The sequence below is a fragment of the Scyliorhinus canicula genome, chromosome 2 (genome assembly GCF_902713615.1).
Source record: "Scyliorhinus canicula chromosome 2, sScyCan1.1, whole genome shotgun sequence".
Lineage (NCBI taxonomy): Eukaryota > Metazoa > Chordata > Chondrichthyes > Carcharhiniformes > Scyliorhinidae > Scyliorhinus > Scyliorhinus canicula.
The window spans coordinates 110,363,465-110,426,537 of record NC_052147.1 but is presented as its reverse complement, the minus strand read 5'-3'; the positions used below and the strand labels follow the sequence as shown (position 1 = coordinate 110,426,537).

Sequence of the window (63,073 nt, the reverse complement as noted above, 5' to 3'; positions counted from 1 at the left end):
AATCCCAGCTTCTCTGACTCCTCCATATAACTGAAGTCTTGTATCCCTGGTGTCATTCCAATAAATCTCAGCACTCTAGGTTGCCCAAAATTGGACACCATCGTCCATTGGGCCCAATCATGTCTGACCTATTATCAATTACCAAATTGTCTGCAGGCAAGTGCAAGTAGAAGATGTTAAGTACAATTAATCATAGAATCCCTACAGTGCAGAAGGAGGCCATTTGGCCTGTCAAGCCTGCACCAACCCTCCAAAAGAGTACCCTCGGCCCTCACCCTATCCCCGTAACCCACCTAACCGTTGGACACTAAGGGGCAATTTAATACAGCCAATCCACCTAACCTGCATATCTTTGGACTGGGATGAAACCGAAGCACCTAGTGGAAACCAATGCATACACAGAATATGTCACCCACGGTTGGAATCTAATACTGGTCCCTGGTGCTGTGAGGCTGCAGTACTAACCACTGTCGCCATTGTTTATAAGTTGGTAATGGTATCATTCATTGTTTGTTCTGTGTCAAACTCAATGGAATCTATGCACCCAGCATATAGAACTTGACATTTCTGTGGTTCAATATCCAATTGTTTAAAAAAAATTCAACCTGGTGACAAATTAGTCATTTTTTGAGTCATCTGGGAAACTTCACCATGTTTGAGTCAATCAACTTGGAAAAATAATCATGTGTAGACATTGCATAAACAGCTACATTGTGCCTACAAGTCCATCACTTTATCCAAGCTCGGAACATTGGTGTCCAATTTTGGGGGTTTCTAAGTCCTCTGGAGTTTAGTGTCACTCACTGACTTGAGTTAGCAAGTAATGCATCTCCCAAGACATGTTTATGGTGGGTGGAAGTTTGAAAGTCAGAAGAGGGTTGAAATAGTCATTTTCAAGATATCAAAAGCATGGATGATCGTTGCAGCAGCAGATGGGCAAGTCGGGTGTAGAGACCAGTGATACTGAAGTTGTTAATGTACTGTAAACACGTGAATCATTGCTTCTGACGTACCCTTTTTGCTGCCCAAAAAATAGGCACTTGTGTTAGATGCTAAATATAAGAAAAATGAATATGAACTGTTGAGATTCAGGCTCTCAACCAACCAATGATTAAGTAAAATAGTTTACTTCATGCAGTTAAATAAACACAGAAAATGCTGGAATTACTTGGGTTAAGCACCAGCTGTGGAGAGAGAAACAGTTGGAAAGTTATTGACCTGAAACTACCTTGTCTGGAACAATTTTTCAGCCAGCTTATCTATTCGCCTAAAAACCCACTAATATGAAGGCATCCAAGATGCATCATTCAACACACTTTGAAGAAATAATGGCACAAACAGCCTGCATTTCTCTCAGCATTAAGTAGTTTGCCAGTCTTTGGAATAGATCTGGTAAGGGACTTCTTTAAAGTAGACAAAATTTGAAATCCCATTTACCTACGGAGAATAAAGCCACAAGCTTCCACTATTTTAAAGAAAATAAACTACTATGCAAAGTGAGGAAAGTAAAACAATTTACAATATCTATCTTGTATGTTAACATGAGGCAAATAGGAATTGAAAGACAAAGTAATCGAACACACTAAATGGTAGATGTGACCAAACCAGATCCCACACACTTCTTTAGTAACTCACTCGTGTCTTGACTACTCACTGAGACTCAAAACCTTGTTAAAACTATGTCTCCCTCACAAGGGATCTCAGTGCTTCACTTTGGCAGATCTAAGAATTCCCTCAAGTTGTTCCAACTCGAGGGCCTCATTGATCATCTCCTGATGGTTCAGACTTTAAAAAAAAATAAACATTTTATTGAGGTATTTTTGGTATAGTAACAACAACAAAATAAACAATCTACATAAAACCATAAACATAGTGCAAAAGCCTTTTGTACAGGTCCCACCCTTATTACCCCCTACTCTAACCTAAACTACTTCCCGCCGCCGCGCCCCCCCCCCCCCCCCCCCCCCCCCCAGGTCTGCTGACGATTAGTTTTCTGCAACAAAGTCGACAAATGGTTGCCACCTCCGGGTGAACCTCAAGACGAACTTAATTTTCTCCATACAGAGACAGCTAGCCAGGTCTCCGACTTCGGGGGCTTTGAGTCCCTCCGTGCCAATAGTATCCGTCTATGGGCTACCGGGGAAGTAAAGGCCAGAATATCTGCTTTCTCCTGGATTCCCGGATCTTCCGACACACCGAAAATCACTAGCTCTGGACTCAGCGCCACCCTTGTTTTTAAAACCTTGGCCATGACATCCGCAAACCCCTCCAAAATCCCCCAAGCTTTGGACATGTCCAAAACATGTGGATATGGTTCGCTGGTTGTCCCGAGCATTTTGTGCACCTGTCCTCCACCCCAAAGAATCTGCTCATCCGTGTCACTGTCATGTGAACAATCTTATCAGGCTGAGCCTGGCACATGTTGCGGATGCGTTGACTCTACTCAATGTGTCTGCCCATAGACCATCCTCTATCTCACCTCCCAGCTCCTCCTCCCACTTGGCGCTTCAGCTCCTCGGTCTGCGTCTCCTCTGACCCCATAAGTTCCTTGTAAATGTCAGAGACGCTCCCCTCTCCCACCCATCCTCTGGAAACTACCCTGTCCTGAATCCCCCTTAGCAGTAGGAGCGGGAAGGTTGACACCAGTCTACGAAGGAAGTCTCGCACTTGCAGATACCTGAATTTGTTTCCCTTCGCCAACCCAAACTTTTCCTCCAACGCCCTCGTACTCGGAAAGCTCCCCTCTATGAACACATCCTCCATCCTCTCAATCCCTGCGGAACACCCCCATCCATACTCCCCAGGGAAACCGTTGATTACCACAAATTGGGGCCGAGACCGATGCTCCCACATGCTGCCTCCACTGGCCCCAAACTCTCAGGGCTGCCACCACCACGGGGCTGGTGGAGTACCCCAAACTGGTGCCCTTGCATGAAGCTGCCTCCATACGCATCCATGCGGACTCCTCCCCCGCAACCCACTTCCTGATCATGGCTATATTAGCCACCCAGTAATAGTTGCTAATATTTGGAAGAGCCAGCACGCCCTCCCCAACTTCCTGACTCGCGGGGTCTTGCCCGCCCAGACGAAGCCCTGATCACTCTGTTGACCCGCTTAAAAAAGGACCGCGGAATAAAGATGGGGTGACACTGAAATACAAGTAGGAATCTCGGGAGGACCATCATTTTCACCGTTTGCACCCTCCCGGCCAGAGACATCAGAAGCACGTCCCAGCTCCGAAAATCATTCTTCATTTGGTCCACTAGCCGGGCCAGATTCAATTTCTGCAACCGGTCCCGTTCCCGCGCCACTTGGATGCCCAGGTACCTAAAACTACCCCTGCTGACGTAAACGGCAGCTCTCCTAGTTGCCCTCCTGTCTCCTCGCCCGAACCACAAACAGTGGGGAGAGAGGGGCATCCCATCTCGTCCCCTGGTGCAGTCTAAAATAGTCCGAAGTCCTATTCGTCCGTACGCTTGCCACAGGAGCCTGATACAGTAACCTGACCCAGTCAATAAAGCCCTGCCCGAATCCGAACCGTCCCAGTACCTCCCACAGATATTCCCATTCTACCTGATCAAAAGCTTTTTCTGCATCCCTTGCGATCACTACCTCCACCTCCCTACCTTCCGGGGGCATTAGGATCACATTTAACAGCTTTCTTACATTGGCCACCAACTGCCTACCCTTAACAAACCCCGTCTGGTCCTCTCCAATAACGTCTGGAACACAGTCCTCAATACTGGAGGACAAGATTTTGGCCAGCAACTTGGCATCCACATTCAACAGGGAGATCAGCCTGTAGGACCCACACAGCTCCGAGTTCTTGTACCGCTTAAGAATCAGCTAAATCGTTGCCTGTGACATCGTCGCGGGCAGCACACTTCCTCATTGAACATCCTCAACAACACTGGCCCCAATATCCCCGAGAACCTTTTATAACACCACTGGGTACCTGTCCGGGGCCGTACCCGCCTGCATGGCCTTCAAGCCCTCCACTATCTCTTGATGGTTCAGACTTCACTGAGACTGCATTCCATAGGATTCAGAAAGTTGCACTCCTGTCTCTAAATACTGGCACACTTCCAACTCTCTTGCACTGTTCGTGGGTTTCTCTGAACTCTAGTTTCCTGGCTGCACCAAACTCCAAATGGCTCCCAGAGCTTTTCTGAGCCCGAACTGCCTGGCATGGAACTAATGACCTGCACTCAGCTCCCAGGACTGCTTGGAGTCTGCTAATTCAGCACTTTTTCAGTATAAAGCCTCTTCACTGGTTTCAATTTATGAGTGTTCTACAGCAGGGGAACTTCAACCCATCTCCATGACAATGTAACCTTCTCAGTCTATCCTCAAACTGACCTCTAAGCCAATTAACACTCATTTTTACAATTTCCCCAGTTAAATAACCCCATCTGCTGCATGGCGCCTCTTCTATTCTGGCTCTATCAAACAAACATGAGTTGTCTGGCAAACTCTAAAGCCCAGCATTCTCGTTACCGTACCAACATACCAATAACCTTCCCAGAATTAAACATTGCCTCATATGCACCATGCACCATAAAATATGCACCATGAACAAGATGTTCATCACAATGGTGATCCCATATGATGTAAAAATTAACATTTAACCCAATTAGAGCCATAGATGACCTATTGCATTTTATTTAACACTTTGGAACTTTATAAGCCCTACCACAAGCAGTCCATCTAGTTTCTAATCTTGTGGTTTTCACTTGAGAAGCGCTAGGTTTCTGAGCTCTTGAACTGTTTGTTGCAATACAAAAATATTGGCTCCATTTTCTTTGTTACGGTTGGCAAGAGCCAAGATAGCCCTGTAAACAAAGGAGTATAAACAACTGAAATCATGCACCTTATCTGCCCAGAACATTGAATAATCCTTCGTTTCAGAATATTGATTTGTAGAGCTTCCTTGCGCTAAGTAAGCAGAGTTCTGAATTTAGTGAGTGAATTATGGAAAACGTTCTGGGTACAAATAGGGCATGCTCAGAATTGGGATATATGCTTTCTGCACACATCTTGGGTAATTGAACATGACATGCAGAAGGAGGCCATTTGGCCCATCGAGTCTGCACGACCCACATAAGACCTCACTTCCACCCGATCCCCGTAGCCCCTCCTAACCTTTTTGGACACTAAAGGGCAATTTAGCATAGCCTAACCACATCTTTGGACTGTGGGAGGAAACCGGAGCACCCGGAGGAAACCCACGCAGACACTGGGAGAACATGCAGACTCCGCACAGACAGTGACCCAGCAGGGAATGTGTTGGGCTTTCTTTTACTTTGTCTTTTCTGTGGCTCTGTTCCAATTATGGCAATCAGTGGATTTGCCTTTCTTTCTATATTATCTATGTCCTAATGCTCAGTCGCCAGTTATCAAATGATACCACCACAAGTTTCAATCGGCTATTGATCAAAGAGCCAAACACCAGTTAGTTAGTTCAAGGTCAAGGGTACTTTATTTACACACAATTAGTCATGCAACATAAACACTACTAGTTAACTATACTTATCGAAGGGACTGAGGGAATGGATGGTGAGGAGGGGGGGGGGTTGGGAGGGGGGTTTGCCACTGTGGGGAGTGGACTTGGGGGGGGGGGGGGGGGGGGGGGGGGGTTCCCTGGACAGGTGGTGGGTTGAGGAAGGGCTATGGCTGATCGGCGTAGGGGGAGCGGGATGCCCCCCCGGGTTCGGTTGGTCACATGGAACGTGAGGGGGCTGAATGGTCCGGTGAAGCGATCCCGGGTCTTGGCTCACTTGAGGGGGCTGGGAGCGGATGTGGCTATGCTCCAGGAGATGCACCTCAGGGTTACGAATCAGGTGAGGCTAAGAAAGAGTTGGGTGGGACAGGTGTTACACTCGGGGCTTGATGCAAAGAACCGTGGGGTAGCAATTTTGGTGGGTAAGAGCCTGTTGTTCGTTGCGTCCAAAGTGGTGGCGGATAGTGCAGGTCGGTATGTGATGGTGCGTGGGAGACTTCGGGGAGCGGGTGGTCTTGGTTAATGTTTATGCCCCCAACTGGGATGATGCGGGCTTCATGCGTCGTATGCTGGGCCTGATCCCGGACCTGGAGACGGGGATTGATTCTGGGTGGGAACTTTAACACGGTGCTGGATCCGGCTCTGGACTGCTCAAAGTCTAGGACGGGCAGGAGGCCGGCAGCGGCGTCGGTGCTGAGGGGGTTTATGGATCCGATGGGAGGGGTGGACCCTTGGAGGTTTTTGGAGCTGGGGGGTAGGGAGTTCTCCTTTTTCTCCCATGTTCATAAGGCGTACTCACGGATTTACTTTTTCGTGCTTAGCAGGGCGCTAATCCCGAGAGTGGTGGGGGTGGAGTATTCGGCAATAGCCATTTCTGATCATGCTCCACATTTGGTGGACCTGGAGCTGGGGGAGGGGAAGGATCAACGCCCGCTGTGGAGGTTGGATGTGGGGCTTTTGGCAGAGGAAGAAGTGTGCGGGCGGATCCGTAGGGGTATAGAGGGGTATCTAGAAACCAACGACAAGGGGGAGGTGCAGGTTGGGATGGTTTGGGAAGTGCTAAAGGCAGTAGTTAGAGGGGAGCTGATATCTATTCGGGCGCACAGGGAGAGGGTCGAGAGGGAGAGGCTGGTGGAGGAGATGGTCAGGGTGGATGGGAGATATGCAAACACCCCAGAGGGAGGGGCTTCTGAGGGAGTAGCGCAGTCTCCAGGCTGAGTTTGACATTTTAACCACCCGTAAGGCGGAGGCGCAGTGGAGGAGGGCACAGGGGGTGGTGTATGAGTACGGGGAGAAGGCAAGTCGGATGTTGGCTCACCAGCTCCGGAAGCGCGAGGCAGCTAGAGAAATTGGGGCAGCCACGGATGCAGGTGGGAACTTAGTGCGGGGTGGAAAGGACATCAATGGGGTGTTCAGATCCTTTTATGAGGGGCTGTACTGGGCGGTACCCCCCGGGGAAGCAGGCGGGATAGACCGCTTTTTGGATAAGCTGGAGTTCCCAAGAGTAGGCCTCACGGTAGCATGGTGGTTAGCATCAATGCTTCACAGCTCCAGGATCCCAGGTTCGATTCCCGGCTGGGTCACTGTCTGTGTGGAGTCTGCACGTCCTCCCCGTGTGTGCGTGGGTTTCCTCCGGGTGCTCCGGTTTCCTCCCACAGTCCAAAGATGTGCGGGTTAGGTGGATTGGCCATGCTAAATTGCCCGTAGTGTAACGTTAATGGGGGGATTGTTGGGTATACGGGTTACGTGGGTTTAAGTAGGGTGATCATTGCTCGGCACAACATCGAGGGCCGAAGGGCCTGTTCTGTGCTGTACTGTTCTATGTTCTAGTGGAGGGTTTGGGGGCCCCAATTGAGTTGGAGGCACTGGGAAGCATGCAGACAGGGAAAGCGCCGGGGCCTGATGGGCTCCCGGTGGAATTTTATAAGAAATTTTCAGATTTGCTGGGCCCCCTGCTGGTGAGGACCCTGAATGAGGCCAGGGAGGGGGCTCTGCCCCCAATGATGTCCAGTGCAATTATCTCTTTGCTCCTGAAGTGGGACAAGGACCCCCTTCAGTGTGGGCCTTATAGGCTGATCTCGCTCCTTAACGTAGATGTCAAGTTGTTGGCAAAGGTGCTGTCCAGGAGGGTGGAGGATGTGGTCCCGACGGTGATTCATGAGGACCAAACGGGGTTTGTAAAGGGGAGACAATTGAATGCCAACGTGCGGAGGCTCCTGAATGTTATGATGATGGCGCCGGTGGTTGGGGAGTCAGAAATAGTGGCGTCCATGGATGCGGAGAAAGCTTTTGGTACGGTGGAGTGGAGTTACCTGTGGGAGGTGTTACGGAGGTTTGGGTTTGGTGAAGGATTCATTAGCTGGGTGAGGTTGCTGTGCAGCTCCCCGGTGGCGAGTGTGGTGACGAATGGGAGGAGGTCAGAGGACTTTCGGCTTTCCAGAGGGACGAGGCAGAGGTGCCCCATGTCTCCCCTGCTCTTCGCGTTAGCAATTGAGCCCCTGGCCATGGCGCTGAGGGACTCGAAGGGTTGGAGGGGGATTGTGCCGGGGGGGGGGGGGGGGGGGGGGAGAGGAGCACCGGTTGTCGCTGTATGCAGATGATCTGCTGCTGTATGTTGCATACCTGGCTCAGGGGATGCCAGAGGTGCTGAGGATACTTGAGGAGTTTGGGGACTTTTCGGGATATAAGCTAAATGTGGGGAAAAGCGAGCTGTTTGTCCTGCACCCGGGGGGGTCAGGAGAGTGAGATAGGGGAACTCACGTTGAGGAGGGCTGAGGGGAGCTTTAGGTATCTTGGGGTCCACATGGCTAGGACCTGGGGGGGCTATGCATAGGCTTAACTTTTCGCGGCTGGTGGGGCAGATGGAGGAGGAGTTCAGGAGGTGCGATGCGCTGCCGCTCTCGTTGGCAGGCAGGGTTCAGTCGGTTAAAATGATGGTGCTCCCGAGGTTTTTGTTTCTTTTCCAGTGCCTCCCCGTGTTGGTCCCGAAGCCTTTTTTCAGAAGGGTGAATAAGTCGATTCTGGGGTTTGTGTGGGCGAGGAAGGCCCCGAGAGTAAGGAGGGTATTTTTGGAGCGAAGAAGGGAGGTAGGGGGCCTGGCGCTGCCCAACCTGTGTGGATATTATTGGGCGGCGAACGTAGCGATGATTCGCAGGTGGGTGACGGAAGGGGAGGGTGACGCATGGAAGAGACTGGAGGTAGCGTCCTGTGCGGGTACGAGTCTGGAGGCCTTGGTGACGGCCCCACTTCCACTCCGCCCGGCAAAGTACTCCACGAGTTCGGTGGTGGTTGCGTGTCTCAAAATCTGGGGACAGCGGAGGCGGCATAGGGGGGAAGTGAAGGCCTCAGTTTGGGCCCCGATACGGGGCAATCACCGTTTTGCTCCAGGGAGAACGGGTGGGGGATTTGGGAGTTGGCACAGGGCAGGCATCAGACAGTTTGGGGACCTCTTCTTGGATGGGAAGTTTGCGACTCTGGAGGAGCTGGTGGGGAAGTGGAACCTTCCCACGGGAACGCTTTTAGGTATATGCAGGTCAGGGACTTTGTTAAGAGGCAGGTGGAGGAGTTTCCGTGGCTGCCGCCAAGGGGGGTGCAGGACAGGGTGCTTTCGGGGACATGGGTCGGGGAAGGGAAGATCTCGGCTATTTACCAACTGATGCAGGAGGAGGAGGAGGAGGCCTCAGTAGATGAGCTCAAAGCGAAATGGGGGGAAGAGATTGAGGATGGGACGTAGTCGGACGCCCTGGAGGGGGTGAATTCTTCCTCCTCTTGCGCACGGCTCAGCCTAATTCAGCTGAAGGTGCTGCACAGGACTCACATGACGGGGGCAAGGATGATCCGGTTTTTCGGAGGTGAAATCAGGTGTGGGAGGTGTTCGGGTGGCCCGGCAAACCACACCCATATGTTTTGGGCATGTCCGGTTCTGGAGGGGTTTTGGAAGGGGGTGGCGGGGATTTTGTCGGAAGTGGTTGGGTCTAGGGTCAGGCCGGGCTGGGGGCTCACGATCTTTGGGGTAGCTTCGGAGCCGGGAGTGCAGGAGGCGAGAGAGGCTGGCATTCTGGCCTTTGCGTCTCTAGTAGCCCAGCGCAGGATTCTGTTACAGTGGAGGGATACGGGGCCCCCGAGTTCGGAGACCTGGGTCAACGACATGGCTGGGTTCATCAAGTTGGATAGGATGAAGTTTGCCCTGAGGGGGTCGGTACAGGGGTTCTTTCGGCGGTGGCAGCCCTTTCTCGACTTCCTGGCGAAGGGTTAGAGAGTGGTCGGTCTCTGCAGCAACCGGGGGGGGGGGGGGGGGGGGGGGGGGTTGAGGCGTTGGGTTTATGTTATTTTCTTCTTTGTTGTATTGCTATTTGTTATTATTTATTTTGGGGGGGGGGGGAGAAGAGTTCTTTTCTTGTTTTGTTGTGGAAACAGGCCTTGTTTGTTTTAAATTGGGGGGAGAAAATTTGTTATTGTTATTAAAAAACTTGAATAAAATTATTTTTTAAAAGAAACTATACTTATCGACGAAAACAACCTGTACTTAACTTCGGGCACCCGGCTTCGGTCAGAAAACAGTGGCCGCTGTTCGCTTCTGGATCTATCGGGTTTGAAGGAATAACTGCTGCTCAACTAGTCTCATCCGTCTGGTAGCGAGCGTTGAACTTGGACTTGCTTCTGGCGTTGCTGCACTTGGCGATGGCCGTAGCCGGGGTACCAAAACCAAGAGAGAAAACATTTGGCGAATGCTTCTTCTTATACTTGGGGGGGGGGGGGAGGTCACGGGTCACGCTCTTTTGGGCGGTCCTTCGATTTGGACCTTACTAATTGGGTGATCCCTGATCACTCTGTTCGATTCCTTAGCCAATAAGTGGGCGGGGCGTGTCCCAAGCGGTCATTGACTCCGTTGATTGTGTTTCCCTTGAACAGGGAGTGGCGCCGAAATGTCTTTGACTACCGGTTGCTCGTGTACCAGTCTTGTTGAAGATGGGCCATCAAATGCTAATTGGCCCCATTAAAATGCTAATTGGACGGAGTTTCGATACCATCTGGACTTCTTGTTGACATATGCATTTCAGGCTCTGAGCCTGCCTGATTCTTGGCTTGTCCATTTTACCCGCTAGACTTTGCGTGTTTCTCTGCACCTAGTTGGAAGTGGCCATCCCAGATGACTACAAATGGAACATGGGACACTGGCGCTGTGAAGCCACAGTGCTAACCACTATGCCACCGTGCTGCCCTTCTGTAGTTTACACAAATGTGTAATATTTCCTGCATCTTCCTGTATTGTGGAGCGTTAAACAGACTTCTGCAATATGTTGGCCACTACGAATGCAAATAATTGCCGGGTGTAATTTTCCTCCTTAACAGCAGCACTTCAAAAATCACAGGCAAGTGCCGAGAGATTGCCAATTTTTTGTTATGGCTTGATTGACAAAACCCAAAATGAGCACTCAGAATTTTATGTTTTTTGGATAGTAACTATGCTGCCCAAGTTTTCTTCATACTTACATAATCACTGTTTAAGAGCCTCTAGCTCAGGGGTGGGCAAACTACGGCCCGCGGGCCGCATGCGGCCCGCCAAAGGTCTTTATGCGGCCCACCAAGTCATTTTCTTTTTTAAATTTTTAATTATTTTTCTTAAGGTTAATGGGGGGGGGGGGCTGTTGGGTTACTTACTGGTATAGGGTGGATACGTGGGTTTGAGTAGGGTGATCATTGCTCGGCACAAGTCGAGGGCCGAAGGGCCTGTTCTGTGCTGTACTGTTCTATGTTCTATATGAGGCGCCCAGAATCATAACCGGGTGAAGTAATTATTTACTTAATATACTATGCGGCCCTTTAAAATTGTGAATTTCTGAATGTGGCCCTTGCACGGAAAAGTTTGCCCACCCCTGCTCTAGCTGCATGGACACCAGGATATGTTCTTTCAACGGTTATCCTTTTTTAAAACACGATTGTTTGGGAATATGCAGAATTTGACCAGAAAAAATAAGTTGTAAATCCATCTGCATTCATGAGGATGGCTGCAGATTCTGTGCCAATTATATGTGGCTCACGTGTTTGGACTCCAGTCTCTGTGGCAGAAGGCTGTGGCTACATGTCCCATTCCAGAGACAAGAATCTAGGGTGGCATTCCAGTACAATTTATTGAACGAGTGCTACACTGTCAGCCCTGATGGGTGAGATGTCAAACAGATGCTCCGGCTGCCTTTTAAGGTGAATGTCAAAGATCCCATGTCGATATTTCAAAGAGGAGTAGACGGTATCCCTGGTGTCTTGGCCAATATTTTTTATCTCAATCAACATAGCCAGAATGATTGCTTGGCCATCATCACATTGCTTTCCGGGGGAGTTTGCTGTGTCCAAACTGGCCACTATGTTTTCTACATTACAACAATGATTCCACTTCAAAAGTACTGCAAAGTTATTTGTTACCTCGTTTGTGAAGGACATTATATCAATGTAAGTTTTGTTTAAGCCTGTCAATACTGGATATAGTCATATTGGACTCAATGTTAATTCCACAGGTGCATGGTTTTGGACCACTGTGACCTGAAACCGTCTGTGATTATGCAACGGTACTGATTTAACATGGCAATACGCTCCCTTGGCGAGTCGGTTACAGACGATTTAACTTGTTTGTGGCACTTGGCTGAGCACTACGGGTTTGGGCCGTCCCTCTCCAAAACATTACGGGACAGACTCGTGCGGTAACAATAATGCGACCATTCAGTGGAAGCTGTTAGCAGAATCTATTCCGGATTTAAAGTGTGCCATTGAACTTTTCCTCTCTTGCGAACTTGCGGAGAAGAGTGTACAGGAACTACAAAGGTCCGTTGATTATGGTGTACATAACTTCATATAATACTGTGTGTATAGCCACCAGTGTGGTTAAGTGTACTGTTGTGTATTTTAGTCCTTGTGTCTTTTTTTAAGTTAATAAATATTACTTATAATTGATCACAAAACTACTGGACTATTCCTCCCTGGTTTGCGTATCTTTTCTCACATTACAATAAATTGAAAATATACACCTCTAAGAAGCAGGGCTCCAAGTTACCCTTCTGGGTTTGGGGATAGCCACGTAGTTTACATCAGCGGGGTTCTTAACAAGAAACAGTCAAACATTTTTGAAAAAGTGCTCGGAGACTAACCTCAATGTGTGCTGAAGATGCAATTATGGGTTTACAGTGAAACATCAGGGAATACGGAAGACAGCTGGGACATAGCAGAAGCTGAGAGATCCAAGTCTGCAAAGCAAAACAACCACGGAGTGCAAAATCAATCCCTGCACAATTGCATCTGAACAGGCAAACAAGTAAACATTCATCACTACCTGCAGCCATGAAGGTGGAACAAAATTGAGCCCACTCACCTCTCTGAACAGAAAATAACCTACTCTTCCAATAAATATATTATGCCCTAGTCCAAGATGCACTCATGGTACCCAGTCAATTCTCTAACCCTTGAAAGCATGCCAAATAGCTGTGTCTCATGTATGAGATGATCTCAGAATGACACCTGAGCAGTTACAGTAAAACTAATGCCAGTTAATAACTGGAATAACAACTCCCATCTGTGCACCCACCCCTCCCCCACCCCACCTCCTTTGTGAGCAGGAATATATGCAAGTCTCCACGCTGCCAAGAACCTGCTTATCCTCCCTGTACTGAAAGTACCAGATTACCCTCTGCCAAACTCATTGCATTTCCTCCCACAACAAGTCCCAGGATGGAGTAACAAATTCACAGTTAATCTGTTGCCCCGTCAACCCCCACCTTGAAATAACCCCCACCAGAAAACCGCCCCAGCCCTCTCTGCAGCTAAACAGGAATGTCAAGTGACCGAGAAAGCCATGCTCCTCAACTGAATGTATTTCCCTCTTGCTACCCCACTCAGCATCATTTAGTTGACTGGGGCCATCCAATTGTCTTCCAATAACTATCGTCCTGCTTCCAGTTTCTCATCCTCTTTCCTGTCCTCGTCCTTTGTGTCCCTCCATTTTTCTCCCACCCTATTCATTCTCTCCACTCCCTCTACCCTCACTGTTTTCACTCTTCCCAACTCCTTTTTCTGAACAGCTTGTCAACCTGGACAAAGCCTTCACCCATGCCCACATACATATCCATGGGAGTGTTTTCCAGACCAGTTGACTCCCTCCAGTCCTTTGATTTGGTAACTGACAACCAAGCTATCTAGCTGAGTACGTTTTTTCCAAGCCTTAGTTAGCATCTCTTTTCTCTCCAATTGCCCCATGCTCCCCATACCCAATCCTCATCTTACCTAATTTCCTGACCCCACACTCCCCTTCTCCAGTTTGACACTCCCACTCTTCTTGTCTTGCTTCGCTTTGCATCATCCACATCCCTAATGTAAAGCAGGTTATATTTCTTTTTTTTTCTTCATTTTTAAAATAAACTTAGAGTACCCAATTATTTTTCTCCCAATTAAGCGGCAATTTAGCGTGGCCAATCCACCTAACCAACGCATCTTTGGGTTGTGGGGGTGAAACCCACACAGACACGGGGAGAATGTGCAAACTCCACACGGACAGTGACCCAGGGCCGGGAACACGGGAGAATGTGCAAACTCCACATGGACAGTGATCCAGGGCCGGGAACACGGGAGAATGTGCAAACTCCACACGGACAGTGACCCTGGGTCGGGATTCAAACCCGGGTCCTCAGCGCCGCAGTCCCAGTGCTAATCACTGCGCCACGTTCCACCCCTTTTTTTGAGGGCAGCATGGTGGCGTAAGTGGTTTGCACTGCGGCCTTACGGCGCCGAGGTCCCAGGGTGGATTCCGGCTCTGGGTCACTATCCGTGTGGAGTTTGCACATTCTCCCCGTGTTTGCATGGGTTTTGTCCTCACAACCCAAAGATGTGCAGGTTGGGTAGATTGGCCACGCTAAATTACCCCTTAAATGGAAAAATGAATTGGCCACTCTATTATTTATATATATATATATATATATATATAAAAAATTTTTAAAAACATTTTATTACGGCATTTAGATAACAACAAATATAAATGTAAACATATCTGAGTTAATAACCCCCGCCCCAAAACCAACAACCACCATACCAAACCAACATGGCTTATACGCACCATTCCCCAGTCCCACCACCTCCTCTCGCTGATCCCGCCTAAACTAAACTAACTCACCCCCCCCTCCCCAATTGTATCTGCTAACAGTTTAGTTTTCGCCGAAGAAGTTGATAAATGGCTGCCACCTCCGGATGAACTCTAACATTACTCCTCTTAGGGCAAACTTCATTTTCTCAAGCCTGAGAAACCCAGCCATGTTGCTAACCCATACCCCTGATTTTTGGGCCTCCGAGTCCCAACACCCTAATAGGATCTGTCTCCGGGCTACCAAGGAGGCAAAGGCCAAAACGTCAGTCTCTCTTCCCCCTGGATTCTCGGGTCTTCCGACACTCCAAAAATGGCCACTTCTGGACTCGGCACCACCCTCGTTTTTAGTACCGTGGACATGACATCCGCAAATCCCTGCCAAAATCTCCTAAGCATCAGACAATCCCAAAACATGTGGACATGATTTGTGGGCTCTCCCGCACATTACCCACTCCTGTCCTCCACCCCTTCAAAAAAACCTGCTCATCCGGGCCACCAACATGTGTGCCTGGTGAACCACCTTGAATTGTATCAGGCTGAACCTGGCACATGATGAGGCTGTGTTAACTCTATTCAGAGCATCCTTCCAAAGACCTGCCTCTAGCTCCTTACCTAGCTCTTAGAACATAGAACAGTACAGCACAGAACAGGCCCTTCGGCCCTCAATGTTGTGCCGAGCCATGATCACCCTACTCAAACCCACGTATCCACCCTATACCCGTAACCCAACAACCCCCCCCTTAACCTTACTTTTATTAGGACACTACGGGCAATTTAGCATGGCCAATCCACCTAACCCGCACATCTTTGGACTGGGAGGAAACCGGAGCACCCGGAGGAAACCCACGCACACGGGGAGGACGTGCAGACTCCACACAGACAGTGTCCCAGCCGGGAATCGAACCTGGGACCTTGGAGCTGTGAAGCATTTATGCTAACCACCATGCTACCCTGCTTCCCACTTGTGCTTTACCTCCCCTATCTCGGTTCCCTCCCACTCCATGAGCTCTTTATACATTTCTGAGACCTTCCCGTCCCCCACTCCCATTTTTGAAACAACCTTATCTTGCATTCCCTGTGGCGGTAGAAGCGGAAAGGTCGAAACCTGCCTTCGTACAAAGTGTCTCACCTGCAGATAGTGAAACCCATTCCCACCCGGCAATTCAAATCCTCCAAACAAGGAAAGCTCCCATCGATAAACAGATCCCCATAGCCTCTCGATTCCTGCTCTTTGACACCTCTGAAACCCCCCATCCAACCTCCCCAGCACAAACCGGAGGTTGCCCCAAATTGGAGCCAGCACCGATGCTCCCTGCACACCCATATGCTTCCTCCACTGTCCCCACACCCTCAGAGCTGCCACCACCACCAGGCTTGTGTAGTACCGGGCTGGCGAGAATGGCAGAGATGCCGTTACCAGGGCTCCTAAGCTTGTGTCCCTACATGATGCCGCCTCACCCTCTCCCACACCGACCCCTCCCCCACTACCCACTTCCTGTTTAACGGGTTATATTTCAGGGAATAATTATAACACCTGGTAAAATTATCATTATACCTCCGGTTGTTGTCTTTCAGTCTCATCATCTTGCTATTACAGAGGTTCGCCAGACCACCGTATATTTTTGTGTCAGCTTTGTGGTTTATTCCCAAGTCATATCCATTCTATTTTACATTGTTGTAACATTTCTCTCCCTGGTTACTGAATTATTAATTTTGTTTACAGTGGCATTTGGGACCAGTTTAATGTGAGGCATGAATAATTTACAGGGGTTCATCCTGACCTAATCAAACTGAACTAAATTCAATACCACTGCCTGCTCAGCATATATAAAAGTAAATAAACATTTCTCCACTGTCAGCTTTTTATGCTACAATTCAGTGATGCTGGCCCAAGTGCCCAATTTCTAACTAAATATTTACCAAGACCAACATAAATACAGTGACAACAGGTTAAAAACATCAATGGACCGAAAGATAATTCCATTATGAGAGATTATCCAAACTAGGATTGCATTCTCTGAAATGTAGAACAATTTTGCCACATCAGAGGTTACTACACAAAATACAATAATAATAATCTTTATTGTCACAAGTAGGTTTACATTAACACTGTAATGAAGTTACTGTGGAAAGCCCCGAGTCGCCACACTCCGGCGTCTGTTCGGGTACACAGCGGGAGTATGCAGAATGTCCAAATTACCTAACAGCACGTCTTTTGGGACTTGAAGGAAATAGGAGGAAGCCCACGCAGACAGGGGGATAATGTGCAGACTCCACACAGACAGTGATCCAAGCCAGAAATCGAACCTTGAAGCTCTGAAGCAGTTACTAAATTGCTACCAATACAAGCTCATGGTGCAAGGGGTAACATTGGTTAGCTAACAGAAAGCAGAGAGGAGCGATAAATGGGTTGTTCATTGGTTGACAAACTGTAACTAGTGGAGTGGCACAGGGATCAATGCTTGGGCCTCAAGTATACAATATATATCAACGCCTTGGATGAAGGGGCAGCACAATGGCACAGTGGCAGACACTGCTGTCTCACGGCGGCGAGGTCCCAGGTTCGATCCCGGCTCTGGGTCACTGTCCGTATGGAATTTGCGCATTCTTCCCATGTTTGCGTGGGTTTCACCCCCACAATCCAAAAGATGTGCAAGGTAGGTGGATTGAACATGCTAAATTACCCCTTAATTGGAAAAAATGAATTGGGTACTCTAAATTTAGTTTTAAAAAATGACTTGGATGAAGGAAGTAAATGTATGGTAGCTAAATTTGCTGATGGCACAAAGATAGGTAGAAAGGTAAGGTATCAAGAGGGCATAAAGAATCTACAAAGAGATTTACATAGGTTGTTTGGGTGGAGTATATTGTCGGTAGGGAAGTGTTGCTGCAGCTGTACAGTGCCTTAGTGAGACTACATCTGGAGTACTGTACAGTTTTAGTCTCAGGTAAGAAAGGATATAATTGGTCTGCACTGTGACACAGCGATTAGCACTGCTGCCTCACGGTGCCGAGGACCCTGGTTCAACCCCGGCCTCCGGTCACTGTCTGTGTGGAGTTTGTACATTCTCCCCGTGACTGCGTGGGTCTTACCCCCACAACCCAAAGATTTTTTTTTTTTTTTTTTATAAATTTAGAGTACCCAATTATTTTTCCAATTAAGGGGCAATTTAGCGTGGCCAATCCACCTACTCTGCACATTTTTTGGGTTGTGGGGGCGAAACCCACGCAGACACGGGGAGAATGTGCAAACTCCACACGGACAGTGACCCAGAGCCGGGATCGAACCTGGGACCTCAGCGCCGTGAGGCAGCTGTGCTAACCACTAGGCCACCGTGCTGCCCTCACAACCCAAAGATGAGCAGGTAGGTGGATTGGCCAGGCTAAATTGCCCCTTCATTGGAAAAAGAAATTGGGCACTTTAAATTTATTTTTTAGAAATAAAGGATACAATTGCATTTGAAGCAGTTCAGAGAAGGCTCCTGGGATGAAGGAGTTATCTTCTGAGGAAAGGTTGAGCAGTTTGGTCCTATACCCATTGGGAGTTCAGCAGACGTGATCTTCTTGAAACATATAACATCCTGAGGGGACTTTATAGGGGGGATACTGAGAGGATGTTTCCTCTTGTGAAGAAGTCTAGAACTAAACGACGTTCAAAAATTAGGGGTCTCCCATGTAAGACTGAGGAAAGGATATTTTTACTGGTTGGGGACAGTGGATATATAAAAATTAGCTCCAGATCTTTCAGGGGTGAAATTAGGAAACATTTCCAAACATAAAATGGTGATAGAAGTTTGGAACTCTCTTCTGCAAACTACAATTGATGCCAGATCAATTGTTAAATTGAAAACAGATTGATAAGAGTATTTTAACAAAAGGCATGAAGGGATATGGGGCAAAGATGGATATCTGGAGGTAGGTTGCAGATCATACACAATCTCGTTGAATGCTGGAACAGGCTCGAAAGATTAAATGACCCATGCAAATTCCAATGTTGCTATATTCCCATCTGAATAACAAGACAGCTATAAAGAGGGAGAAAGTCTCAGACATCATGCTCCAAAAAGAGGTGAGCAATAACAGAGATTGTTCAAGGAAAACAGAGACATTTGCAAATCTACAAATCATCCCTGAAACAACAACTAGATTTAAACCACTTTCTCATCCAACATGATATTGCATGTTCCATAAATGACCCTCTTTTCTAACATTCTAAGCATCAGCTTGTTGAAGGTTTTGGTGAATCCAGTAATGCAACATCAACTAAATTGCTGATGTCCCAGTGGACTAACGCGTCGCTGTTATCACGGTACATCTGAATGGGGCCTGGTCAAAAATAAATTTCCACAAGGACCATTGCAGGATCATCATTTTCAGCAGTGATTTGGATAAAGGAGTTATTGGGACCTATTATAAAATTTTACAAAGGGTCATCCAGGCGTGAAATGTTAGGTTCTTTCTCTCTCCGCAGATGCTGTCAGACCTGCTGAAATTGTCCAGTATTTTCTGTTTTTGTTTCAGATTCCAGTATCCGCATTAATTTGCTTTAATCTTCGTGTAAAATTTCAGATCTTTGTCAAAAGGATTGCACTGTCATCTGAAGTGAAGAAGTATCTGTTTAACCCATTGTCCATATTTTTTCATTATATTTAACTTGCACTGAGAAATCCATCATGTGGTGTTAGGATACCGAACCAAACCTCGTTGTTAGATTACCAGACGAGTAGGGTGGAGGGAGGTTGGTGGAGAGTTGGGGTTGGGGAGTTGTTTGTGTAAGCCATGTTGGCTAGGTTTGTTGTTTGTTTGGTGTGTGGTTGCTTATTTTGTTGGAGCTTTTAGTAGAAATGCCTTAATAAAATATTTTTCAAAAATAAAATACCAGACGAGAACCCCCAAACAATATTTCAATTTGTAAAACCGCGAGGAAAGGATACTTCACCCCAGGAGTGATGACTCTGACCAATAGATATCTTTTATGTTAAAACAAACTTTAACTTAAACACAGAAATAACCACGTTACGATCAAAGAAATAGGGCTGGATTCTTCGCACCCTGATGCCAAAATCGTGGCCGGTGCCGGGGTGGAGGTTCCAGTTTGATGCAGAAATTGGGACCGGGGCCAGTTCGCCGATTCCTGGGCACCGAAAAGCAGCGTCACCGGGGAATACGCCATGCCGCCTGGGGCCAGTGGTGAGGCCCGCTCCAACATCCTCCGCCCCCGACCGGAAGTGGGAGGAAGGTCTGGGGAGGGAGTTTTAAAAAAAAAAAAAATTTAGAGTACCCAATTCATTTTTTCCAATTAAGGGGCAATTTAGTGTGGCCAGTCCACACTGCATATCCAGCCTGCATATCTTTGGGTTGTGGGGGAGAAACCCACGCAAACATGCGGACAATGTGCAAACTTCACACGGACGGTGAGCCAGAGCCGGGATCGAATCTGGAACCTCGGCGCCGTGAGGCAACAGGGCTAACCCACTGTGCCACCGTGCTGCCCAGTCTGCGAGGGAGTTGGAGGTTGAGCAGTGAGAGGAGACTCTGAGGAGGGTGAATGCATCCTCTTCGTGTGCATTATTCAATTCAAGGTAGACCAGAGGGCACATATGACAGTGGCCAGAATGAGCAGGTTTTTTGAGGGGATGGAGGATGGGTGTGGGCCGGGGCTCCGCGAACCATGTCCACTTGTTTGGGCCTATCTGAAACGGGAGAAATTCTGGAAGAGGTTCGCTGATAATTAAAAAAAAAAAATTATTCGCCTTTTTCACATTTTCTCCCAAATTTACACACACCAACAATAAACAACAATCAGTAACAAATATGTCAATCTCCATATCAATAACAACGATCCCATCTTCCCACCAAACCCCAAACATTAGCCCGCATGTTCACACAAACAAATGACAAAAAGGAATCCGAAATCACCCATAGTCACCATCAACACACACAGACCCCTCCCCACAACCCTCCCATCCACTCGCCCCAACTAATGTTCGATGTTATCCAGTTCTTGAAAGTGTATAATGAATAATGCCCATGAATTGTAGAACCCTTCCATCCTTCCCCTCCATACAAACTTAACCTTCTCAAGAGTCAAGAATTCCAACAGGTCCCCCCACCATGCCAGGGCACAGGGGTTGCTCTCCAACCCATCAGGATCCGCCTTTGGGCGATCAATGAGGCGAAGGCTACAACATCTCCCTCCGTACCCGTTTCAAACCCAGGCTGGTCCGACACCCTGAATATAGCCTCCCGGTGACCGGGTCCAGTTTCACGTGCACCACTTTAGAATTTACCCTAAAAACCTCCTTCCAGTAATCCTCTAGCTTTGGACAGGACCAAAACATATGAATGTGATTAGCACCCCCCCCCCCCCCCCACCCCCACCCCCGCACGTTCACACACATCTTCTACTCCTTCAAAGAATCGGCTCATCCTCGCCCTTGTGAGGTGTGCTCTGTATACCACCTTCTGCTGTATCAGCCCCAACCTCGGCACGAGGTGGAGGCATTCACTCTCCGGAGCACCTCACACCAGAACCCCTCCTCCATATCCTCTCCCAACTCTTCCTCCCACTTTGATTTGATCCCTTCCAGTGGTGCCTTCTCCTCTTCCAAAATAACTCCCTAAACGCCGACACTACCCCCTTCTCCAGTCCCCCTGTCGTCAGCACCTCCTCCAGCAATGTGGAGGCCGGTTCCACCGGGAAGCTCTGTATCTTCTTTCTGGCAAAATCTCGAACCAGCATTCATCTAAACATTTGGTTTGCTGAGGTTATGTCTGAGATGTTGGGGGTGAAGGTTGTCCAGAAGTGGCGATTTTTGGCGTGTCAGAAGACCCAGGGGGTGATAGAGGCTAACATTTTGGCCTTTGCCTCCCTGGTAGTCCAGAGACGGATCCTGTTGGAATGGAGAGACTTGGAGCCGCTGAAACCAAAGGTGTGAATGAGTGACCTCACGGAATTCCTTAGGTTGGAAAAAAATCAAATCCGTCTTGAGAGGGACTGGAGGAATTTACACAGAGATGGAAACCGTTTCTTCAAGGATAGTTAAGATGTTGGCAGCAGGGGGGGGGGATTCTCGGGTTAAAAAAAGGAGGCAGGGTGGGTGGAGGGTAATGGCAGGGAGGGTAGGGCAATGGAATGCTGGCTATTTGTTTGCTATGTGAATTCATGTTCCATTTTTGGTTGTGGTTGTGTTTGATGTATATATATTTAAGTGCCTTAATAAAATCATTTGACAACAAATATGAATATAATAAATTTCTACATTCATCACACTGGTCAATGTAGCCTTTTTGTTTTCTGACTTCTAATGCAAGTTAAAGCAGCTTTGCCATTGTCACAACAACGGTTAAATAATCTTTTCTCTAGTGCCTTTTTTTAAAGCAAACCTAATATGACCTTCAGTTATACTTAACTGTCCTTAATTCTTAATTCTTGTCCTTAATTACTTTACACTTATGGAACACATTTTTAGGTTTGTTTTTAACAAATCACCCGATTTAGACTCCTTTCTAATATGAAACATTTGAATTCATTTCCATTAGCATGGATCTAAATAAGCTATTTTTATTTATTTTTGTTTACGAGCATGTCCCAGTGTGCCCTCCCCCAAATCTCATTCATGGAAATCTGATGCTAATGTTAAATTATTAACAACATTAATTTGATTAACGGAGTCAAATCTAATTAAGTAATGGTTGGTTGCTTTTACGTGGAACTCAGATATCATGTCAGGGTCCATGCTGAGGGCTCATTCAAAAAGTTATACTCCCCTGAGTATTTTTCGGAACATAAAGGACCATCCGGTTTTACAACTTCAGTTTTAAAATGATTGAGGTTGGGGTACAGAGGTAAAATCTAAAACAGGTTGCAACCCGCGCCGTACACTGGGCCTGGCCACAGATGGCAGAGGCAGTGAGCTCCTTGGGGCCCACCGCAAGGACTGGACAGCAGTGCCGGAAAAAGCTGCACAAGCTCCTCAGGGTAAGAAGGCAGCACTTTGTCCCTAACACCAACCCCCATCCCAAACAGCCCTACCCCGCTACCCAGAGGGCAACCAAACTCCACCCACCGGCAGTGTGCTTGCTCCCCACACTGCCAGCACCCATACTGGTGCCATGTCTGGGTGCCCTGGTCACGACGTCCACCAACTTCCCACCCCCTGTGCTGCCTGCGTCTGAGTGTTTCACACTGCATTGTCGACCGTTCCCCCTCCAACCAGAGAGAAGGAGGACCACAATGTCATGAGAGAGAGAAGGCAGGAGGGGGACTGGTGGACCTGCTAACCTTCACTGTAGTGGACTAGTCGGCACTGGACCTGGTCGGTGGGCCCGGAAAGAGGGCAGTCGCTGAGGCAGAGGTCGACCTCGCTGCATTGCGGTTTCTCTTGGCATCTGTGGCACGACCCACACACCATCCCCTCACCATGCCCACCACCACACAAACCCCTCACCACCCCAACCCGCAATCCAATCATGCATCGTGTCTGATCACCTGGTGACGACGTGCGGACTCTTCTGGTGTCCCCCGCACCCGATCCCAAACCCTAAGCAGATAACAGTGACGAGGAGCTGACGGATAGCAAGGAGACCCCCCAAACGGCAACCCCGGAGCAATAGCCCGGGGATAACACTGACCTCTTGTCACCAACACCCTCCACCATCCCAGTGACACTCACCTCAGTTGGGCATGTTAGTGAAGAGGTTCCTGGGGCACTATCTGATGTTCACTACACACATGCTGCGGTACATCAGGTGGAGGTTGGAACCCCCGAGGGGGCGAAAGGTCGGAAGGCGGCCTGGTGCCAGGGACCAGCTGCTGTCCAGATGGGTCTCGGGCTTCTGGAAAGGGCAGTCCCATCGATTGTTGAGATGCAGTCACAGAACCAGGGCCTACATGAGGGGCTGCCAGCAACCATTCAGCGTCTGCAGGTGCAGCTGGAGGAGTCCAACTGCCTTCAGGAGCAGGAGTCTGTTCCAGCCATGCGTGCCACCCAGGCCAACACCGAATGGGTGGCATCCTTGGTGGTGGACTTGTGGCGAAGGTATCGGCTATGGTTCAGGATGTCCAAGACCTGGGGCACTCTGTATGGCTGTGGCCGAGGCCCAGGACAGGGCTACCATGTCACAGGCAGCCATGTACCAGAGCCACCTAGATACTGCAGCGGCGCTCCAGAGTTTGACCCAGTCACAACGGATTATGGCTGAGGTCGTCGTCGGCATTGCCCAGGCACTGGACCAGTCCTTGAGGGAGATGGTACAGTTCCTGAGGGAGGTGGCCCAGCCCCTGCGCTCCATGGCCGCGAGCATTGAGACCCATGTGTCAAGATGAGAGCAGGTCTCCTGGGACTCTTTCGCCCCTCCCCTCCCCTCCCCTGTCCCCAAGTGCATCCGATGGGCAGCAGGCATAACAAAGTGCCACTTGGGACACACGAGCGACAGCCGTGCCCACCCAGGCCCGGTTGTTCCAGAGTACAGCCATCAAAGGGGACCAAGGTCACTGGGCGGGATTCACAGCAGGTGCCTCCAGCCCTGATGTACTTCCTGGGGACCCACCGAGATGTAGCATTAGGGCCCATTAGGCCAGAAAGGTAGACACCAGTTAAAATGGCACAGGTACAGCACATAGGATAGCGATAAGGGCTAGGCCACATTATAGTGACGTTCACATGTTCTTTGTAAAATAAACACCTGTGCACAAAAATCCAACCTGCCTCGGTGCTCTGCCAGCAAGGTGTGAGGGACGGGATGGGCTGGGCTGTGCTGGCTGCAGAGGGTGCACTGGGGTGGTGGTTGATAAATAGTCGGATGGTGGAGGGGGTCCTGGGCCGGGGCCCCAGGTCAGATCCCGCACATCGCCCCGGTACCGCGTCCCTCCGCCTTCCTCTTACACAGCAACCCCCTTCCCCCCCACACTCCCGCCCCCACCTCTGCCACCTCTGGTGAGACTGTGATGGAATGACTAGTCGCATGCATGTATCACCCAGGTGGACGGTAAAAAGTACTACCGTGTGTAGGAGTGAAATGTTGTCAAACAAAGTGGAGCACCAGAGCAGAGCGGGTCGTCATCATCCTCCAACATGTGGACCAGATCTGCTGTTACTGCCAACCCAGGGCCCAAACCCACAGGTAGGAATTACTGAGGGGGTTGCAAGGTAGTGGGTCGGGTGGTTGGCCAGGGGTGTATGGGATGTCCTTGCTGTTGGCCAGACCCCCTAGTCAGTGTACCTGGAGGCGATTAGAGTGTCCTGGTCCTGCCTGGGCCCTATGCCATGCCGATCCTGGCTCTCCTCCGCATCCTCCTCATCGGATGCGGCCTGCCGTTCATCCCTCTCCTCCAGCACGTCACGCCTCTGCTGCGCGATGATGTGGAGGAAGCAGCAGACCACCATAATGTGGATGATCATCTTAGCGCTATACTGGAGGGCCCCTCCAGAGCGGTCGAGGCACCCTTCAGGATGTTGATGCACCTCTCAATCATGCCCCTGGTCACTGCATGGACGGCTTTGTAGTGGGTCTCTATATTGGTCTGCAACCTCCGGATAGGCGTCATCTGCCACAACTGCAGCGGACAATCCCTGTCACCCAGGAGCCAACCCCACACCGGGGGGGAGGGGCACCTTGAAGGTGTGAGGAACTGTTGAATGTGCAAGCATGCAAACATGAAGGCGCTGTGCACACTACTGGGGTATCGGGTGCAGATGTGCATAATGTGGAACTCATAAGAACTAGGAGCAGGAGTAGGCCATCTGGCCCCTCGAGCCTGCTCCGCCATTCAATGAGATCATGGCTGATCTTTTGTGGACTCAGCTCCACTTTCCGGCCCGAACACCATAACCCTTAATCCCTTTATTCTTCAAAAAACTATCTATCTTTACCTTAAAAACATGTAACGAAGGAGCCTCAACTGCTTCACTGGGCAAGGAATTCCATAGATTCACAACCCTTTGGGTGAAGAAGTTCCTCCTAAACTCAGTCCTAAATCTACTTCCCCTTATTTTGAGGCTATGTCCCCTAGTTCTGCTTTCACCCGCCAGTGGAAACAACCTGCCCACATCTATCCTATCTATTCCCTTCATAATTTAAAATGTTTCTATAAGATCCCCCCTCATCCTTCTAAATTCCAATGAGTACAGTCCCAGTCTACTCAACCTCTCCTCGTAATCCAACCCCTTCAGCTCTGGGATTAACCTAGGTGAATCTCCTCTGCACACCCTCCAGTGCCAGTCTGTCCTTTCTCAAGTAAGGAGACCAAATCTGAACACAATACTCCAGGTGTGGCCTCACTAACGCCTTATAACCTCCCTAGTCTTAAACTCCATCCCTCTAGCAATGAAGGACAACATTCCATTTGCCTTCTTAATCACCTATTGCACCTGTAAACCAACCTTCTGTGACTCATGCACTAGCACACCCAGGTCTCTCTGAACAGCGGCATGCTTTAATATTTTATCGTTTAAATAATAATCCCGTTTGCTGTTATTCCTACCAAAATGGATAACCTCACATTTGTCATGGTCACACACTGGTGTATGTTCACCGAGTGGAAACTCTTTTGGTTTGTTAAGACTGGCCAGTCACGAGCCGGTGCTCGTAGGGCGACATGCATCCCGTCGAACACCTCCTGGACCTGGGGCATCCCGGCGATGGGAGTAAACCCCGCTTCCTGGGCATCCTGTTGGGCTGGGTCCACATTGAAGTTGATATTTTGTGGTGAGAGGGCAAATATGGTCTGTTACGGCGTGGATGCACCTGTGCACCGAGGCCTGTGAGATCTCAGACAGGTCCCCACTCGGTGCCTGCAGTACCCCATGGCGAAAACGTGAGGGCGACCGCCAACTTGACGGCCACTGGGAGCGGGTGTCCTCCCCCATACCCCTGCTTTTCCAGGTGTGCTATGATCTGGCAGATATGTCGCACTGTCACCCTGCTCAGCCAGACACTTCAAGGGCCTGCCAGGTCCGGAAGTTCCTTGAACAACAGGCGCTGCCGGTACACACAAAGTCTCATGTGGCGCCTCCTTCCCATCTCCCCCTTGGTCTGTTGGGTGGCCAGTTCTCATCCTCACCTGCTGCCTCCTGTTCCTCTGGGGCAGGGTCCTCCTCCAGGGCTGCAATGGCCACGATGAAGGCCACCATTCCTGGTTGGATTCTGTAGGGGGTGAAAGGCAGACATGTTGGCATGGTGTGTACCCCCGTGCCCAACCAGAACCACCAAGCTACAATGTGGCCTGTGCCCCCGCATGTACTCCGACTCCAACCCCCCCCCCCCCCCCCCCCCCCCCCCCGCCAACCCCACACCATGTCCCCACACACACCCCCGGCCATTCCCCCGGCACTCTGCCTTCTGCACCTCAACCCTGGCCCTGCCGGCAGCGGTACACCGCGGTGGCTGGTGCTCCCATACAGGTGATATGCGCTCCGGTTCCTGTCCGGCACCCTTCTGTAAGGGGGTTGCTTGGGTGGGCCGCGTGATGCCCTACAGGCTGGTGGCATTCGGTTGTGGGGGTGGGTTATTGGATTGGAGGTGGGGTGGAGGAAGGAGTTGGGGGTGTGGGTCGGGGTGGGGGCATAAGGCTGGTGTCACTCTGTGCAATCACAAGCCACGGTGGGCGGTCAGTGGGTTGCGCAGCAAGATGGCTGCCTTGTAGGTCACGGAAATGATGGTCCATGCCTAGACATCCCTGTCCCGGAGGGAGGGAGTCAGCTGACAACATAGCCCATCCCCTGATCACCCCCATTACCCTCCTCGCCCCGGAAAATATTGTGTCAGGCCGGTTAATGATATGCCTACAGCGTTTACTGTACGTGAGGAGTAGAATGCATTGATGCCGCTGTCGAGGCACCATCGGGCGCCCGGTGCCAGCCATGATTTTTGCCTCACGCGTGATTCTCTGCCCAATCGCTTCGCTGGACAGAGAATCCCGCTCTAAGTAGTTGCACTATTCTAATGCATGGTGTCTATAAGTGGCCTTGAGTATCATGTTATGTCATGGGGTGGCACAGTGGGTCGACATGGTGGCACAGTCGTTAGCACTGCTGCCTCACAGCACCAGAGACACGGGTTTGATTCCAGTCATGGGTGACTGTGTGGAGTTTGCCCATTCTCCCTGTCTCTGCATGAATTTCTCCGGGTGCTCTAGTTTCCTCTAACAATCCAAAGATGTCCAGGTTAGGTGGATTGGCTAAATTGTCCCTTAGTGCCCAAAGGCTAGGTAAGGTTATGGGGTTGGTTACAGGGATAGGGCGGGGGAGTGGTCCTGAGTGGGGTGCTCTTTCAGGGGCTGGGTGTAGGCTTGATGGGCCGAATGGCCTCCTTCTACATAGAATCTATGGATTCTAAGGTAAAGGTTAATTTGACAAGGATGCTAAGGGCGCAACATAGGAAAAGATTGTTCAGATTTAGAAGTTTGTGTTTGTTTTTATTTTCCACAAAGGCAGTTGTCCAAATTTTTCGCATTTTCCCTTGTTCCATTTGCACTCATATCCCTTTAATAATAATAATTGCTTATTTGCACTCATATCCCTTTAATAATAATAATTGCTTAGTGTCACGAGAAGGCTTCAATGAAGTTACTGTGAAAAGCCCCAAGTCGCCACATTCAGGCGCCTGCTCAGGGAGGCTGGTACGGGAATTGAACCCGCGCTGCTGGCATTGTTCTGCGTTACAAGTCAGCAATTTTGCCCATTGTGCTGAACCAGCCTGCTTATCAGACCTATTTGTAAATGTTGGTTGGCTCTCTGCTTCAATTACTAACTCCAGCAGTTATTTCCCCTCTGTGTAAAAAGAAATCTATGCAAAACCCTCTCTATTGTCTCTACATCCTGCTTATAATGTGGAGCCAAGAACGGCACACAGTACTCCAATTGTGATCGTACTAACATTTTATTTAGATTCACTACTACATCTCAGCTGTTAGATTCTATACTTGTCACTCGAAAAAGATCCCTTTAACTTGTGAATTTGAATGAACAAGTCAGTCTGTTCTTCCCCAGCAACCAGCTTTCCCCCATTCAAAATATACTTTTATAGGTTTAACCAAAGTATAGATTTACTCAAAATGTCTGCCGTTGAATTAGATTTGCTACAATTGTCATTGACCATTCTATCGATATCCTGTAACAGCTTCCTTTACTATGTCTCCTAATTTAGGATCATCTGCAAATGCATGCATCCATATAATCCACAGAGTTCCTGCACTACGGACGGCATGCTAGCGCAGTGATCAGCAGGGCTGCCTCATGGCGCTGAGGTCCCAGGTTTGATCCCAGCTCTGGGTCACTGTCCATGTGGAGTTTGCACATTCTCCCTGTGTCTGCGTGGGTTTCACCCCCACAACCCAAAGATGTGCAGCATAGGTGGATTGGCCATGCTAAATTGCCCTTTAATTGGAAACTCTTTTAAAAATTAAAAAAAAAAGAATTTGTACAGTACAGGAGACATTTCAGCCCATAGAGTCTGCACCGACCTTCTGAAAGAGAACCCCACCGAGGCCCACTCCCCCACCCTAACCTGCACATCCCTGGACATTAAAGGGCAATTTAGCATGATCAATCAACCTAATGCATACTTCTACGGCGCTGAGGGCCCGGGTTCGAATCCCGGCCCTGGGTCACTGTCCGTGTGGAGTTTGCACATTCTCCCCATGTCTGCGTGGGTTTCACCCCCACAATCCAAAGATGTGCAGGGTAGGTGGATTGGCCAGGTTAAATTACCCCTTAATTGGAAAAAAATAATTGGGTGCTCTAAATTTATTGAAAGAAAACCTAACCCATTCTTCTTTGGACAGTGGAAGGAAACCGGAGTACCCGGAGGAAACTCACGCAGATATGGGGACAAAGTGCAAACTCCACACAGTCACCCAAGGCCAGAGCTGAACTTGGGTCCCTGGTGCTGTGAGGCAGCAGTGCGAACCACTGTGCCACCATGCTGACATAATTTCCTCAAATCACTGATATTCAAGTGAACAGGAGCCGACCTAGAATAGAACCCCATGGAACACCAACACCCACTTCCAACCATTCTAAAAAAACCTGCCCTTAATTCCTAATCTCTGCTTCCTCCCCGTAAACAGATTTTAATCTAATTTATGATCAATCCTTTCTTGTTCTCCAGTGGTCTCCTGTATAGTACCATGCCAAAAGCACTTTGAAAGTCCAGAATTAGTAAATCTGATGATTTCCCAAATGCATCACATCTGTAAGCTTCTCAAAGAACCTGATCAAGTTTGTCAAGCAAGATTTTCCTTTTTGAAATTCACACCGACTGTTCCTTCTTACTTTCTATTGACGTAGCCCATTAATAATTTCATCTTTAACTAAACATTTTCCCTGTCACAGAATTTAAACTAGCAGTTTTGTACCGAATCAAACTGTGGAATTGTCCAATATTCCCAGTGAATTCACATACTCAATAGGATTATGAAGTTTAGCCCCCAAAATCTGTACTCCTCACCCTCTCCACTTTATCCTTTGACCTCTTCTCACCTGTACTATTCCTCCTTAATGTTTCCATCTTCCCCTCATGTCCTCTCTACTCCTTCCAATTCCTCTCCACTTGCTTCTTAATATAACAGGGCTGTTTGTAGCTATTTTGAAACTGGGTTCCAAAGGGGGTGAGGGCGAACGGATGGGGATTGGAGGTAGGTTTCAGAGGTGGGGGTGCTAGTAGTTTGTGATACTTTAATAGATATAATTTACCCTCTATTATTCTTTTGTCACTTCTTTCATCTCCTGAGAATAGCATCCAGCTGATCTATGGTCATTTCTTCCTGAGTTCTGATTGCTACTTTTACACACAGCTGTGCTATGTACTTTCAGTTGTTTGTTTCTTGGAGACATTATTTGGGGGCTGGAAAGTGGTGGCTTCAGCTTCTTTCACTGACTTGGTTGTGTTTGGCTCACTAAATGGCATTCACATACCTATAAACAGCAGCCAGCTGTCCAGGCTTTGGTCTTACTTAGCAGAAACAGGGAGTATCAACTTGAATCAAGCCTCTCCCCTTTACATATCAATATGTTATAATGCGACTTCCGGTGTGCACCATGAAGTGAGTGAGCACACACGAGGCAGCTCCTGCCTAAGGTTGCAGAAAAGAGCTCTTTTTTGGGCAGCACGGGTTGGAATTTCGATGAAAAGGCGTGGGTGAATGTTCAAGGAGTATTTCCCCCCAGGAATAGGATGTTTCTTGGTTATCAGACCCTCAGAAACAGTGCAAGATTTGTCTGAGCAGCAGCAAACGAAAGCCTCTGCAAGCATGCTAGTGGGGGAAGGGCCAGCTTATAGGTCTCATTCTGACCTGAGGGCCTTTATGAAAGCTGAATTCTAGCAGCAGAGGGAAGAACTGTGAAGAGATCTCACCAAGGCCATTGAAGAAGCGGAGACGGACTTCCGGTAGCGGTAATGCGGAGCTAAGCCGCACGTTCAGTGGCTCCCATTATTTTCGGACTTTGGGGCTCTTTTAAGGGCTCGTAGTGGTGCTGTTTGGAATTTTTCCCGTGTGGGAACACTCCTTCTCAGATTCTCCACCGGTGGATGGCCTGGACTAGGAGTGGAGCGGTCAGAAAACCGGCTTTGCAGTTGCGGCTAACCGCAGCTCCCGCTACTTAAGGACTTTTGAGCCGATTTGAGGGCCCCAAACGGCGCTGTCTCGACGAATCCCGGTGGGGGAAGGTGTCTAGAGGAGCATTCCCCATAATTTATGGTGCTCACCCGGAGTGGGGCAAAGGAAAAGGCTGCAGCAGCGCCACAAGAAAAGCAGGGGAAGAAGGACAAAATGGCGGCCGGCGGAACACCTGAGGACTGGTGGAAGTGGGCGCAGGAGCAGCAAGCTGCTCTTCTGCGCTGTTTTGCGGAGCTGAAGGCTGAGTTGCTGGACTCACTGAATGCGACTACCAACAAGCTGCTTGGAGCTCAGGCGGCCCAGGAGGTGTCTATCCGGGAGTTGCAGCAGCAGGCCGCTGAGCGGGAGGAGGAGGCTGTGGTCCTCGTGGGGAAAGTGGAGTTGCACGAGGCACTTCACAAAAAGTGGCAAGACCGCTTGGAGGAGCTGGACGTTCGCACGAGGCGAAAGAATTTGAGGATCCTGGGCCTGGCGGAGGGGCTGGAGGGGTCGGATCTCCCGTGGTACGTGACCACGATGTTGAGCTCGTTGATGGGAGCGGGGTCCTTCCATTTGCCCCTGGAGCTTGAGGGAGCTCACAGAGTGCTGGCCAGGAGGCCTAAGGCAAATGAACCCCCGCATGGTCCAGGAGACCCACTTGAAGGTGGCGGACCAGGTTCGTCTGAGGAAGGGGTGGGTGGGGCAGGTTTTTCACTCAGGATTGGACGCGAAGAACCGGGGGGTGGCGATCCTGGTGGGGAAGAGGGTGGCGTTCGAGGCGGCTGAGGTGGTGTCGGACAAGGAGGGCAGATATATTATGGTGAAGGGTAGGCTGCAGGGAGAGAAGGTGGTGCTGGTTAATGTATATGCCCCGAATTGGGATGATGCCGGCTTCATGAGGCGCTTGTTGGGCCGCATTCCGGACCTGGAGGCAGGGGGCCTGATCATGGGGGGAGACTTTAACACAGTGCTCGATCCGCCACTGGGCAGGTCCAGTTCAAGGACGGGTTGGAGACCGGCGGTGGCCAGAGTGCTGAGGGGGTTTATGGACCAGATGGGAGGGGTGGATCCCTGGAGGTTTGGGAGGCCGAGAGCGCGGGAGTATTCCTTTTTCTCCCATGTCCATAGGGTCTATTCCCGAATAGATTTTTTCATCCTGAGCAGGGGATTGATCCCGAAGGTGCAGGATGCAGAGTATTCGGCCATAGCGATCTCAGACCATGCTCCGCACTGGGTTGATCTGGAGATGGGGAGGCGCGGGACCAGCGCCCGCTCTGGCGCCTGGATGTGGGGCTGCTGGCTGATGAGGAGGTGTGTAGGAGGGTCCGGGGAAGTATTGAGGGGTATCTTGATACCAATGATACGGGGGAGGTCCGGGTGGGGATGGTCTGGGAGGCTCTGAAAGCAGTGATCCGGGGAGAGCTGATCTCCATCCGGGCCCATAGGGAAAGGAGGGAGAGGAAGGAGAGGGAGAGACTGGTGGGAGAGCTCCTAGATGTGGACAGGAGATACGCGGAGGCACCGGAGGAGGGGTTGCTGGGGGAACGGCGCAGTTTGCAGGCCAAATTTGACTTGTTGACCACCAGAAAGGCGGAGACACAGTGGAGGAGGTCGCAGGGCACGGTATATGAGTATGGGGAGAAGGCGAGCAGGATGTTGGCGCATCAGCTCCGCAGGCGAGATGCGGCTAGGGAAATTGGTGGAGTGACGGATAGGGGTGGGAATGTAGTGCAGAAGGGGACAGAAGTAAATGGGGTCTTTAGGGACTTCTACGAGGAACTGTACCGGTCGGAACCTCCGATGTGGAGAGGGGGGATGGAGAGCTTCATGAACAGGCTATGTTTCCCAAGGGTTCAAGAGGAGCTGGTAGAGGGGCTGGGGGCGCCGATAGAGTTGGAGGAGCTAGTCAGGGGGATTGGACAAATGCAGTCAGGTAAGGCGCCGGGGCCGGACGGGTTCCCGGTGGAATTTTATAAAAAGTATGCGGATCTGGTGGGCCCCCTGTTGGTGCGGGCGTTCAATGAGGCATGGGAGGGGGCACTGATCTCTCTGATCCTAAAGCGGGATAAGGACCCCTTGCAGTGTGGATCATACAGGCCTATCTCGCTCCTCAATGTTGACGCTAAGTTGCTGGCGAAGATCCTGGCCACCAGGATAGAGGACTGTGTGCCAGGGGTGATACATGAGGATCAGACAGGATTTGTCAAGGGACGGCAGCTCAACACGAATGTGCGGAGACTGCTAAATGTTATTATGATGCCGGCAGTGGAGGGGGAGGCGGAGATAGTGGTGGCGCTGGATGCGGAGAAAGCGTTTGATAGAGTTGAGTGGGGGTACCTGTGGGAGGTGCTGGAGCGGTTCGGATTCGGGGAGGGATTCATCAAATGGGTGAGGCTGCTCTACGCGGCTCCGATGGCGAGTGTAGTTACAAATGGAAGGAGATCGGAGTACTTTAGGCTCTACCGTGGGACCAGGCAGGGGTGCCCCCTGTCCCCCTTGCTCTTTGCTCTGGCGATTGAACCTTTGGCTATGGCGTTGAGGGAGTCAGGGAGATGGAGGGGTCTGGTGCGGGGTGGGGAGGAACATCGTGTATCGCTGTATGCGGACGACCTGCTGTTGTATGTGGCGGATCCAGAAGGGGGAATGCCGGGGGTGATGGAGCTGTTAGCGGAATTTGGGGGCTTCTCGGGCTATAAGTTAAATTTAGGCAAGAGTGAGGTATTTGTAGTACACCCGGGTGATCAGGAGGAGGGAATTGGGTGACTCCCATTTAAGAGGGCAGTGAAGAGTTTCAGATACCTGGGGGTGCAGGTGGCCAGGAGTTGGGGGACTGTCCATAAGCTTAATTTTACCAGGCTGGTGGAACAGATGGAAGAGGAATTTAAAAGGTGGGACATGGTGCCGCTATCGTTGGCGGGTAGAGTGCAGTCCGTCAAAATGACGGTTCTCCCGAGGTTCTTGTTCCTTTTTCAGTGTTTGCCCATCTTTATCCCTAGGGCCTTTTTTAGAAGGGTTACTAGCAGCATCATGAGCTTTGTTTGGGCGCATGGGACCCCGAGGGTGAAGAGGGTCTTCTTGGAGCGGGGTAGAGATGGGGGGGGGCCTGGCGTTACCCAATCTCTCGGGGTATTATTGGGCGGCCAATGTGTCGATGGTGCGCAAGTGGGTAATGGAGGGGGAGGGGGCAGCATGGAAACGGATGGAGAGGGCGTCCTGTGGAGATACAAGCCTGGGAGCCCTGGTAACGGCGCCGTGGCCGCTCCCTCCTACGAGGCATACCACGAGTCCGGTGGTGGCGGCTACCCTCAAGATTTGGGGGCAGTGGAGGCGACAAAGGGGAGAAGTGGGGGGCTCGATGGAGGCTCCGTTAAGGGGGAACCATAGGTTCGTCCCCGGGTACATTGATGGGGGATTTCAGGGTTGGTACAGAGCGGGCATCAGACAGCTGAGGGACCTGTTTATTGATGGGAGGTTTGCGAGCCTGGGGGAGTTGGAGGAGAAATTTGGGCTCCCCCGGGGAACATGTTCAGGTATCTGCAGGTAAAGGCATTTGCTAGGCGGCAGGTGGAGGGATTCCCTTCGCTTCCCGCGAGGGGGGTGAGCGACAGGGTGCTTTCGGGGGTCTGGGTCGGAGAGGGGAAGATATCTGATATAAGAACATAAGAACATAAGAACATAAGAACTAGGAGCAGGAGTAGGCAATCTGGCCCCTCGAGCCTGCTCCGCCATTCAATTAGATCATGGCTGATCTTTTGTGGACTCAGCTCCACTTTCCGGCCCGAACACCATAACCCTTAATCCCTTTATTCTTCAAAAAACTATCTATCTTTACCTTAAAAACATGTAATGAAGGAGCCTCAACTGCTTCACTGGGCAAGGAATTCCATAGATTCACAACCCTTTGGGTGAAGAAGTTCCTCCTAAACTCAGTCCTAAATCTACTTCCCCTTATTTTGAGGCTATGCCCCCTAGTTCTGCTGTCACCCGCCAGTGGAAACAACCTGCCCGCATCTATCCTATCTATTCCCTTCATAATTTTAAATGTTTCTATAAGATCCCCCCTCATCCTTCTAAATTCCAACGAGTACAGTCCCAGTCTACTCAACCTCTCCTCATAATCCAACCCCTTCAGCTCTGGGATTAACCTAGTGAATCTTCTCTGCACACCCTCCAGCGCCAGTACGTCCTTTCTCAAGTAAGGAGACCAAAACTGAACACAATACTCCAGGTGTGGCCGCACTAACACCTTATACAATTGCAACATAACCTCCCTAGTCTTAAACTCCATCCCTCTAGCAATGAAGGACAAAATTCCATTTGCCTTCTTAATCACCTGTTGCACTTGTAAACCAACCTTCTGTGACTCATGCACTAGCACACCCAAGTCTCTCTGAACAGCGGCATGCTTTAATATTTTATCGTTTAAATAATAATCCCGTTTGCTGTTATTCCTACCAAAATGGATAACCTCACATTTGTCAACATTGTATTCCATCTGCCAGACCCGAGCCCATTCACTTAACCTATCCAAATCCCTCTGCAGACTTCCAGTATCCTCTGCACTTTTCGCTTTACCACTCATCTTAGTGTCATCTGCAAACTTGGACACATTGCCCTTGGTCCCCAACTCCAAATCATCAATGTAAATTGTGAACAATTGTGGGCCCAACACGGATCCCTGAGGGACACCACTAGCTACTGATTATGCAGGAGGCGGAGGAGGCGTCAGTAGAGGAGCTGAAAGCTAAGTGAGAGGGGGAACTGGGGGAACAGATCGAAGACGGGACATGGGCTGATGCCCTGGAGAGGGTTAATTCTTCCTCCTCGTGTGCGCGGCTTAGCCTCATCCAATTCAAGGTGCTGCACCGGGCCCACATGACTGGGACGAGGATGAGTAGGTTCTTTGGGGGTGAAGACAGGTGTGTCAGGTGCTCGGGGAGTCCAGCGAACCATGCCCATATGTTCTGGGCATGCCCGGCGCTGGAGGAGTTCTGGTAGGGGGTGGCGAGGACAATGTCGAGGGTGGTAGGATTCAGGGTCAAGCCAGGCTGGGGACTCGCGATTTTTGGGGTTGGGGTGGAGCCGGGAGTGCAGGATGCGAAAGAGGCCGGTGTGCTGGCCTTTGCATCCCTAGTAGCCCGGCGAAGGATCTTGCTACAATGGAAGGATGCGAGGCCCCCAAGCGTGGAGACCTGAATCAATGACATGGCGGGTTTCAATAAGCTAGAGAAGGTCAAATTCGCCCTGAGAGGGTCGGTACAAGGGTTCTTTAGGCGGTGGCAACCTTTTCTCGACTTTCTGGCTCAACGATAGGGTACGGGGACAGTAGCAGCAGCAACCCGGGGGGGGGGGGGGGAAGGGGGAGGGAAAAGGGGGGGGGCGGACGATTACTATGTTTGTTTATTTAATTTAAATTTATTTTGAAGTTATTTTGTTGTTCATTGGGGTTGGGGGGGTGGGGGGATGTGATACATGCGTCGATACGGTCTGGGGGTGGTACGGTTATTATGGGTTATTTTGTTGCATTTCATTGTTTGTCGTTATGTTTTATATTTTCTGTAAAAAATTCCAATAAAAATTATATTAAAAAAAAAATGTTATAATGCTGACAAGGATCATGGCGAAACAAGCATTGCTCTCCCTGTGGGACTCATAGAATTTGAGCTCCCGAGGTAGGGGGTAGAGGCCAACCAGCTGGGGCTGGTTGAGGCAGGGCCTGATCAGATCTATCCTCCCAGCGAGGTCTACACTGTCAGTGAGATGCTGTGCTGAGCATGCAATTGTAAATAAGGAAATAATTTCACCTTCATTACCGAAAGCTTATTTCTGAGTTATTATTTTGACGACGAGGATTTACGCAAGTCCGGGCTTGCCTGTCGATTTGCCTATTCGCCAGAAGTTCGTATTTAGCGCGATACATCGTATCATTTAAAATGCTGTTGTTCGGTAAATTGGTGGCTTTCGATGCGAGGCTGGAGGACTGGAACCAGTATGTAGAGCGCATGCAATATTTCTTCCGAGCAAATGGTAAATTGGGAGAAGACCAACGTAAAGTTCTCCTTCTGACTGCCTGTGTGGCTCAGACATTTGGAATCATCAAATGTTTGACCTACCCGCCTGCATCGAATTCCAGGTTGTTCAACAAACTTGTGCCAATGGTTTTGGACAACTGTGACCCCAAACCATCTGTGATTATACAAAGGTACCAGTTCAACACGGTAATATGCTCTCCTGATGAGTTAGTTACAAACTTTTTAATTTGTTTGTAGTACTTGGCTGAGCACTGTGGGTTCTGGCCGTCCCTCTTAGAAATGCTACGTGACAGACTCATGTGTGGTATCAAAAATTTGGCTACTCAATGGAAGTTTTTAGCAGAAACAACGCCGGATTTAAAGTGTGCCATTGACCTTTGCCTCTCTCACGAACATGCGGAGAAGGGAGTACAGGAACTCCAAAGAGCCATTGATTATGGTGTACATAGCTTGGATTGCCCTTACATTCAGACAACATATCAGTCACGGGATGTTGCAGGTCCGGCCAGAATTCCTCCGGCAAAGTAGCCTCCGAGGCAGGTTTGTGACTGAGTTTGCATCACTGGTGGGCTTGATGGGCTTCTTTGCCCAGGGAGAACAGTGGGAGCTGGCCACCATTGTGGTCGAAGGTCTTGTGAGGGTCAGGGTGCGGCACAGGTCGCTCTGCCCACAACAGCAGCAGCGGTCGCCCAAGAGGAATATCCAGGAGGGGAATGAAGACGATGACTGCTTGGGGCAGTTGAATTGTGTTTTGACTCCAAGGATCGCGCTGATTTGGATTACTTTGCACGTTAATGCACACCCAGTACCATTGGAGATGGCTACGGGAGCCACTGTCTCTATTGTGGACCTCCATACATTTCAACAGCCGCGCATGGGAATCATACCGCTGACCTTGCTAGATACCAAGGCTCGACTGGCCTTGGGAAAACCGTAAAAAATTGTGGGGACCACCATGATGGCAGTTGTGTATGAACAACAGATGGTCTACCTGCCCCTAGTGGTTGTATGTGGTCCAGATCCAAATTAACTGGGAAGAGACTTGTTGAGGGTCCTTTGATTCGATTGGCAGAAAAGCTTTCAAATGGGCTCCGGCAATTTTTACAATGTGTTGAATAAATATCCAATGGTTTTTCAGGAAGGTCTGGGCAGGATTACGGGTACCAGAGCCACATCTGTGTTGATCCTTCCGCTGAGTCCCGGTACTCCCGGGCGAGGCTGCTTCCGTATGCGCTGCTTCCTAAGGTGGATGCAGTATTGCAATGGTTGTAAGATCTAAGAGTCATTCGACTGCATAGTTTACGGAATGGGCTGTGCTGGTGGTGCAGTGATGAAACCTGATAAAATCGTCTAGCTGTGTGGGGCCTTCAAACTTACCGTAAACAGGGCTTTGCGACTGGACCGTTACCCAATGCGCCGGGTTGAAGATCTATTTGCTTGGCTGGCGGGGGGGGGGGGGGGGGGGGGGGGGGTTTGCCACGATAAATACACATCGAGGATTGTTTGAATACACCCGTCTTCCATTTGGAGTTTCTTCGGCCCCCGCAATATTTCAGAGAGTGGTGGAGAACATCTTACAGGGCTTGCCAAAAGTGACTGTCTACTTTGATGACGTTCTTATCACTGGTACCACGGAGCAGGAGCACATGGCAAATTTCCAGGAGGCACCCTGCGTTTTGCCATGCTGGCACCTGAATAAAATAAAGTAAATGTGTTTTTCGTGCCAAGGCAATGATCTACCTCAGATACCACATGGATTTAGTTGGGCACCCAGTCGAGGATAAAGTCCAGGCTATAAAGGGGGCCCCAACCCTGCGGAATGACACTGAACTCCGGTCCTTTTCGGGCCTTGTTAATTATTATGGCAAGTTTATCAAACCGAGGGGCAGCACGGTGATGCAGTGATTAGCACTGCAGCCTCATGGCGCCAAGTCCCAGGTTCGATCCCGGCCCTGGGTCAGTGTTCGTGTGGAGTTTGCACATTCTCCCAGTTTTTGTGTGGGTTTCACCCCTGCAACGCAAAGGTGTGCAGGGTAGGTGGATTGGCCACTCTTTTGAGTTTATCACAAACCTAGCCTCCCTATTGGCCCCATTTCATGTATTGTTGTGGAAAGATAAGAAATGGTGTTGGGGCACATCCCAGGATGAGGCATTCGCAGCTGTAAAGAGGTATCTATCTTCCAAACAAGTCTTGACACAGTATAACCTGACTAGACCCCTAATGTGCGATACATCCTCTTATGGCATTGGGGCACTGCTGGCCCATGCTTGGAGCGATGACACGGAATGCCCCATTGGGTTTGCCTCAAGAACTTTGGCGGATGCTGAGCGCCGGTATGCACAAATTGAGAAGGCTGTTATCTTTGGAATTAAGAAATGTTGTCACTATGTGTATGGTCAGCATTTCTTTATCATAACGGACCACAAGCCGTTGCTTGGCCTATTCCGGGAGGACAAAATCATTCCGCCAATTGAGTCAGCCAGGATTCAGCGATGGGCATTTCCACTTGCTGCTTTCGAGTACACTTTTCAACACTGTTTGGGTTCCAGGATCGGCCATGCCTTCAGCCGGTTGCCACATCCCGCGAGCGCCCTCCTCCCCACCAGTGGCGGATGAGATGGTTGCGGCCTTGAATTTTATGAACACCTTACCAGTGACGGCTGCTTGAATACGTACATGGACACAGAGGGACCCGGCATTGGTGAAGCTTCACCTTATATTACTCGGTGGCGGTAAAAAGGAGGCGGCCCTTCGCTCAGAGGTTCTCCGAGCTGAGCCTGGAGGATAGAATTGTGTGGTACTCAGCTGGTCATTCCTTCGCAGGGACGGGAGGTCCTGTGGCAGGAATTGCACGCTGGCCATCCGGGTGCTTCCAAAATGAAAATGTTGGCACGAAGCTATGTTTGGTGGCCGAGTATAGATGCGGACATCGATCGAATGGTACAAAACTGCCCATTGTGCTGGGAATTGCAAAATCTGCCCTCGCAGCGCCTCTCCATCCATGGGAATGGTTGGGTCATTCATGGATTCACGGGGGCAGCACGGTGGTGTAGTGGTTAGCACAGTTGCCTCACGGCGCCGAGGTCCCAGGTTCGATCCCGGTTCCTGGGTCACTGCCCATGTGGAGTTTGCACATTCTCCCTGTGTTTGCGTGGATTTCGCCCTCACAACCCAAAAGATGTGCAGAGTAGATGGATTGGCCAGGCTAAATTGCCCCTTAATTGCAAAAAATTAATTGTGTACTCTAAATTTAGAAAAACTAATCCATGGATTCACCTCCATGTGGATTTTGCTCCACGTGGTTTTTGCTGGACCATTCATGGGCTACATGTTTTTAATAATTGTGGATGCCCACTCCCAAGTGGTTGGAAGTTTTCAGGATGTCTTCCATAACATCTAGGGCCACTATTGAGAAGCTCAGAGGACCTTTTTGTACCTTCAGATTTCCGGAAGTGCTGGTTACAGACATTGGAACTCCTTTCACCAGTGAGGAGTTTCCCGTTTTTATGCGACACAATGGTATTTGGCTCATCCGTCCAGCGTCATATCATCCTTCCTTTAATGGACTGGAATAGAGGGCAGTCCAAATTGTTTTTTTAATAAACATTTTATTGAGGTATTTATGGTTTTATAACAGTAACAGAAGAAACAATGTACATACAAATCTAAACATAGTGCAAAAGCCGTCTTCCTCTCTCACAGACCCCACATTTTCTAGCGTCTTACTCTACACTAAACTACCCCCACGCTCCCCCACTCCCCCCTTCTGCTGACAGCTAATTCTCCCTAAAGAAGTCGACGAACGACTGCCACCTCTGGGCGAATCCTAACATTGACCCTCTCAGGGCGAACTTGATTTTCTCCAAACAGAGAAAGCTAGCCATGTCCGATAGCCAGGTCTCCGACTTCGGGGCTTTGAGTCCCTCCAAGCTAATAATATCCGTCTCTGGGCTACCAAGGAAGCAAAGGCCAGAATGTCTGCCTCATTCTCCTCCTGGATTCCCGGGTCTTCCGACACTCAGAAAATTGCCACCTCTGGACTCGGTGCCACCCTCGTTTTCAATACTCTGGACATGACGTCCGCAAACCCCTGCCAGAATCCCTAAGCTTCGGACATGTCCAGAACTCCGCCCAGAGACCACCTTCTAACTCTCCACCTGGCTCCTCTTCCCATTTGTGTTTCAGCTCCTTGGTCTGTGTTTCCTCTGACCCCATAAGCTTCTTATAAATGTCAGAAACCCTCCCTTCACCCACCCATACTCTGGAAACTACCCTGTCCTGGATCCCTCTTGGTGGTAGGAGTGGGAAGGTTAAGATCTGCCTGCGTATGAAGTCCCACGCCTGCAGGCACCTAAAGTCATTCCCTCCCGTTAGTTCAACCTTCCCCTCCAGTTCCCTCAAGGTGGGAAAGCTCCCTTCTATAAACATATCGCCCATCCTCTCGATCCCTGCTCTCTGCCACCTCCGGAACTTTCCATCTAATCTTCCTGGGGCAAACTGGTGATTATTACAAATTGAGGACCTGACCGATGCTCCCTCTGCTCCCACATGTCTCCTCCATTGCCCCCAGACTCTCAGGTCGCGACCACCACGGGGCTGGTGCAGTAGTGTGCCGGCAGGAATGTCAGAGGCGCCGTTACCAATGCCCCCAAACTAGTGCCCTTACAAGATGCTGCCTCTAATCGCTCCCACAACGACAAGCCCCCCCCCCGCCCACTTCCTAATCATGGGTATATTCGTCGCCGCCCAATAATAAATAAAGTTCGGGAGCGCCAGCCCGCCCTCCCCCGGCTGCGCTCCAGCATTCCCTTTTTAACTTGTGGGGTCTTACCCGCCCATCCAAAGCCCGAGATTACCTTGTTGACCCGTTTAAAAAAGGACTGAGGAATAAAGATGGGGAGACACTGAAACACAAACAGAAATCTCGGGAGAACCGTCAATTTCACTGTCTATGCCCTCCCAGCCAGTGACAACGGGAGCATGATCCACCTCTGAAAATCCTCCTTCATTTGATCCACTAGTCGGGCCAGATTAAGCTTGTGCAGCCGTTCCCATTCCCGCGCCACCTGGATGCCTAGGTACCGAAAGCTTCCCCCTATCACTCTAAACGGCAGCTCCCCAAATTGCCTCTCTTGCCCCCTTGCCTGGATCGTGAACATCTCGCTTTTCCCCACGTTCAATTTATAATCCGAAAACTGGCCAAAATCCCCCAGTGGGTCCAACACATATAAGAGCAGATTGTCCACGTCTGGCGAGACTCTGTATTTCACCCTACAAACCCCCCCCCCCCACCCCAACCCCCGACCAGTCCCGGCGGTCCAAATTTTTAAATGAGGTTTGAAAAAGCAGTCTACCGGGTCTATGGACCCGCGGTTGTCTGCTTCTTATTCAATTACCGCATGATGCCACATGTGACCACCAGAATTGCTCCAGCAGAGCCCTTGATGGACTATGACTTCGGACTCATTTGAATCTTACTCTTCCAAACCTGGTGGCAGCGAGGGCAAAAGCCGAGCAGCATCAGGAATTTCAGAAGAATCACCGCAGTTCTGGGACCTTGGGGCGAACATTCCGCATTGGGGACACTGTTTGAGCACGGTATTTTAGCGTTGGCACGCTGTGGCTCCTGGGAGTGGTGCTGGACAAGACTGATCTCATATAGGGTCCAAGTCCAAAAGAAGACGTGAGGTCGCCTGTCGCGACGATCCACCAGCAGTAGTACTGCTGTCACCGCAGCATGAGCCGCCCCTTGGTTTTTTTTTCATAGATTCATAGAATTTACAGTGCAGAAGGAGGCCATTCGGCCCATCGAGTCTGCACCGGCTCTTGGAAAGAGCACCCTACCCAAGCCCACACCTCCACCCTGTCCCCATAACCCAGTAACCCCACCCAACACTAAGGACAAATTTGGACACTAAGGGCAATTTACCATGGCCAATCCACCTAACCTGCACATCTTTGGACTGTGGGAGGAAACCAGAGCACCCGGAGGAAACCCACGCACACACGGGGAGAACGTGCAGACACCGCACAGACAGTGACCCAAGCCGGGAATCGTACCTGGGACCCTGGAGCTGTGAAGCAATTGTGCTAATCACTATGTTACCATGCTGCCCCCTATGTTACTGTGCTGCCCCAATGGGTTAGGGGCCCAACCATCCTGGTTATCACGCCTGGCCCAGCAAGAGTGCTACCACTCGGGTTCCGATATGAACATGGAGCTATCTGTGCCGGCAGAAACAGTGCGTCCGGCACTGAGGCCCCCATGGTTCCCCTTCGGTGGTCAGCCAGGTGTGCAGCAACCCACTACCCCCCACCAGACCCAGATCCACCACAAGTGGATGCACAGCTGCGAACTAAGCGGCACAGAAGGCCTCCGCCAGTGGAAGCTGATGGGGGACCTTTGGACTCTGGGTGGGGGCTGTTATAACCCCCATGAAGATCATGAGGAAACAAGCATTGATCTCCCTGCTGAACTCATGGAATATGAATTCCCAGGGTAGGGCATGGAGGCCAACCTCCTGGGGCTGGTTAAGGCAGGGGATAAATGCAGGCCCGACTCAGGGCCTGATCAGATCTATCCTCCCAGCCAGGTCTGTACTTGGAGTGAGATGCTGTGCTGAGCATTGTAGCCACCAAAGTTGTCCATTCCCTAAATACAAAATGGAAGAACGCAAAGCTTACAGGTTAAAATGGACAATGTTTGCAGCACCAGCAGGCTGCACCAAGCAAATGTGGATTCTGTCTGCTAAGAAAGCAGACAACACCGAAACGAACATTCCGCATACTAATGAGGCAATCTCCGGGATAGTTAACATAGTAATGGAACGATCCCAGGGACAATGGACGCAAATGGGGAAGTAACTGCAACAGTGTATGGGAAACCAGACACTCCGGCACCAGCGGGGTCCGAAAACAAATCACCTGAAAGCCCGCCCAGTAGCCAAGGAACAGCCTCAGTATTGGGGGGATTCAAACATATCGATTGGGAAGAGACCCAATCGATTCCGAGCAGGTAAAGGGGTCCGCCCAAAGGGGCGCGGATCCCTGGGACCTATAAAAGACAGGTCCCACACATAGTTCGTTCTCATTAACCAGCCCTCCTCTCTGGACCAGCATTTCGACCAGCTTTGCCAAGAAGACCTTGAACGAGAGAGAGGAGAGGTTTGGGACAGCAGCCGCCGGCAAGTAAGTCTCACAACGATCGCTACCAGAGATAGACACTCCTGACCCCTTTTAACCCGTACCAACCTGAAGTCTGCAGACCAGAGCAGAGCAAGAGGCCTTGTCCCCTGATCCGGCAGTTCCCTTGAGATAAGTATTGGTTTATTTAGCGGTAGGAATAGTTTAATCCTCTTAGCGTGTGCATGGGTAGTATTATAATTGTATTATAATAAACTCAGTTGTTTGAACTTACTAATTGGTGTATGGTTTTATTGCTTTGAACTTGACCTTGACGCTTGTGGCGGTATCTTAACGATACCTGGCGACTCCAGAGCTAAGTAACGAAACAGAGCCAAATTGAGTGTTAAGCACACTCACCCAGAATGAGCAACAGCATGTATTTCTAAATATGTAAATTAATTCACCTTCATTCACCAACAGCTTCCTTATAAGTCCAAACTTGACAATATGGAGTTAAGTCGCAGATGAGCCATGACCTCACTGAATGGAAGAAAGCAAATTATTGCGGATGCTGGAATCTGAAACGAAAGAGAAAATGCTGGAAAATCTGAGCAAGTCTGGCAGCATCTGTAGGGAGAAAAAAGAGCTAACGTTTCGAGTCCGATGACTCATTGCACAAAGTCATCAGACTCAAAACGTTAGCTCTTTTCTCTCCCAACAGATGCTGCCAGACTTGCTGAGATTTTCCAGAATTTTCTCTTTCACCTCACTGAATGGAGCAGCTACCTCAAAGGGCTGAATGGCCTAATCTTGTTCCTATTGTTTCTTAAACTTGACTTGTGCATGTAGAATCAAGAAATGTACATTGGCTCGCAATTGCAGCTCTGTGATATAATTAGTGCCAAAAGACCGAGTTGCTTCACAGCTCCAGGGTCCCAGGTTCGAAGGAGTTCCAGGATTTTGACACAGCGACGGTGAAGGAACGGTGATATATTTCCAAGTCAGGGTGGTGAGTGACTTGGAGGGGAACTCCAGGTGGTGGGGCTCCAAGGTACCTGCTGCTCTTGTCCTTCTAGATGGCAGTGTTCGTGGGTATGGAATGTGCTGCCTAAGGAACCTTGGTGAGCTACTGCGGTGCATCTTGTAGATAGTACATGCGGCTACCACTGTTCATCAGTGGTGGAAGGCAAGAATGTTTGTGGAAGAGGTAGTAATCAAGTGAACAGCTTTGTGCTGGATGGTGTTGAGCTTCTTGAGTGTTGTTGGAGCTACACTCATCCAGGCAAGTGGAAAGTATTCTATCACTCCTGACTTGTGCCTTGTCGGTGGTGCACAGGCTTTGGGGGTCAGGAGGTGAGTTACTCGATGTAGGATTCCTATACTTTGACCTGCCTTGGTAGCCACAGTATTAATGTAGCCAGTTCAACTCAGTTTCTGATCAATGGTAACCCCCTGGATATTGATTGTGCGATTCAGCGATGGTAATGCCATTGAATGTCAAGGGGTGGTGGTTAGATCCTCTCTTGTAGATGGTCATTGCCTAGGCACTTGTGTAGCATGAATGTAACTTGCCACTGGCCTTGGGCGGCACGGTAGCACAGTGGTTAGCACTGTTGCTTCACAGCTCCAGGGTCCCAGGTTTGATTCCCGGCTTGGGTCACTGTCTGTGCAGAGTCTGCACGTTGTCCCTATGTCTGTGTGGGTTTCCTCCGGGTGCTCCAGTTTCCTCCCACAAGTCCCGAAAGACGTGCGTGTTAGGTGAATTGGACATTCTGAATTCTCTGTCTGTGTACCCGAACAGGTGCCGGAATGTGGCGACTGGAGCTTTTCACAGTAACTTCACTGCAGTGTTAATATAAGCCTACTTGTGATGATAAAGATTATTATTAATATAAAAATTCTCTACTTGCAGGAATGAAATTGGCAATTGAAATTGCGTGAACAACTATCATGGATGGGATTCTCTGATCCACCAGCCGCATTTTTGGCGCAGCACGCCCCCGCCAGCAGCAGGATTATCCTTTCCAGCAGACGGCCAATGGGTTTCCCCATTGTGGCCACTCCACAACATCAGGATTTTGCAAGCCCAGGCCCATCTGGCGTGGCGGGTGAATGTAATGCGACATGAATCCAAGGTCCCGGTTGTGTGCGGAACTTGACTATAAATTATTCACCCCCCACCATCTGGCCTAGGCTTGCAAAATCCTACCAACTGTCGGGGCTTGATACAATTCACACCTCTTTAACCTGTGATTATCCCTCTCTCCAGTTGCTCCGTCTGGACCTGAAGACTTAATTACCTGCAAAGACTCGCATTCAGGCCACATTCCGGCGACTGTCCGGGGAGGCTGGTATGGGAATCAAACCGTGCGGCTGGCCTGCTTGGTCTGCTTTAAAAGCCAGCGATTTAGCCTAGTGAGCTAAACCAGCCCCTGCTAAACCAGCCCCATTATAATGGAAGCTGGAATAATGTCACTCATGATGTGTACTTCTTTTAAAAAATATATTTTTATTCAAGTTTGCATTTTTACACTGTACAAATGGATGAAATGGTGGCAATTTACATGTTGTTCCTTTTCAACACCCCTACTGGCCCCCCTCCTGCACCCCCACACCCCCTCCTACACTTTTCTGCTGTCTCCGAGTCCTGTCTTAGGCCCTTTCTTTCACTGTAGATGGTTTGTTTGGTGTTTGTTTTATTCTTATAGCTGTGTGATGGGCCCTCTGGTCCCTGTGTCGGTCTCTCCCTGGGCCCCCCCTTGGCATTTCCCTGGGTCTCTGAGTCTCTCCCCCCCTGTTGCACCTCCCTCCGCACCCGCACCCCCCCCCCCCACCCCGATCTTTCCTGTCTGTTTTCTTTGGGCCCTGGTCACTCCCGTGTGTCTCCTTGCACTCTTCCCCCACCCCCCATTCTATCCATTGTTGGCTTCGAACAAGTCTTGGAACAGGCTGATGAATGGTCACCACACTTTGTAGAAGCCATCTTCAAACTCTCGGTTGGTGTTCTTGATCTTCTCCAGATGGAAAAATTTAGATAGGTCTGCCAACCAGTCTGCAGCTGTGGATGGTGCTGCTGACCGCAGGGCAGGATTCTCTGGCGGACGATTAGGGAAGCAAAGGCAAGGGCGTCGGCCCTCTTCCCCATGAATAGTTCTGGCTGGTCCGATACCCCGAAGACTGCCACTCTCGGGCACGGCTCCACCATCACCCCCACAAACATTGCCTCGAAGAAGGTTGTCCAGAACCCGACAAGTCTGGGACCGGCCCAGAACATGTGGGCGTGGTTGGTCGGGCCTCCCTGACATCGTTCACATTTGTCTTCCACCTCCGGGAAGAACCTGCTCATTCAGGTTCTTGTCAGGTGTGCTCTGTGCACCACTGATGTACCGTCAATTACCACGAGACGAGAATGGTGAAACAATCGAGGCTTTATTGCACAAGATGTTGTGCCTCCTGTAGCTGGAACCAGAATGGGGGCAGCGCTGGAGAGCACACACTTTTATACAGTACCTGCTGGGAGGAGCCAGCAGGCAGGGATTTGACCGTAACACTTGTAATACACGGGCAGTGCCATAATACAGACGATATATCACTAGTGGTGTTAACCACATTCACCCCCTGTTTAACAAAGTGTCCGGTGGGGGTGACGAAAACATTACAGGTTCAGTCTGTCAGGGGCTTTGACCCTCCGCTGTGATCGCCTCAGTCCTGGTGCTGGTGTGGGTGCCGACGTAGTCACCTGCGACTCCGGGAACGTGTTGTCCTCGTTGTCGTCACCCCTGAGTGGAACCAGTGGGAGGACAGATCCTGCTGGGGTGGGGGCTGCGGTGAGGTTCGCTGGAGGGAGGGTGGATGGCACAGGGGTGAATGAAGTAACTGGGGGGGGAGGGGGGGTGGAGGAGCGGTGTCAGGTCGTGGGTGGGGACCCAGCGAGTGTCAGGTCCCGGAGGGAGACTGTCTCCTGGCCCCCGTCGGGGTGTGCCACGTAGGCGTACTGCGGGTTTGCGTGGAGGAGGTGGACTTTCTCGACCAAGGGGTCTGATTTATGGCTCCGCACATGCTTCCGGAGGACGACAGGTCCAGGAACTGTCAGCCATGTTGGGAGCGAGACCCCAGAGATGGACTTCCTGGGGAAGGCAAACACACGTTCGTGAGGGGTCTCATTAGTGGCGGTGCAGAGGAGCGACCGGATAGAGTAGAGCACGTCGGGGAGGACTTCCTGCCAGCGGGAGACTGGATTTTTAGACCGCAGGGCCAGCAGGACGGCCTTGCAGACTGTCACGTTCTCCCTCTCCACCTGCCCGTTTCCCCAGAGGTTGTAGCTGGTCGTCCTGCTCGAGGTGATGCCCTTGCTGAGCAAGAACTGACGCAGGTCATCACTCATGAAAGAGGATCCCCGGTCGGTGTGAATGTAGGTGGGGAAACCGAACAGTGAAGATGCTGTGCAGGGCTTTGATTACCATGGCAGAAGTCATGTCGGGACATGGGATGGCGAAAGGGAACCAGGAGTACTCATCAATTACGTTGAGGAAGTACAAGTTGCGGCCAGTGGAGGGGAGGGGCCCTTTGAAGTCCATGCTGAGGCGCTCAAAGGAGCGGGAGCCCTTCACCAGGTGCGCTCTATCTGGCCAGTAAAGTGCGGCTTGCACTCTGCGCAGACTTCGCAATCTCTGGTGACGGTCCTGACCTCCTCAATGGAGTAGGGCAGGTTGCGGGCCTTGACAAAATGGAAGAACCAGGTGACCCCCCAGGTGGCAGAGGTCATAGTGGAGAGCCCGGAGTCGGTCCACCTGTGCGCTGGCACATGTAACGCGCGATAGGGCATCAGGGGGCTCATTGTGCTTCCCCGGGTGATAGAAGATCTCATAGTTATAGGTGGAGAGCTCGATCCTCCACCTCAAGATCTTGTCATTTTTGATCTTGCCCCGCTGCGTATTGTTAAACATGAAGGCAACCGACCGTTGGTCAGTGAGGAGAGTGAATCTCCCGCCGGCCAGGTAATGCCTCCAATGCCGCACAGCTTCCACAATGGCTTGGGCCTCCTTTTCGACAGAGGAGTGTCAATTTCGGAGGCATGGAGGGTGCGTGAAAAGAAAGCCACGGTTCTGCCCGTCTGGTTGAGGGTGGCAGCCAGATCCACGTCTGATGCATCGCTCTCCACCTGAAAGGGGATGGTCTCGTCGACTGCGCGTATCGTGGCCTTGGCGATGTCTGCCTTGATGTGGTTGAAGGCCTGGCGGGCCTCAGCCGTCAGGGGAAAAACTGTGGACTTGATGAGTGGGCGGGCCTTGTCCGCATAATTGGGGACCCACTGGGCGTAATACGAGACAAACCCTGGGCATCGTTTCAGGACCTTGGGGCAGTGGGGGAGGTGGAGTTCCAGGAGGGGGCGCATGCGTTCGGGGTCGGGCCCTAGGACTCCAGTTTCCACTATTTAGCCAAGGATGGCTAAGCGGTTGGTGCGGAACATGCATTTCTCCTTATTGTAGGTGAGGTTAAGGAGTTTGGCGGTTTGGAGGACTTTTTGGAGGTTTGCGCCGTGGTCCTGCTGATCATGGCCGCAGATGGTGACGTTATCTAGGTACGGGAAGGTGGCCCGCAGCCCGTATTGGCCAACCATTCGGTCCATCTCTTGCTGGAAGACCGAGACCCCATTGGTGATGCCGAAGGGAACCCTAAGGAAATGATAGAGGCGGGCATCTGCTTCGAACGCTGTGTATTGGCGGTCCTCCGGGCGGATGGGGAGCTGGTGGTAGGCAGACTTCAAGTCAACTGTGGAGAAGACTCGATATTGCGCAATCTGATTGAAGTCATGTCGAGCTGCGTGTACCAGTTGATAGTCTGACTGTAGTCAATGACCATCTTGTGCTTCTCCCCAGTCTTCACTACCACTATTTGAGCTCTACAGGGGTTGTTGCTGGCCTCAATGATACCCACCTGCAGAAGCCGTTGGACCTCCGACCTGATGATGGTCATGTCCTGGGCACTGTACCGTCTGCTCCTAGTGGCGATGGGCTTGCAGTCCGGGGTGAGGTTCACAAACAGTGAAGGTGGATCGACCTTAAGGGACGTGAGGCCACAGACGGTGGGGGGGGGGGGGGGGGGGGGGGCAGGGGTCCGCCGAATTTCAAAGTAAGGCTTTGGAGGTGGCACTGAAAATCCAGGCCTAGCAGCAGGGGCAGCGCAGAGGTGGGGGAGGATGTAGAGCCTGAAGTTCCTGAACTCTACGCCCTGGACAGTGAGGGTCACGATACAGTACCCCCGGATTTCAACGGGATGGGATCCGGAAGCCAGGGAGCTTTTCTGGTGACGGGGTGTACCGAGAGGGAGCAGCGTCTTACCGTAGTGGGGTTGATTAAACTCTCTGTGCTCCCAGAGTCAAAGAGGCAGGTCCTCTCGTGCCCGTTGATCTTCACCATTGTCGTAGCGGTCGCGAGGTTGCGGGGCCGAGACTGATCCAGGGTGATGGAGGCGAGCTGCGGAAGATGTTGGGAGGTCCCGGGCTGATCAGCGGTGGCATCAGTAGGCAGTGAACGGCAAGATGAGCACGGGTCCTGAGGCGCGGTCCAAAATCGCGCCGAAGATGGCGGCGCCCATGGCGGGTGGCATCAAAGATGTCAGCGCCCACGGGCTGCACGTGGCTTGCGGTGGAGAAGATGGTGGTGCCCCTGGATCGCACGTGGGAGGTGTAGAAATGCCGGGCCTGGAAACAGCGGCGACCGACCGGGCCTGGCAAACGGAAACAATGTGTCCCTTCTTCCCACACCCATTGCAGGTCGCGCTCCGTGCTGGGCAGCACTGCCTGGGGTATTTGCTCTGTCCACAAAAATAACACTTGGGCCCCCCGGATTTGGCTGGCTGCTGCACGGCGCAGGCTTGCGGTGAGGTCGAGTTGGCAGCTGGTGGGGCCCACGATGCCCACGAGGGTGCCGCGCGGTCGGGGGTGTAGGACTGCAGATTACAGGAGGCCACTTGTAGTGAATTAGCAAGCTGCCTAGTCTCTGCAAGATCGAGCGTACCCCCTTCCAGTAGTCGCTGGCGAATGTACGTAAACTTCATGCCCGTGACGTAACCATCTCTGATTAATAGTTTGGTGTGTTGGACTGCCGAAACTGCCTGGTAGTCACAGTTCCTACCGAGAATCTGTAGGGCCCGCAAGAAATCATCCAGTCTCGCCCGGGAGTTGCCGTCTCGTGGCCAGGAGGTGCCTGGCGTACACTTGATTCACCGACTTAATGTAATGTTCCTTTAGTAGCGTCATCGCTTCTGTGTAGGTGGGCACATCCCGGATGAGGGGAAAAATTTCAGGGCTCACCTGTGAGTAGAGGACTTGTAGCTTCTGTGGGACTGAGAGTTCTTCAGTGACTGCTCTGAGGTAGCCTTCGAAGCAGGCTAGCCAGTGGTCGAAGATGGACGTGGCGTTGGCTGCGTGAGGGCTCAGCAGCAGGCGATCAGGCTTGATTAGGAAATCTATCTTTTAAAATCTTGTGCAATAAATTGACGTATCGTCAATTACTACGAGACGAGAATGGTGAAACAATCGAGGCTTTATTGCACAAGATGTTGTGCCTCCTGTCGCTGGAACCAGAATGGGAGCAGCGCAGGAGAGCACACACTTTTATATGCCGCCTGCTGGGAGGAGCCAGCAGGCAGGGATTTACCGTAGTACTTGCAATACACAGTCAGTGCCGTAATACATACAATATATCACTAGTCGTGTTTACCACAACCACTTTAAACTGTATGAGGCTCAGCCATGCGAGGAGGAGGTGGAGTTGGCCTTGTTCAGTGCTTTGCTACAGAGTCCCCACCCTCCTTCTGTCCCTAACTTTTCCTCCCATTTCTCCCTTGTTCCATCCAGTGGGGAACGTGTCCTTTCTAACAGTCATCAGTATAGGTCCCCGCAGTTCCCCTTTTCCAGACTGTCCGCATCCAGTAACTCCTCCAACATTGTGTCTTTCGGGGCCCTGGGGTATCTCGTTGTCTCCTTGCGGAGAAAGTTTTTGATTTGCAAATATTGGAGTTGCTGTCTGTTCGGTAGTTCCAGTCTCTGTGTCAGTTCTTTTAGGGTAGTGAGTCTGTCCCCCGTGTAGAAGTCACTAACTGCTAGTTTGCCCCTGTCCTGTCTCCACCTCTTAAAGGTGGCATCTAGCACGGCTGATGGAAACTTGTGGTTGCAGCAGATGGAGGCCATGGTGGACACCTCGGTTAAACTGAACTGCTGCCTCATCTGGTTCCAGGTTCTTAGTGTTCCTACCACCACTGGGCTGGTTGAGTGTTTTGCAGGGGGGGATAGCAGCGCTGTTGTAGGGAGGGCTCGGAGGGTTGTTCGCATGCAGGAAGACTCCTTCAACTCTTGGTCTTGGCTGCCCCGTGGTACTATTGCAAGTTCAGGAGGGCCAGGCCTCCTCCCATGCTTCTTCTCCTTTGCAGTGTAGTTTTAGGGATTCTTGGATTCCCCCCCCCCCCCCCCCCCCCCCCTCCCCACACACACACACACACACAAACACCATAATAATTTTGTGTACTTTTTGGAAAAGGACTTGGGGATGAAGATTGGAACTGATCTAAACAGGAAGAGGAACCTGGACAATACGTTGATCTTGATCGTCTGAACCCTCCCCGCTAGGGAAAGCGGGAGTGTTTCCCACCTCTGTAGGTCCCTTTTAACTTCCTCCGATAGACTGGTCAGATTCCACTTGTGGATCCGTGTCCAGTCATGGGCTATCTGGATCCCCAGGTACCCAAATTTGTTTTGGGCTATTCTAAATGGGAGACCCCCCAGCTCTGCTCTTCTACCGCTCTGGTTCACCGGGAAAAACTCACTGTTGCCCAGGTTGAGTTTGTAGCCCAGAAGGCCCCGAACTCTTCCAGAAGCTTCATGATTACTTTCATGCTGTTTTGTAGGTCTGAGAGGTAGAGGAGCAGGTCATCCGCATAGAGCGGCACTCTGTGCTCGGTCTCCTCTTCGGATTCCCTTCCAGCCTCTTGCGTCTCGCAGGGTGATCACCAGGGGTTCAATTGCCAAGGCTAACAGGAGCATGGATAGTTGGCATCCCTGCTTTGTTCCGCTGTGCAACTGGAAGTATTCAGAGCTGTTGGTGTTGATCTGAACGCTTGCCTTGGGGGCGTTGTACAGGAATTTCACCCATGAGGTGAACCCCACCCCTTGCCCAAACCACTCCAGTACCTCAATGAAGTACTTCCACTTTACTCTGTTGTGGTAGGCTATATTAGGGGTATCGCGGTACCTAGGAGGGATGTACCTTATACTGTAGTATGAGTGGTAGAACCTGCCTGCTGGTTCCGCCCAGCAGGTGGAGCATAAGAGTCTGTGTTTCATCCACAGCAGTCATTCTGTACCGGAGCTGCTGGGGTAACTACTTGTTCATTAAAGCCTGCAATTGGACTACAATCTCGCTTCAGTAGTGATTGATCGTGCATCAATTTAATGAACAAAATTGAAGAATGGCTGCTTTCCGCATCAAGCCAGAATATCTACAAATCAACCCCCACGAGGCAAATGCAGCAGCAACTTTTAAACATTGGCTGGCATGTTTCAACGGGTACATCAGGACGGCCCCGACTACCCCCACGGAGGAACAGAAAATGCAAGTCCTCCACTCAAGGGTGAGCCCAGAAATCTACACGCTTATCAAAGACGCGAACGGTTTAGAGGACGCAATAACTTTGTTAAATGAGCACTACGTCCGCACTGTGAATCAGGTATACGCTCGGCATCTTTTAGCTACCAGATGGCAGATCCCAGGGGAATCACTGGACGATTTTTACCGCGCATTGTTAATGTTAGGTAGAAACTGTAACTGTCCACAAGTCTCAGCCAATGACCACACCGAACTCTTAATACGGGATGCTTTTGATGCGGGCATGCTGTCCTCTAAAATCCACCAGCGACTGCTGGAAAACGACACGCTAGGGCTTAAAGAGGCACGGAAACTTGCGCACTCCCTAGATGTAACCTCCCGCAACGCCCAGGCCTACGTTCCCGACTGCGCGGTACCCGCATGGACAGGGTGGACTCCACCCGCAGCCGATTCCAAAGCACCCCTAAATTCCCCACAAGCTTGTGCAGTGCGGCAGCCAGGAAACCCCGGGGGGCGGGGTGGGGGGGGGGGGGGGGGGGAGCGATGCTATTTATGCGGGCAAAACAAACACCCCCGGCAATGCTGCCCGGTCTGATCCGCAATCTGCAAGGACTGCGGGAAGAAGGGGCACCTCGTGGCAGTATGCCAGGCCCAGTCGGCCGCCGCTGTCTCCACAGGCGAACCGGGCCCGCTGCCATCCCAGTCCTCACAGGCCATGTGCTATTCATGGGGGCAGCCATCTTGGATGACGTCTCAGGACCCCGACTCGGCTGGCGGTGTATCGCCCGACGGGATCTCTCAGCTTCTGCCACAACTTGCCTCAGTGACACTGGACCACTCTCGGCCCCGAAGGCTTTCAACCGCTACGACGTCGGTACTCATCAATGGGCATGTGGTGGTATGATTTGCATAGCTGTCTGCCATTGGTGCAGAACACCGGCTTACCATTGGCCCTGGTCGGTCATGTGCCTCTCGACCAATTGGTTGAGACCAGTCATGTGACAGCTCTCCGATTGGTCGAGTGGCTGAGTTAATCACGCCTCCTTACCGAGGTATAAATAGTCAGAACGCCCGGCGGTCGTCCATTTACTGTAGTCGACCGCAGGGCTAAGTTCTAGCTTATTAAAGCCTAACTTTTGTACAGCAACTCGTCTCGCGTTCGATTAATGGCTCATCAATTTAATAAGGTAGTTTTTTGAAGGTGGAGTTCCGGATCAAGCCCGAATGCCTCCGCATCAGCCCGCAAACTCAGAACGCTGCAGAAATTGTTCAACATTGGCTGGCATGTCTCGAAGGATACCTGGAGTCTGCAAACAGCCCCCCCCACCATGGCACAGAAGCTTCACATCCTCCACTCCAGCGTGGGCACAGCAGCCTACGCAATGATCAAGGAAGAGAAAGATTACGAGGCGGCCATGCTTAAGCTGAATGGACATCTGCTGGCCACCAGACAACAGCTCCCCGGTGAGTCATTAGACCAATTTTACCAGGCCCTCGCTATCCTGGGGAGGAATTGCTCCTGCCTCCAAGTTTCAGCCACGGAGCACATGGAACTGCTGATCAGAGATGCTTACGTGGCTGGGATGCAGTCCCCCGCTATCCGCCAGCGGATGCTGGGGAAAGACGACCTCAGCTTAACTGAGGCACGGACTCTCTCCACCTCCCTGGAGGTCGCCGATTTAAACGCCCGCGCCTATGTCCCCAGCCGTGCTGCACCACCCTGGGCCTCCTGGCACGCTTCCCCACCGCCATCTGCCGCTCCCGATCTCCCTCAGGCCTGCGCCGCGGGACGCCCCGACAAATCCACGGGGCCCCGGTTATTTTTGTGGGTTCGCAAAACACCCTCGCTCGCACTGCCCAGCCCGCTCCGCCCTCTGTAAGAGCTGCGGGAAGAAGGGCCACTTCTCCTCTGTCTGCCAGGCCAAAACGGTCGCTGCTGTACCGTGCAGCGACTGGGGATCCCCCCCTCCGGGACCTTGCTGGCCCCTCCAGTACGCCGCGCCGATCTCTCCCCCCTGCCCCCGGGCCTGCGCCCGGCCTGCGCGCCTCTCTCTCTCCTCCGGGCCCCTCCAGTACGCCGCGCCGATCTCTCCCCCCGGGCCTCTGCGCCCGGCCTGCGCACCTCTCTCTCTCTCTCCTCCGGGTCCTTCCGGGCCCTTCCAGCGCACTGCGCAACTCTCCCCTCGCCGCCCCCGGGCCCCGGCGCCTGGCCTGCGCGCCTCTGCCCCCGCTCCCAGCCGCTCTGGTCGGCTACCCGGCACCGCTATCTCCGCCCCCCTCAAACACGGGGGCCCCGCGGGCGCCGCCATCTTGGGGCGCCGACTCCACGTGCGGGTCCTGGGCACCGCCATCTTGGGGCGCCGACCCCACGTGCGGATCCTGGGCGCCGCCATCTTGGGGCCCCAACTCCACGTGCGGGTCCTGGGCGCCGCCATCTTGGGGCTCCGACTCCACGTGCGGGTCCTGGGCGCCGCCATCTTGGCGCGCCGACCCCATGTGCGGATCCTGGGCTCCGCCATCTTGGGGCCCCGACTCCACGTGCGTGTCCTGGGCGCCGCCATCTTGGGGCCCCGACTCCACGTGCGGATCCTGGGCACCACCTTCCGGGACTGGCACGCAAGGTTTTTCCAGCCCCTACTCGGACGACGACTATGGGTCTTCTCCACGGCTCGCGGCCATTCAGCTCGACCAGTCATGTCCACGCACGCTCGCCAAAACGACAACGCTGATCCACCTCAACGGCCATGAGACGGGCTGCCTGCTGGAGTCCGGGAGCACGGAAAGCTTCGTTCACCCTGCCACAGTAAGACGCTGCGCGCTCCCTGTCCATCCTGTAAAACATAAAATCGGGTTAGCCTCAGGTTCGCACTCCGTCCGCCTCATCGGCTGCTGCATCGCGGACCTCACGGTCCAAGGGAAGGTTTTTTAAAATTATAAACTCCATGTCCTCCCTGACCCTTGCGCGCCGGCACTCCTAGGACTGGACTTCCAGTGCAACCTGCAGAGCTTGACCTTCCAATTTGGCGGCCCTATACCCCCCCCTCACTGTCTGCAGCCTCGTGTCCCTCAAAGTGGACCCCCCCTCCTTGTTTGCTAATCTTACCCCCGATTGCAAACCCGTCGCGACACGGAGCAGACGGTACAGCGCCCAGGACCGGTCCTTCATCAGGTCCGAGGTCCAGAGGTTGCTGAAGGAAGGGGTCATCGAGGGCAGCAACAGTCCCTGGCAAGCCCAAGTGCTGGTGGTCCGGACTGGGGAGAAAAACCGGATGGTCATCGACTATAGCCAGACCATCAACCGGTTTACGCAACTGGACGCGTATCCTCTCCCCCGTATTTCCGCCATGGTAAACGATATCGCGAAATACAAAGTCTTCTCCACTGTGGACCTTAAGTCCGCTTACCACCAGCTCCCCCTCCGCGTGAGTGACCGCAAATACACCGCGTTTGAGGCAGATAGGCGCCTCTACCACTTCCTTAGGGTTCCATTCGGTGTCACAAATGGGGTCTCGGTCTTCCAACAGGAGATGGACCGAATGGTCGACAAGTACTGATTACAGACTACCTTCCCGTATCTCGATAATGTCACCATCTGCGGCCACGATCAGCAGGACCATGACGCCAACCTCCAGAAATTCCTCCAAACCGCTAAACTCCTTAACCTCACATATAATAAGGATAATTGCGTGTTTAGCACCGACCGTCTAGCCATCCTCGGCTACGTAGTGCGTAAAGGAGTGATAGGCCCCGACCCCGAACGCATGCGCCCCCTGATGGAACTCCCTCTCCCCAATACCCTCAAATCCCTTAAACGCTGCCTGGGTTTCTTCGCTTACTACGCCCAATGGGTTCCCAACTACGCTGACAAGGCCCGTCCCCTCATTCAAACCACGACCTTCCCGCCGTCGACAGAGGCCTGCCAGGCCTTTAGCCGCATCAAAGCGGACATCGCAAAGGCCACGATGCGCGCCATCGACGAGTCCCTCCCCTTCTAGGTCGAGAGTGACGCATCAGAAGTAGCTCTGGCGGCCACCCTGAACCAAGCGGGCAGACCCGTGGCCTTCTTCTCCAGAACCCTCCAGGCTTCCGAACTCTGCCACCCCTCTGTGGAAAAGGAAGCCCAGGCCATAGTCGAAGCGGTGCGACATTGGAGGCACTATTTGGCCGGCAGGAGGTTTACCCTCCTCACAGACCAACGGTCAGTAGCCTTCATGTTTGATAATGCACAAAGGGGCAAGATTAAGAATGACAAGATCTTACGGTGGCGGATCGAGTTGTCCACGTACAACTATGAGATCTTGTATCGTCCTGGGAAGCTCAATGAGCCTCCTGATGCCCTATCCCGCGGTACCTGCGCCAGCGTGCAGATAGACCGCCTCCGCTCCCTCCACCCGGACCTCTGCCATCCAGGGGTGACCCGTCTCTACCATTTCATTAAGGCCCGCAACCTGCCTTTCTCCATCGCGGAAGTCAGGTCAGTAACCCGTGACTGCCACATCTGTGCAGAGTGCAAACTGCACTTCTACCGCCCCGAGCGCGCACACCTGATCAAAGCATCCCGCCCCTTTGAACGTCTCAGCATTGACTTCAAGGGGCCCCTTACCTCTAACAACCGCAACATTTACTTCCTGGCGGTAATCGACGAATACTCCCGCTTCCCCTTCGCCAAATACTCCCGCTTCCCCTTCGCCATTCCCTGCCCCGACATGACCACATCGACCGTCATTAAGGCCCTCCTCTCCATCTTCTCCCTGTTCGGCTACCCCGCATACATACACAGCGATCGGGGGTCCTCATTTATGAGCGACGAGCTGCGTCAATTCCTGCTCAACAGGGGCATTGCCTCTAGCAGGACGACCAGCTATAACCCCTGGGGTAACGGACAGGTCGAGCGGGAGAATGGTACCATCTGGAAGACCATACTACTGGCCCTCCGGTCCAGAGATCTCCCTATTTCCCGAAGGTTATCCCCGATGCCCTACATTCTATCCGCTCACTCCTCTGTACCGCAACAAATCAGACACCTCATGAACGTCTTCTTGTTTTCCCCAGGAAGTCGTCCTCCGGATCCCCTCTCCCGACGTGGCTGGCCGCCCCCGGACCCATCTTGCTCCGGAAGCATGTGCGGGTGCACAAGTCCGACCCGTTGGTGGAACAAGGCTAGTTACTCCACGCTAACCCGCAGTATGCGTATGTGGAGTACCCCGACGGACGGCAGGACACGGTCTCCCTCCGGGACCTGGCACCCGCCGGCGTGCGGCCTTCCCCCCCTTCACCACAGACCCCCCCCTGTTTTTTTCCCCCAGCGCCCCACCCAGGCCACCCCTTCCCCATCTACGGCATCTCCACAGCCAGCTCGGGTGACGGAGACTGTTCAAGGACCATCGCTCCCGGACTCCAGGACGTCAGCGGAACCACCACCATCGGCTGAACCGACGTCACCTACTCCACTGCGGCGGTCTGCCAGAACGTCACGGGCCACGAAAAGACTGATCGAATCGATTTAAATTACAACAGCTCCATGGACTTTGTTGGGACTTTGTGTAATATTGTTAATTGTGTGGGCCAGTGGGAAGCCAAAAAAAAAAATGTAATAAAAGAAGAGAAAATTGTTTTTTTCTCTCTCCCTTCTCTGGCTGCTACTCATACCACCAGTTCTCTCCCTCCCCCCCCCCCGCTCTCGTTGATACCCCCCCGGCTTCTTTCTCCGCAAGGGGTGAATGTGGTGGTATGATTTGCATAGCTGTCTGCCATTGGTGCAGAACACCGGCTTACCATTGGCCCTGGTCGGTCATGTGCCTCTTGACCGATTGCTTGAGACCAGTCATGTGACGGCTCTCCGATTGGTCGAGAGGCTGAGTTAACCACGCCTCCTTACCGAGGTATAAATAGTCAGAACGCCCGGCGGTCGTCCATTTACTGTAGTCGACCGCAGGGCTAAGTTCTAGCTTTTAAAGCCTAACTTTTGTACAGCAACTCGTCTCGCGTTCGATTGATGGCTCATCAGGGCACAAGACATCCTGCTTGATCGACTCTGGGAACACGGAGAGCTTCATCCATCCCAATACGGTAAGACACTGCTCCCTCGCTGTACACCCGATTAAACAATAGATCTCCCTGGCCTCTAAGTCCCACTCTGTGGCGATCTGGAGGTACTGCATAGCCAACCTCACGGTCCAGGGCGTGGAGTTCAATAACTTCTGACTCTACGTCCTCCCCCATCTCTGCGTTGCCACACTCCTGGGACTGGACTTCCAGTGTAACCTGCAAAGTTTAATGTTCAAATTCGGCGGCCCCATACCCCCCCCCCCCCCCTCACTGTCTGCAGCCTCGTGACCCTCAAGGGCGACATGCCTTCAATGTTTGCAAACCGTACCCCCGATTACAAACCTGTCGCCACCAGGAGCAGACGGTACAGTGCCCAGGATCGGCCCTTCATTAGGTCGGAAGTCCAACGGTTACTAAAGGAAGGCATTATTGAGGCCAGCAACAGCCCCTTAGAGAGCTTGTGGTGGTTGTACAGACCTGGGAGAAACATAGGGTGGTCATAGACTACAGTCAGACCATCAACAGGTATACGCAGCTTGACGCATACCCTCTCCCCCGCATATCTGAAATGGTCAACCAGATAGCGCAATACAAGGTTTTCTCCACAGTAGACCTTAAATCAGCCTACCACCAGCTCCCCATTCGCCCGGACGACCGCAAGTATACTGCATTCGAAGCAGATGGTCGGCTCTACCACTTTCTCAGGGTTCCCTTTGGTGTCACAAATGGGGTCTCGGTCTTCCAACGGGAGATGGACCGAATGGTTGACCGGTACGTTCTGCGGGCCACGTTCCCGTACCTTGACAATGTTACCATCTGCGGCCACGACCGGCAGGACCACGACACCAACCTCCACAAATTGCTCCATACCGCAAAAATCCTTAACTTAACCTATAACAAGGACAAATGCACGTTTAGCACCGATCGCTTAGCCATCCTCGGCTACGTAGTGCATGATGTAGTCATAGGTCATAGGCCCAGATTCCGAACGCATGTGCCCCCTCATGGAGTTTCCCTTCCCCCACTGTCCCAAGGCCCTGAAACGTTGCCTGGGCTTCTTTTCTTATTACGCCCAGTGGGTCCCCAATTATGCGGATAAGGCCCGCCCACTAATCCAGTCCACGGTTTTTCTCCTATCGGCAGAGGCCCGCCAGGCTTTCAGTCACATCAAAGCAGACATCGCCAGGGTGACGATGCACGCAATCGATGAGTCCCTCCCCTTCCAGGTCAAGAGCGACGCATCAGATGTAGCTCTGGCTGCCACCCTTAATCAGGCGGGCAGATCCGTGGCCTTCTTTTCATGCACCCTCCACGCCTCAGAAATCCGGCATTCCTCCGTCTAGAAGAAGGCCCAAGCCATCGTCGAAGCTGTGCGGTGTTGGAGGCATTACCTGCCCGGCAGGAGATTCACTCTCCTCACTGACCAACGGTCGGTAGCCTTCATGTTTGACAATGCAGAGCGGGGCAAAATTAAGAATGATAAGACCTTATGGTGGAGGATCGAGTTCTCCACCTATAATTACAAAATCTTGTATCGTGTCAGGAAGCTCAACGAGCCTCCAGTTGCCCTGTTGCCCTCCTGTTGCACTTGTGCCAGTGTACAAGTAGCCCGACACCCGACCCTCCACGACAACCTCTGCCACCCGGGGGAGTCACCCGGTTCTTCCACTTTGTTAAAACCCGCAATCTGCTCTACTCCATCGAGGAGGTCAGGGCCGTAACCAGAAACTGCCAAATCTGCGCGGAGTGCAAGCCGCACTTCTACAGGCCAGAGAAAGCGCTCCTGGTGAAGGCTTCCCGCCCCTTTGAACGCCTCAGCGTGGATTTCAAAGGGCTCCTTCCCTCCACTGACCGCAACACATATTTCTTAAAAGTGATTGATGAGTACTCCCGGTTCCCTTTCGCCATCCCCTGTCCCAACATGATGGCTGCCACCGTCATTAAAGCCCTCCACAGCACCTTTACTCTGTTCGGTTTCCCCGCCTACATCCATAGCGATAGGGGGGTCCTCCTTCATGAGTGACAAGCTGACGTCAATTCCTGCTCAGCAAGGGCATTGCCGACCAGTTACAACCCCCGGGGAAACGGGCAGGTAGAGAGGGAGAATGGGACGGTCTGGAAGGCCGTCCTACTGACCCTACGGTCCAAGGATCTCCCAGTGTCCTGATGGCAGGAGGTCCTCCCTGAAGCACTTCATTCCATCCGATCACTACTGTGCACTACTACCAACGAAACACCTCATGAAGGTCTCCTTACCTTTTCTAGGAAGTCCTCCTCGGGGACCTCGCTCCCAACATGGCTGGCAGCCCCCGGACCCGTCCTACTCCGCAAACACGTACGGGCCCACAAGTCGGACCCACTGGTCAAGAGGGTACATCTCCTCCATACTAACCCCCAGTACGCTTACGTGGCACACCCCGACGGCCGACAAGCCATTGTCTCCCTCCGTGATCTGGCCCCCGCTGGATCCCCCCCCCCCCCCCCCCCCCCCTCCCAACCCCAACCATTTTTTCATCAGCGCACACCACCGCAGCCCCCTTCCCAGGAGGATCCATCCTCCCACTGGCCCCATCCAGAAGCGATGAAGCTGAAGACGACGCGCTCCCAGAGCCACGGATGCCCGAGCTGACACCAGCATCATCGCCAGGACTGCGACGATTGCAGAGGACGACCGGCTGATAGTCTCATTGTAAAATGAACTTGTAAATAATTGTCTGTAAATATGTGTATTGCATGTAAAGGCACCGAAGGGTACCACTATAACCTCTACCACTGTGAAAGCAAGGCCACCACCCCCGCTGGACTCTTTTTTTAAGCAGGGGGTGAATGTGGTAGGCTATATTAGGGGTATCGCGGTACCTAGGTGGGATTTACCTTGCACTGTAGTATGAGTGGTAGAACCTGCCTGCTGGCTCCGCCCAACAGGCGGAGCATAAGACTCTGTGTTTCACCCACAGCAGTCATTCTGTACCGGAGCTGCTGGGGTAACTACTTGTTCATTAAAGCCTTCAATTGGACTACAATCTCGCTTCAGTAGTGATTGA

At 51.5% G+C, this 63,073-nt stretch overlaps 1 long non-coding RNA gene across 1 annotated transcript; it reads right to left on the bottom strand.

Moving 5' to 3' along the window:
• Positions 1 to 12,559: 12,559 nt before the first annotated feature.
• Positions 12,560 to 38,703, bottom strand: LOC119957090. The gene is made up of 3 exons (XR_005458739.1): positions 38,628 to 38,703; positions 26,686 to 26,768; positions 12,560 to 12,735 (listed from the first exon to the last, which is right to left on the bottom strand). It is a non-coding gene; the product is annotated as an uncharacterized LOC119957090 (long non-coding RNA).
• Positions 38,704 to 63,073: the final 24,370 nt, after the last annotated feature.